At 34.1% G+C, this 72,089-nt stretch overlaps 3 protein-coding genes, 1 long non-coding RNA gene and 1 pseudogene across 4 annotated transcripts; 3 read left to right on the top strand and 2 right to left on the bottom strand.

Moving 5' to 3' along the window:
* The first annotated feature begins 23,898 nt into the window (after positions 1–23,898).
* On the top strand, positions 23,899–27,396 carry LOC110708542 (probable xyloglucan endotransglucosylase/hydrolase protein 28). Its single transcript, XM_021886681.1, has 4 exons — positions 23,899–24,631; positions 24,733–24,833; positions 25,322–25,530; positions 26,450–27,396. The coding sequence occupies exons 1-4, from the start codon at positions 24,424–24,426 to the stop codon at positions 26,952–26,954; spliced, it is 1,023 nt and encodes a 340-aa protein (XP_021742373.1). The 5' UTR covers positions 23,899–24,423; the 3' UTR covers positions 26,955–27,396.
* A 9,755-nt stretch (positions 27,397–37,151) lies between these two features.
* Positions 37,152–37,733, top strand: LOC110708911 (protein ASPARTIC PROTEASE IN GUARD CELL 1-like). The gene has a single exon (XM_021887136.1). The coding sequence runs from the start codon at positions 37,152–37,154 to the stop codon at positions 37,731–37,733; it is 582 nt and encodes a 193-aa protein (XP_021742828.1).
* Positions 37,734–38,788: 1,055 nt separating this feature from the next.
* On the bottom strand, positions 38,789–50,123 carry LOC110708540 (bifunctional 3-dehydroquinate dehydratase/shikimate dehydrogenase, chloroplastic-like). The gene is made up of 10 exons (XM_021886680.1): positions 49,892–50,123; positions 45,521–45,626; positions 43,941–44,159; positions 43,241–43,587; positions 42,782–42,845; positions 41,865–41,973; positions 41,637–41,765; positions 40,997–41,145; positions 39,523–39,685; positions 38,789–39,289 (listed from the first exon to the last, which is right to left on the bottom strand). Exons 1-10 carry the CDS (start codon positions 50,101–50,103, stop codon positions 39,243–39,245), a joined length of 1,545 nt encoding a protein of 514 aa, XP_021742372.1. The 5' UTR covers positions 50,104–50,123; the 3' UTR covers positions 38,789–39,242.
* On the top strand, positions 47,194–49,885 carry LOC110708541. The gene is made up of 3 exons (XR_002508756.1): positions 47,194–47,449; positions 47,900–48,345; positions 48,490–49,885. It is a non-coding gene; the product is annotated as an uncharacterized LOC110708541 (long non-coding RNA).
* Positions 50,124–51,426: 1,303 nt separating the features above from the next.
* LOC110708910 lies at positions 51,427–65,671 on the bottom strand (annotated as a pseudogene).
* Between the last annotated feature and the right edge of the window lie 6,418 nt (positions 65,672–72,089).

The raw sequence follows: 72,089 nt of genomic DNA, 5'->3' as shown, positions 1-72,089 counted from the left end.
TATGAGGTGATTATTCCCTAGGAGACTTTTAAGTGATTAAACGTGGCACAAAGGATTGTTTATACGAGGTATGTACATGTCTATTTCGTTGTAAGTAGTATCATGTTTAGGTACCAAAGAAAAGAACTTAGTTTCATGATTAGAGAACACTTGGATGAAAATTGTTTGGTTATACATTTAATTAATTCATGTGCTTATGTTTATGAGACATGTTTTGGTGAATTGATTATGTTTGTATGGAATTATGGATGCAAACATGTTGAATTATATTGGATTAATTATTTGTATGGAATATTGATACAAACATATTTTATTGGATTGGTTTGTTAACCACATTTGGATTATTAAAGGATTGGAATTTAATGGTTTAAATGGAATGAATTTATCAATTATTCCACAAGGTTGTTATTTATTTTATTTTATTACTCAATCATGAATTGTTAGTATGTTGAGTAAAGGTGGATTAAGCCGAAATGGCTAGGTGAGTTGACTATGTTCAACAATTTGGATAATTTGGAAGTTTAATGGAACTAAAGGTCAACTTGTGATGTGATCACCATTGTCCTAAATAAGATTAAAAGTGAATTGATGTATGATTGTTATGTATGGTCTTCTTGAATGAGTCGGCTATTAATTAAAATTGTAATCACGTAAAGTGAAACATGGATGAGCAATAAAACTCTAGAAAGCGTGCACTTCTAGAGTATTGACAATTATGGGTTGGGGTACACGGTGGTAGCCCGTGGCTTTCCGAGGCTTGTTTGATCAACATGTCCTCTTTTCTTTTGGTATTTACATTTTATTTTTATAATGAAAGTTAGATGGGATCCTAGACTAACTTTGTGAGAATGGAGTCGCGCCCATTCTTGCATCGCGCTAAACTTTTATTTTAAATGGTCATTTGGGACCAAAATGATTTGGTGGATTGGACAACCTCGTCTATTGCTTACTCCAAATTAAATTAATTAAATTAAATATAAAGAGTCAAGTGTTTGGAATTGATTAGCAAGTATGTTGAGTCGATTGAATTGTTTAAGTGTGGAGTCTTGATTAATGAATTCGTGTTGTATGTTTATTTACTTTAATTAGTTGAGCATGCTAGGCTTGGTACGTTGTAGCTTGTATGTACTCAGCTTTGCTGATTGCGTGCTTTTGTGTGCGTTTTCTTTTGGTCATGGCCTTCGCCTTTCAATGACCCTGTGATGATCCAATTATTACATTTGTATTATTGGGGAGCAGTATTGCACAGGTTAGCTTGATGATGTGAAGTTCGGGGATTTGACATACGCATTGTCAAGGGATTGGTGTGATTGAGAGTATTCGTTCTTTGTGTTGAACTTATTTATGTTTTACTACTTTAATTATGTTTTGGGACTTTGATTATTGGTTTGGTTTTAAATAAGGGCATTTATGGTTCCAATTTGTAAGCTTTGACTTATTGGTTTTCTAAATTATATATTTTAAGATTTAAGTTGGATTTCCGCTGCAATACTTTGATAAAGCCTTAACGTTTTAATTTAACACGTGGCGGTAACATGTCAATGGTTCTCCTCTATTTTTATTTAAAGTAAGTGGTTTGGAAAAGGGAGAATTATTGGGGTATTACATGTACCCCTTATAAACATCAATGCACGGGTCGGAAGGCTAGTTAACCTTAATAAGTGCAAATAAGTAAATAAACATTTAAGAAAGAATAATGTCCAAACATTAATCATTAGAGTTAAATCATTAAATTATACAAGAAAAAACTTAAAGACAATTAACATTACATCAATAAGGGTATAGAGATAAACAAATATTTTAAAGTTATAATTGTCTTCAAACTATGCATAAGTGTATTCTCATACTTTTTAAAATGTAGGGAATCTTCCCATCGTAAAGAAGGTCGCCTATCATTTTTTTTTTTTTACTTAATCTTCTCTTTTGTTTTTTATCACCGTAGTATTAATAAATTTTTAATTTATTTTACAAATTACAAACAAAATATGGTAGATAGATGGATTAAAATAGGTAGGGAAGTTAATTTTTTTGGACCAAATGCAAGGTTACATCTTTACTCGTACAGTAGGTTAGTCTCGTGCGATGCACGATTTAATATTTTTTTTGCTTATTTATTTATATGTCATATTTAAGAAAAACATTAATGAATCGTGTGTCTTCTTATAATTAGATTAAATTGAGCTATTACGAAAGATATTATGTTAAATATAGAGTATTATAATCATGTATCAGACTATATGCTTCGTGATTTAAATAAAATTTAAAATTTATTTATAAGATGTTAGCATTAATTCGTTGATTATGGAAACATAAAAAACAACACTATAAATGTATAAAGTAGGGGAGATAAAATGTTTGTAGAAAAATGAAATAGTCCAGCCACTTACTTTTAATTTAATCCATGGAAAAATTGTGTAGTTAATCAATTTTAGCATAAAATATTTTAGGAAATGTGCAATTAATTTACTAATTCCAAACCTTTTTTTTTATCTTGAAAAAAAAAATGTTCCAAAATTTTAGAGGCAAAATTTTGTATGAGAAGTTGACATTTGTAAATGTTGATATCAACAGTTATTTTTTAGTTATATTTATAGAAGATTAATACCTTCAAGGCTTCAATGCTTCAAAATCTTGTCAAAAAAAATCATAATTACTTCGTACTGGGCCTCATTTGTTAAGCGCGGCCCAAAAGGCTTAAATTGACATTGGACTTCATTAACTTCATGGGGCTAAATGAAACTTGGCTAAATGAAACTTACCCGAAAACAATTGTGACTATATTCTTGTTTATCCACACGTCCACACTCCACACCCCACAAGACGACGAGATATGACATGACTCGCTGAATTCATCCCGTTTCATCAAGTAGATTGATCATGCATTTGATTCTGACATGAAGTATACTAGTATTTACTTATTTAGTTAATACTTTTTTTTTTTTAACAATTTATCATCTTAACTCCTAACTTTTAGGTTACTAATCACAATTGTGAAAAAAAATCAAAAAATAGTGTTAATAGTTTGATTTTAACACTATTTTTTGGATAAACAATTTATTATCCTAATATTTATTGTAAAAATCAAACGTTATTGTGTCACATGATATTAAATTAGTTAAAATATATTTTCAAATAATTTTGTTCATAGTTACACTTCCCCCGTCCCATAATATATAAACCTAGCAAATGGGTCATTCGAGTCGAGTCTGCGTCAGGTCACTTTCGTTTCGAGGTTTTTTATGTCTCTTGGGAGAGTTAAAACTCAAAGACTGGATTCGTCAAGATCACCTGTACCTGCAAGCAAAACGGAGCTCCGAATGGTCGGAGGTCCGCTTTCGAAGATTAAGTTAGTACGGAATCAGAGTAAAAACGTGCGGAAAGTAAGTTATATGTTCAGATTCCAATCTCATGTGTTCTCTGTTTTAGAGAGTAATAAATGCCTTAATGATTAAGATGTAAAGTTCGAGGTGTCAAAAGATTGTCCCAATGATTAAGACGTAAAGTTTGAGGTGTCAAAAGATTGTCCCAATGATTAAGACGTAAAGTTTGAGGTGTCCTAGGAAAACGTGCCCTACCTTAGGGTTTGATGACCTAAGGATTAGGGTAACGCCGTTTTGCGGCACCCTTGGAGTTTGGGCCTTGAAGGCCGCCATTTCCAAGGAGGCGTATCTGAGTGACACATGTCACACATCTGGAGAGTCCTTTTGGACGCCTCTTAGAGGGACACGTGTCGCGCTCTCATTGGCCCCCTTGGGAATATTAAATACCCCAAATCAACTTTCATTTCGGGTTAGCTAACATTCGGGTCGGGTCGGGTCGGGTTTCGTGTCAACTCTGGGTCAGGAATCGGGTCCAGTTCGGGTCGGGTCAATTTCAGGTCAAGTATGTTCGGGTCATATTCGGGTCTGGTCAAAATCTGGTCAGGTCATGTTCGGATTGTTTCATTTGTGAATCAAGCTCAAATCAATAATTTTATAGGTATTATATATGTTTGTTACTATTATAACAAACACTACCAATTCAGTTTATGAGCTTATCTACAATTAAAGATGAACAATTTGAGTTATTTTTGGTACAAGACATTTTAAGTTCAATTATAAGGTAATTTTAGTTCAAGACATTTTGGATATCGGGTTTGTTCGGGTCAATTTCGGGTATCGGGTCTGACTAGGTCAAACAATTGAGGTCAATTTCAGAACGGGACAATTTCAGATCATCAAGTCAGTTTGGTGTCGGGTCAGGATCGGGTCAACTCCATTTTCGGGTCGGGTATGGGTCGAGTCGGGTCAATTTCGGATTTCAGGTCATTTTCGGGTCAATTTATTTGGTCAATTTCGGGTCATGGGTCGGGTCATCGGGTCTGGGTCAGGATTGTCAAGTCTAATAATATAATTCTTGTTGTTAATTTGTTTTTATTTTTGGATAGTATGTAAAATCCATTATGCCCTCACTTTTTTTTTTAACTTTATTCATTGTACATTCTAATTTACCCTTGAATTTTGCACATGATTTGTACTTTTTTCTTTTTAACTTTTGTCTATGACTGTACTTTTCGTTTTTATTAATGTAGCTCATCCAAATTCTCCTCCTATTTCTTAAATAACGTAAAAAAAAACACAAACAGGTATTATATTATTGGACGGAGGGAGCATATATAGTCAATATTGTTATTAACCTGTATGTCAATTAAATTGTTGCAAATATTAAAACAATTTAATAAAGTAACTAGAATTTCTATCTTTCTTGCCTTTCTTATATTAAAAAAATAATTTAAATAAAATAATCGAACTACATTCACCTAATACTACCTCCGTTTCAGGTTAGTTGAAACTTTGAGCTTGACATGGATTCTAAAACAAAATTTCATAATGGTTGATTAATGAATTAAATCAAGGGTAGGAGAGAGAAAATGAAGGTAATTAAGTAAATTGACCAACACCACCAGCAATAGCCACCCAACAACCATTGCCAACACCAGCCACCCAGAAACCACCCACCTCACAACCTGAACCACCCGAAAACCACCCAAACACACCCGAACAACCCTAAAACCACCACCACTCAGCTCGAAACCACCCCCTTCTCAAGCCGACCACCCAAGAACCACCCACATGCACCACCGAACAACCCTAAAATCACCCTCTTTCAAACCAAATGATACCGAAACCACCCCATGTCAACTCGATTTTAAAAAAAAAAAATCAGATCTAAGCGACCTCGAGCACCACTGAAATCAGATCTTGAGTAGCGACCTCGAGCATCGAAACGACCTCGAGCAGCGACGACCTCGAGCACCGAAAGATCTCAAGCAACGACGACCTCGAGCACTGAAATCTTGCAACGACGACATTGACGATGGTGGTTAGATGCGGCAGCGACGTTGAGAGAGAGAGATCGAGAGAAAAGAACACCGACGGAAGAAGTGGCGACTTTGAAGGTGGTGATGAGCAGCATCGGCGTTGGAGGTGGTGGTTTGAGGTAGCGACGACAACGCTAAAGTGGTAGTCTGATAAGTTTGTGGGAGATGATGATGGATGTGAATGATTTTTTGAATTGATTATTGATTTAATTGGGTGACTTTATTATGTTAATTAAGTCAGATTATAAATTTAATGAGACCTGATTTAGGTAACTAATTGTGATATGAAATATTTAGTAAGGGTATTTTTGTAATTTTATTTAAAAAAAACTTACTAAAAAAGGAGAAAAAAATGAAAGTTGCAACTAATGTGTAGCATCCCTTTATGGCAAAAGTTGTAACTAATATGTAACGGAGGTAGTAAATAAAATGTCCTACAAGCTACAATGACAAGCAAAGACCATAAAAAGCTAGAGGAGCTCCCCATAATAAATTTAAGACAAGTTTCAACGGATAATTTCTAGTTGATCGGATAACATTATAAGTGGGGTTTGTGGGGTCCGCAAAAGGCAACGGCTATATGATGAGTTGACGCGGAGCAAACGGGGAGAGGGGGGCAGGAGTGAGTGCAGTAGATGCAGTGGCAGATTCATCACTAATTACTCATCATTCATTCTTCTACGCGTCACCCCGATTTTCAACTGACCCACTTTCCTTTTCACGTGCTGCTGATTCTTTCATTTTTTTTTTTCTATTTTTAGTACTTTTACTTCGTTTTATTTCTAGGGAAGGATACTTCTGATCGCATAATTTTTAGTTACTCAATGTTTTTAGTGATCAAGGATATGAGGAGTGTTAACGTATTGCATGGACATCGTTTATGTAGCACGAACTAGCACAAGTACAACGGATCCGGCCTGCTTATTTTTATTACTCCCACTATTTCATATTATTTGTAATGATTAAACATTTTCCTCTCTATTTTATATCGAATCGTTGCAAATAATATAAAATGAAAGTAGTATAATGCATAGTATAAAAATTATTAAGGGACTATGCTAGCCTGGCTTGGCCCGCCAAACACTTAAACGGGCTGCTCTGTGTATATTTAGAAAATTGGCACGACTGCAGGAGCATGTCATAACTATTTCTTAGTCTATTCTAAGCATGATCAACTTGATCATGAGACGTGTTGACACAACATGTGAAGCTACATACATCATATATGAGTAACATGACTATGCCATATATACATGAGTAACTTGTGAGTAAAAACGTAAGTGTAGTGAAATTACGTACGACGTGGGAGGTACATGGCTATGCCATACACTCAAACTTAAGAATTTTATTTAGGTTATTAAGGGCCTATTTATTTCAGCTTAATTTTATTTCACTTCACTTCAACTCTTAATTTTCTACTTATAAAATATTTATTTTATTTCAACTCCAATCAGTTTAATTCGGTTTAATAAATGTGAATAGCCTCTAAAAAGATTCAATACTCAACTATATGTACGCTAATTTAAGTACCATGCACGTAGTATAGATATTCATAGTATATAATAACGCTTTATTTAGATTCGGAATATGAAAAAAAATCAAGTAATAGACGACTTTTGCGCAACTTTACGAACCCCATAAGACAAAAACAAATGGAAATAAAGTCAATTAAGAAAGTTGTCCCTCAAAATAAATCACCTCTCCGCTAAGAAATGATATCCACTACCGATAAAAGAAACGTATTAAAGCCGCATCTATCGACTATTATGTTGCTGATTGAACCGAAAATATGGGCATGTGGCAAACTACCATATTCTAGTTATAAGATCTTTTTTCATCAAACAATTATTGATTGCCTTTTTCTTTCTTGGAGATCGACTCCCTTAGTTCTTTCCTTTTCATGCAAGTTTGCCACTTTACTTTCTTTGTCTCTTTTTATAAATTGTTCATTTTTTGGAAATTTTACGACAACCTAAAAGGCTATGAATCTAACAATGGTATACCGTCCAATTTTTTTTGTTTCTAAATAGAATAAGTTTTATTTAGTTTTGAGTATAATAGTAAATCAGTAAAAATTACATAAGTGGAATAAAATAAGTTCTTGAGTCATTATTTCCAATTTTGAGTATAAAACTTTTTAACTTCATAAGTGATATAAATGCCCATTTCGCAATAATATGGATTACTAGGAGATAAATTATGATGGAGTAATGTTGATCAAATTTGATTAAAAGAATAATGTATATCCTCAATTCTTTTTATTTGACTCATTTTGCAATCTCAAGTGATTCTATTACGTCTAATAATGTAACAATAAATTTTATAACTTTATAATACAGTATAGTCATATGAGATTTTTTAAACAGATATTTAATATAGAAATAAGTTTAAGTGTAAATCAGATAAGTCGGTGATAATAATCAAAATACGAGAAAAAGTTGCTAGGTAAAAAACAAAAATGCATGCATGCATGCATCTCCATTCCTCCGATCCACAACCCAAACTCTCACCGTTAAGGTGCCCTGTAGGCAGCGGGTTGAGTGATGCGATGCGGCATGCACGGGTCAAAATAATAAAAGATGAGTACGTTACTCTAAAAAAAAAATTAAAAGAAAGAAAGAAAAAAAAAGGTGTACTCAACTTCGTAGTATCGTTAATAGAGCCGAGTGAGTACTGAATCCTGACTCGTCAACATATGAAGTTAGAGAATTTCAGGCATAAATGTTTGTCTTGGGTAACCCACATTTTGTTATGTAAGTGTTGGGTCCAATTTCCAACATTTATTAAATCATTTATAAATTCATACAACTAATTATTTTATTACAAAGTTTTTGCAATATCAAACTCTTACAAAATTTATTAATCTATTTGCTTCTTTCTTATTTGCTCTTCGTCGGTTTTAACTGACAATCCCTTTTCTAGCGTAGATCTTTATATCATCTGCACCCTCAAGATTTTGGGCTTAACAAATTTATTATATAGATCTGACGTACTATATATTATTTTAATACATATATGGAGTAACTTTTAGGAATCCTTTTTTATTTTGTATTAAGAAATAAGGTTGGGTTTTGGACTTATTTTCCATTAGGAAATTAAGAACTTAAAATATGTAGGACTTTGAAAGTCTTCAACTTGAAATAGAAATCAACAAAAAGTTTGGTAGTAAAAGATCTAATGACCTTTTTTTTTTCCAATATATAAAGGTAATTAGGTAATAGGATTAAAGGATAGGTCTTACCACAATACCGAAAAAGAATAAATCATACAAAGTGCGTAGTACTAAGTAAAATGTTCTTTCAAGTATATGTTTAATTAAAATCGGGATGAGCATTGATTTTTAACTATGAAATAATTAACCCAATATGCAAAATTTATATGATTGAAATATATCTTTTCATGTTAAGCTATCTAACAATCTTTTTGAATGGTATATGACCCAAACAATACATCCGTGCCAAACTCACATACTTCATAATGTGGGGATGATATTTAGATTAGATGTGTTTTATTCACTTGATTTTTATTTATTTGAACTAAAATCATATTCTCTTTACGTAATATTAATGACTTAAGTTATTTTTGCTGATATCGATCAGATTATATTTACCGAATTAAATTTTATAATGCTAAATTGTAATTGATTTTACTGAAATTAATTTTTCTAGCTAAACCTAAGCTTATTGATAAAACTGATCGATTTGATTTTATATTTATTCTTTAAAACTACTAAATTAAATCTTATTGATAAAGAACTCTACTATTTAACTCAATTTATTTTTCTATAATTAAATATTTTTTTAAACTAAGCTTAACTTAGGGCACATCAAATTTTAGATGTTATAAGTTTAGTTAAGTTTAGATTGGTTTGGTTCAGGAAAAATAAGTTCTAATAAGGGTTATTTAATACAAACTACAACGAAAATAAGTTTAAATAAGGTCTAAAAGTTCAGGTAAGTTGGATAAGATAAGATAAGTTCATATAAGTGAAAATCAAGTGCATAAAACACACCTTTATTCTCTTTGAATTGAAGTTCTTCTTTAACTTATTTTATTTATTATTAATATAAGGTGAAGAGAAAAGAGTCTTATTTTAGTTGTAAATTAAAATTGGATATTCATCATTAGCTCTCATTTTAACCAAATTCTATCTTTTCTAAAACATATCTTGCCTAAATTAATTAAACCAGCCGCCCCATCTAAACTAATCAGGTTAAATTTGTTGTAATAATAACAATAAGATCTAAGGCCTTATCCTCTTTACCTTATTCAAATAATATTCAGTCCAAATAATTTAATTAAGTTCAATAAAATAATTTAATTCTGAAAAATAAGTTAAAATTAATTAGTAAGTTAATCATTAGTAACTTTAAAAAACAAATATAGTAAATCAATAAAATAATTTTATTTCACTAAAAATAAGTTAACTTCAGCAAAAATAAGTTTAAAAAACAAATATAATAGTGATCAATTTAAAAATATGTTTTGATCAATAAAAATAATTTAATTTTAATAAAAAAAATTAAGTTCAATAAAAATTATTTGAATCCTGTTAATTTTTGGTGATGAACGAACATGACTTACAAACAATACAAGGTAAGAAATTTATTGCAACACGCATATGATTGTATTGAACTTAACAAGGTGCCATATAATTACTCAAGGTCTCAAGCAGACAAGCACATAATTTTGATGATTTGTATTTTACATATATGACATATATATGATATAAACTAGCAATTTACATGTGCGTAATTTAATTACAATGAAAAAAAATATTAATGACAATGAAAGTTGGAAATTTAATTGAAAGTTGGAAATTTAATTCAAGAAAATTATATAAGTAAAATTGGTTGCTTGAAATTAAACAAAAAATGTGTAGAAAACTTTTAAAAGGGAAAAAAAAAACTGCATGGGAGTTGACGTAGGGGGGTAAAGTTATTAATTGTTTGGTGCTCGGAACGGTAAAAGGCTAGGGGTACACAAAGTGTACAAGATTCTTTTTGTACACCACCAATTAAAAAACGCCAAGTCAGCAATGTATTTATGGAAACAAAAAAAATAAGAGGGAAAAGAAAAAAAGAAGAGGGAAATTTGGGCGGTACAATTTTCATGCTGGGCGCCAAACTGATGAAGGTGGGAGGGAAAAATTTGTGTGGGCGACAACAATTAATGACTCGATTATTGGGTAATGCACCATTAATTTCCAGATTAAGCAAAGAAATTTCCCTTCTGTTGCCCCATGAATTCATCTTTTCCCCCAAGCTTCGTTGGCGAAGAACACAACCCATTTGATTTAGGGAACGAATTGTGAAGAAATTATTCAAGTTTTCGATTCAATTTCGTCAATCAATTACAAGTATTTGCAGGTAATCTTGATAGTTGTAGGATTATTTCGTTTAAAATTCCTAATTTGATTTTTGATGATAAATTAGGGTTTATATTGTATGAATTCTGGGTAAATGATTTTTGGGTTAAAATTAGTTTTATGTAACGATTAAATTGAAAGGGTAGAGCGTTTCGAGTAATACATTGATATCTATGTTGTGTTTGGTTTTGTTTGTTTTTATAAGTGTTGTTTGTGAGGGTTGAATATAATTGAAGGTGTGTTGCTGGGTATAATTGTAATGGAATCAGTTTTTAAATAAAATCGAGGTGTGTATTGCTGTTAATAATAATTTTTTTATTTACAGGATCAGTTTGTTATTCGTGGGGTCATATAGTCAATATAAAAACAAAATATTAATTTGTAGTATCATTTTATATTTTGTAGCATATAAAATAATACTGCTGTGTGTTTGACAGTGTGGCAGTGTAATGGAAAGTGAAAACAGGGCCTCTCGTTTGAACATTGATCTGAATGTAGTGATAAACGACGTGGTTAGTTCTATCGGAGATGTAGAATCAAACGATGTAACTGTTAATATTGGGGAACTTCCATTCGATCTTAATGAAGATGTTGAGATTAATAGCATTGGCACTGAGGAGGTAGATGTGGAGGCTAATATTAATATTAATAGACATGATTCTCAGAATGGTGATGTTGAGATTGATAACATTGGCAATGAAGAGGATTAAGGGCACACGGGATATTACCTTCCAATTCGGACATGAATAAAATTTGCGCCCTGCATTTCCAGTTTTTTTTTTTTGCAAACTTTTACTTTGGCTGGTAGACTATGATTGCATACAACAACATTTTGTTCACCAACGTTCATGTTCCAAGAAGAGGATGAACTTGATTCAGTTTTTTTTTATTATTTCCCTCTACGACTGTCATCTTCACTCACAATACAAAACTATTGGCATTTTCTCCCTCCTAATTTATAGGTTGGAAACTATGACAGTTTGTTTTTTGAAATGAAGGCAATAAATAAAGTTACCGTTGGGTATATCATGAAAATATCACTTTTACAAACTACGAACGCTAAACATCGCCCGCAATTTACCATATAAAGCCCACAAATATGATATGGTTTGACCATTATGCCCATTTTCTAAAATTGAAATAATCTCGGTGTAAAAAATGTGGAGCTGTACTGGCTCGCCGGGGGAGACCGGAGGGCAGGCCGGAGATGCGGGGGACGCCGGAGGTACGTCGTCGTCGACGGAAAACGAGGTAAGTCACCGTTAAAATTCACGGTTTACCGTCGGAGTGGCTCCGGCGCCTAGGGTGGACGCCCAAACCGTAGCCTGGATGTCCAAGCCAGACGCCAGAACCACCAGAGTGGCGTCCAGCCCAGACGCCCAGACCACCAGACTGGCGTCCTGGCCAGGCGCCACTCCACTGGGTGAGGCGGCCCTGCCAGGCGCCAGTCCAGTGGTTGTGGCAGCCCTGGCAGACGCCACCCTTATAAATTAATTTTTTTTTTCTTTTTTGATTTTGTTGTTGTTTTTTATTTAATTTTTTTTAAAAAAAAATCGAAAATGATTTTTTTAAAAAATTCGAAATGGGTTTTTTTTAAATTAAATTTGAAAATTCGAAATAGGTTTTTTTAAAATTAAATTTGAAAATTCGAAATGGTATATTTTTAAATTTAGTTTGAAAATTCAAATTGGGTTTTTATAAAAATTAAGTTTAATTATATATAATTATGCTTTTTTTTGTGTTAATTCTGTGTAAATATAGAAATTAAATGTATTATCCGTTAAATGTATTTATTGTAATATATAATTGATTCAGGAATATGGTGGAGACGGAAATGATTACAGTGGGATATTTGGACATGATGGTCCATTCGAAGAAGCTCAACAGGCGATTGATTGGACAAAACAGGTTGCAATTGCAGCTGGATTTTGCTTGGTAGTAGTAACTCATAAATCTCAACGGGATGGTAGAATGGATCGCATTTTGAGATGTGACCGTTATCGCAAAAGAGAAGAAAGAGATTTTCGTACAGCCACTCGGTTTGATACAAAGCGGAAAGGTTGTGGGTGTGAGTTCAGAGTAAAGGTTCGACAACTACGGAGTCGTGACGGTTGGGAAGTGATTGGTTACTCTAAATGGGGGTATCACAACCATGAGATGATAGTATATGAAGAGGGTCATCGACAACTGAGCGGCTTAAGTACTGCTGCGAAACTAGTTGTGAAAGAAATGAGTGATGCTCAAGTGAAGCCTGCTAAAATATTAGCATCTGTGTTAGAGAAATTTCCAGAAGACCATCCAAACCGAAGACACATCTACAACGTCAGACAGCAACTCAGGTTTGAACGGTCAGAGGGAAGGAACCCTATACAGCAGCTGCTACACCAGGCACAATCACGTGGTTACCTGTTCTGGTTTGATTCTGATGAAGATACAGCGGAGGTGACTCATCTTTTCCTTGTGCATCCTGATTGTGCTGATATGATCAAGTCTTGGCCATTTGTGATTTTGATCGACTCAACGTACAAGACAAACAAGTACAAGTTCCCACTGGTTGAGATGGTTGGGATGGCTCCAACGAACCAGAACTTTCTGATTGGTCATGCAATCATCAAGGATGAGACGGCTCCAAGTTATTATTGGGTGTTGGAGAAGCTGAGAAACTACATCGGGCCTAATGTTCATCCAGCAGCCATCGTCAGCGACTGTGAGGGAGGTCTCTTTGCCCCCATAGCAGAGCTGTTTCCCGAATCGAACCACTTATTGTGCACATGGCACATCAACAACTGCGTGAAAGTGAAAGCCTACAACCTTTTCAAGAAGAATTTGGAAATGGCAGAGAGATTGGTGAATGGTAAGTGGCGGAAGATCCTACAGGCTACCACAGAGGAAGCGTATGAGCGAGCATTGGCTAACTTCAGGGATTCGTACCAGTGGTGTCCGGCACTGGTGGACTATGTGATGCATCAATGGGTCCCTCACAGGGAAAAGTTTTTCAAATATTGGACAAACCAGGTACTTCATTTTGGGAACACTACAACATGTAGAGTTGAGAGCGCTCATAGAGCTACCAAGGACTGGATTGATTCATCGACCGCTGCTTTGGATACACTGTTCGCTAGACTGAACAAGTCAATTGAAACTCAGAAGAACGACATCAGGAACTCTCTAGAGGACTCCAGACGACGACATGGTACGATGTATAGCCATTTTATATTTAAGATTCTCCATGGTCGTGTGTCGCACTACTGCTTGGGGTTGATTCTCACTGAGCTGAACAGGGTGAGGGACTTGGCTGACGAAGTGTATGCTCGGTGTGGGTGTACTATTTCAGTAACTCATGGATTACCTTGCGCATGCACCATTCACCGTGTTATTACAGAAGAAAGGGCGTCGTTACATGTTGATCAGGTCCATTCATTCTGGAGGACGCTTGTTATTGGTGAGCATGCAGACACTCAAACGGCCGACCGTGAACAGGAGGAGTTGGAGTAGTTTAGTTCGATGTACGATCGAGTGTCCTCCAGCCATCCTTCTATTATTCGTGACGCTACTCATGTACTTCATGACATGTTCCACCCGTCTACCTTAGATTATGAGGAACCCGAAGGAGTTGACCGTCCTCGAGGTCGACAACGGCGGAACAGGAGTGCGTTTGAGTATATCCGTGGTCTTGGTCGTGGTCGTTCTCGTGGTCGGACATCGTCATCTAGTCGTAGTCAATCTTCATCGTCTGTGAATATGCCCCTGAGAACTGGTACGTTTTGGTTGTTTTTATTCCACATAGTTTTAAAGTGTTACTCCTGCCTTCTTAACTGTCTATAATTATATGGTGAATAGGAAGAAACGATGTTGATCAGTTTCCGTACAAGGAAAGGATACCTGCCATCATCATGTCGTACTTGGAAGGGTGGAATGATGTAATCGGAGATGGTAACTGCGGATTCCGGGTCGTGGCTGATATTTTTCAAATGGGCGAAGACAACTACGGTTTGGTGCGTCAGTTGATGTACAGCGAGCGTAGAGGGTTGGGATGCGCTATATCATGACCCGATCCACGAATGGAACACCCTAGCTGCATTTTAGTTTTTCATGTTTACATTCTTTATTTGTAATCTTATTTGTACGTTGCTCTTTTAATGAGAACATTAATATTTTATATTGTATTGCTTACTGCATTCTATAGGTTGCATGGGTAAGTTGCGCGGATCCACGAACGGTTATATCAAAATTTAAAAACAGCACTGATAATATGTTTAAGTTGGAAGCTAAAAGAACAATCTAAAATGTTACAATCTTACAACATAATGTCCAACATAATGCTCTATAAATAAAATACAATAACCATCAGTAATCCCTCCTCGACGACGACTCCCACTGCGCAAGGGTCTGTTCCAGACTATCAACAACAGCTCTCCCTGTTGCACTCATGATGTCCTTCTCAAGAGAGAGTTTCTGTACGTCCTGCATTATCTTTCCCATCCACTGCATACAACAAAAAACAGAAGATGAAATACAATAACAACATATAAAACTTAATTAAAAGACAACGATAAATATAATAAAAGACATACCGCTTCCGTGGCAGTAGGCGGTGGCACATAATCATCATCGCTGTGGTCGAGATCTGCGATCAACCTCAGGTGCGAATACCGGTTGAACCATTCCATGTAGTAATGGTCACACATGGGAGTAACCCCAGAGGGCGGCCGCTGCAACTCCGCAGTCCATAAGCGGGCCACCATCGGAAACTGGTCCCACGTCCCGGTCATGATATCCGGGCATTGCACGACGTAGTCCCTCGACGATGCAGGTCGGACCGCCTTCATCGGGCATGCCGGGGGAGGAGGGACAACTTGGACAAATCCAAGCTGGCGAAGACAACGCTGGGGCATGTACGCCTCGACGATCTCACGATACTGAATGAGTCCCGTGTACAGGGTCCTGGGTACCCTAACACTAGGGTTCGGGCCGAAAGGCATCCAGTTCACCTGTACAATAACAACATATAAAATTTAATAACATGAATATAATATGTGCAAATAATAAAATGTAGAAACAATTTATAAACGTTACCTCTAAGGGGGACAGCCTGTCCAGCAATAACCGTATCGATCGGAGGCGGTCAACGGACTTCTTCTCCGAGCGCGGACTCCACGCACAAGCACGCGGCATCCCCTCATCAATAGGAACTGGGTCACGATGTGGTCGCAATGCAGGAAAGTACTCGTATATCCAGGTCTGCAATAGAGTCAGACACCCAGTGATACCTGCCGCGTCAGCCCGACTCGCAAATCCTAGTTGGCGATACAAATACGCCAACGTAGCCGATCCCCAGGAAAACTGGCCTACACTGTCGGGGTCACACGCCTCTACTATGTCGCGTGGCCTGAGCTTGTTTCCGCCGCTCTTATTCGGAAACAAGGTACATCCGAGGAGTAGAAAAACATAAGCACTCAGCTGTGCGTCGGGCGTCCTACGTGCACTGGGGTACAAACACCGCTGCAACACGGATGCGATCTTCACACCTCCGTGTTCCCAAACACCTAGCGCCTCGGTGTACAGTGCAGCCCTGTCCACCGCCAACAACTCCGCCAGCGAATCTGCCTGATCCGCATCAGCCACAGCACAAAGTCGTTTACCCTCAACACGAATCCCCAGAATGGCCTCGACGTCATGTAACATGATCGTCATCTCACCGAACGGAAGGTGGAAAGAGTTTGTATCCGGCTGCCATCGCTCAATGAAAGCCGTGATCAGCGTACTGTCAATCTTATTGTGCATGGTGGCAGGAACGTGATTCACCCCAGTGCCCTCCAGTCGCTCGAACATCTCGCTCTCCGCCGGCCAGGCCTCAGCCCATGTACGCAAAAAGCTACAAGTCTTTTCCCGGGTATGACATTTCAACAACCCCGTAACTGAAGGCCTCTCCTGGTCCTCCCAAATACGGGCAGCTATGTGTCCTAGAAAGCTAGGAATCACACTCCCGTCAACAGGCCCACCGGGCACCTCACTCCTAACAACCCAAGAATCATTACCGGCCCTCGACTGTTTCCTGCTTGCCCCAGATACAGTGGACGCAGATGATGTGCCAGATCTACTAACAAACCTACCACCCCTACCCTTACGCACCTCCACCATATGTGTCTCGTACATGTCATCAACCCTCTGACTGAATGGACCGTAATCATCATACGGTCCACTGCCATCGTCCACATCCTCATCCTCATCTGCGCCCTCCTCCTGCTCCTCCTCCTGGTCACCCTCCTCAGCATCATCATCGTCATCGTCATCCTCATCCCGACGGTGGATCCGTTCTCTACGAGCTGAGGCCGAAATACCACGGGATCTGACATGTCTATGCCCCGACCTCTCCACTGAATAGCTTCTACTAAGAAGCTCTATATTCTTCCCCGCACCATGACGACCCAGTGAATTCTACACAATATTTTAAAATATATAAACATACAAAAATTTATACGAAAAATAGCTACCACTCCCAAATCAAATAAACTAAAAACATACAAATAATTGTAAACAAAATATAAACATAGAAAAAATACAACGAAATTGAAAAAATTTATAAAAATAAACAACAAAATATAAAAACAATTCAAAAATATATTACACAAAAAAAAAAAAAAAATTAAAAACAATTTTTTAAAAAAATATATAAAAAAAAGGGGGGGGGGCGCCCTGGCTGGACGCCCAGCCAGCAGTGGTGGCGCCAGCTGCAGACGCCGCCACCAGTGGGCTGGCGCCTGGGCTGGACGCCACAGCCACGGCTGCGGCGCCTTGAATAAACGCCACAACCGTGGCTGTGGCGTCCAGCCCAGGCGCTAGCCCACTGGTGGCGGCGTCTGCAGCTGGCGCCACCACCGCTGGCTGGGCGTCCAGCCAGGGCGCCCCACCGCCGTCACGACGGTTTTTCCCTTTTTTTGTTTTTTTTTTTTTTTTAACAAAATGTACCTTTCCTCCTTGGGACATCCTTCCCTCCGCCGCCGCCGCCAATTCCTTGCCTTGCCGCCTCGACATTGCCGTTGTTTGAAATTTTTTTTTTTTTAGAGAGGTTGAAAGAAGATGAGCAATGAGAGTGTGACTGTGTGAGTGATGAGAGTGTGAGTGTTTTTTTTTTAAGGTCAAGGGCAATTTTGGCAAACCAAGTGAATTTTGTGGGCTTTATGTAGTAATTTGTGGGCGATGTTTAACAAATCCCCAAATAATGTAGCTAACAGGATCAAATTAGTTTTTACAGGCTAAATATTGTTTTGTTAGAGTCTGATAAATAATAGTATAAGGCCCTTGGCACACCAGTTGATATAATATTAATTAGTGCATTAAATACGGTAACCGTTAGTAAGCGTTGACTGCTTATTTCAAAATAGTTACCGTTAGTGAAGTATAAATTACATGTAATACCAAATACCTATTTATAGTATCGGATGATAAATTGTAGGATCAATTTCTATTTTGTAAAATCCAGAACATATTCATATAAGAAACAACAAATTTAACTACTTAAGGTCATACAACACTTGTCAATAACTTGAAGCTTCTAAGTTGTTGTGCACAAAACAGATTAAGATATACATTTACTTTTAACTTAGGTCACGCGTTTCCTGGGATGAATTGACTGGATATGCTCTCCCATAAACAACGCCTTTGATAGCCTGATGTATCAAATACGGACGTCAGTCAGTTAGATAGTTGACAAACTGAAAATACTTTTATTACTATGCAATTAGAAATAAACCTTAGCTTTGCCGTAAACACCGTTGCGTTGGGAGTCTGACTGTATTGCCACAGATACATTGTCCTCGTTCCATGAACAAATTCTGCAACCATTCACTTTCCACTCCACCTTGCTTGCATGACTTATCCTGTCCAAGTATATAAGCTGCACAAAACAGGATATTTATATCATCTATTTACTACATAAACAATGATCAAGAAATAAAGGTCAAGTAAACAAACCACGATTAGAAGTATTCCGCATCCTTGCTTATCCCAGCTGTCACTATACACGGTAAGCCAGTCCAACATATATTTGGCCCAGTTATACTTATATGCCATGTTTGCGTACTGCAGAACTTATCAAGCTGCCTTTCATCATCGGGCAAAGCAACACACCTAGTGTGTACAGTAGAAAATGTTGCTTGAACATGGCCTTATTATACTTCTGAGCACATATGTCAGCATACACTTTTGACTCTTTGATAGCACCGCGAGAGGAATTACCCTTGTACATTTTTTTCAAATACTTGAATGTATCAGCAGAGGCTTTTTCGGGGTAAAACAAGAAATCCCAATCAGGAACTCCGAGGACCCATCCAACCATCTCGCAATCAACAATAACATTGTAGTTCTCCCTAATATTAAGGGTGCGTAAAACGGGATCATACCTTGAAACAATCCAACTTATAAAGGATGGGTCTATGCTTGTAACGGACAAATGGAGGAGATTGACAAATCCCATTTCATTAACCCAACCTCTTTGATTAGGATTCAACTTCCCAACGAGTTCAACAAACCGCACTAGATTTGTTATGCAATTAGAAAACTGTAACACAATTTTTTAATCAAATAAAATTGATCAACATACACCCACCAGTATAACAACTAACTTATTTCTTTTGAAAGATCATAACTTAGTTCACAATATCATTATACATTTATATGAAACAATAGGGGTTACTATACATGACAAATAGTTTGTTTTGTACACAGTCTCATTAGTAGATTAAAGAAAGCATATGTTGTTTAATATACACTAGGAGAAATAACTTTTTCCGTTACCATCACTTTAATTATTTTACGTAATATAATTGTGCATCAGAATGTATTTAAAAGTATATTTATTTAATTTACAGTATCATTTGACCCTAACTAAGTGTTGGCAATAACTAACTCATTTCTTTGACAGTTTCATATGCAACATACTTTTACAAAATTATATTTATTTCCATAAAATAAACTGCAATAATTAGATAAAACTAGAGGTTTACAAAACCATTGAAGTTGGAATTGAATTTTGAATTAACATGCAATGTGGATACGAATTCAAACGATAAATCAAATTTATAATTGAAATGCTTCAATTCAAAAATATACCTTCGGATTTGATTTTCGGACCGCAATATGCTTTTCAGATCTTCGTACACTACCCCCCTTCAATCTCTCGTTATGTTTGATTAATATGTGGTTATGTTTGATTAATATGTGCACAGATCTATTTGACAATGCAACCCTTCTCAAGTTGATGAATCCTTCATCATCCACGACATCAAATAATTCTTTCATCGAACAATCAAACGAAGGAATATAACTTACATTATAATGTTCATACCCAAGCTTTTCAATTATGGCAGCCAATCCTCCTGGTTCAAATTCATTGTCGGAGATGTTAACAATAAGGTGTTCTCCATCTTTGTACTTCAACTTAGGATAATATACAAGCCTCCCACCATGTCAGATTGTACACCTTATTGAATTTGAACATGCCATTCTGATCTTTAAAATGCATGTACTAAAAATGGATCTAAGAAAGGAAAAAAAATGTGTAAAAGGGAAAAAAAGGGTAAAGTGGATTGGGAGGTGATGACGGTTGGAAGCCTGGTCCACATATTTCACAAAACATACCTTTAGTTTTATTTTTTGCATTTCAAACTACAATGTGTACTAGCGTTTTAAACATGTTGTACGGAGATCTCATAACGACACGTTTATCAATCAAGATTTTATTAAAAGAAGAATGATTCTTTAAAATAGAAAATGTTTTTAGGGGACTTAAAATAATTATAAACTAAATAACAGATATACGTAAAACATTGTTTCATTCACTAAATTTTATGTTATTCTGATATTTTAAAATTAGATATGATTCTGTAAAGTTAAAAATAATTAAAACCAGAAAAAAAATACAATTTATGCCATCACAGTGTTCGAACATTGGTTTGATGTATGCACAAGCAGCTTTCGAAGTTAACCATTGGACTAAGGGGTATCAGCACGTTCATTTTGTGGGAAAAAAACTATATATTACATTGTTTGTAAAACGATCCCACAACATCGTTGTCTTGGAGTCGAATCAAATTCCGGATAGTGCTCTTTTGAGTGAATTGCAAAACCTAATCTTTAACCAATTTTGCACCTAATATTTCTAATTTTGATGGAAGTCTACATGAACATTAAAATGGAAGTCTACATGTACTACAGGCTGCTGTGTGCCTTGTGGATGTTCGCAAAAAGCCTCATGAACTAAAGGCTGTTGTTGTTTGTAATGTTCATGGCGTTCGCAAATTAACCGACTACATATCCCACCGCCATTGTTAACAAATTAGTTTCACGCCATTGTTAACAATGAAATTAGTTTCACGCCATTGTTAACAAATAAGTTTCACGCCATTGTTAACGATGAAATTAGTTTCTGCCATTGTTAACAAACTCCCCTAATCTTTAACCAATTTTTGTATATTGTTCTTCATGAGTTAATTGTACCCAGATACATTAGAGGGGAAAATAGAGGAGAGAGAAAACATTTTAGGAGAGAGAAAAAAAATGAGGTAAAAAAATCTGATTTTTTTTTTGGGACTATATACTACATTAATTTGGGTAGGTGAAAGGATAGAAAGATTTGAAATTCAAAAGTTGAAAATTTAAAAAACAAGTTTGAATTTCAAATGAAATTGAAGTTGGCCCACATACAAGGAATATTCCCATTCAACTAATAGGAAACTTGTGTACAAGATTCTTTTTGTACACCATGTGTACCTTAAATTGCTCCCCTCGGAACGGTACAAACAAAATAGAAAAAGAAGAAGAAAATAGGAGATATTATAAAAGAAAGGTGGGAGATATTCCCTAAGTCGAGTTCATAAGAAAGATAGGACGATGTGTGGTGAGAAATTTAAGGCCCCGTTCACTTTACCTCATTTTTGCTGAAGTAAAATTATTTTTACTAAATTTAAATTATTTTTATTGAACTTATATTATTTTTATTGAAGTAAAATTATTTTTATTAAATTTTTTCTATTATATATATTCCTTCTTTATATTTACTGATTTTTACTAAACTGAAACTATTTTTTACTGAATATTATTTTTTTTAGGTGAAGTGAACATTACTACTAATGTTACAACAATAATAATTTACCAAAAACAATACTCAAATATATCAGATTATTATATTTAAGTATATTTAGAAATATAATTTTCAAAATGGAAGGACAATATTATTTTTAAGTTACAAATAATTAAGTTAATGAAGATGTAGCAAAAAAAAGGAAATAATTAAATGGAGGGAGAATTTTCAGCCTAGAGATGACATGTGTCACTCTAGGTTTTGTTTTTAGTATAAAGTTATTACCGATGATTGGGTTAGTGACAACTAAGGCCGTTCGAACCTGTTCACTTCAACTTAATTTTAGTTCACTTCAGCTTAGTTTTAGTTCAGTTCAGCTCAGCTCTAATCGTTTAGTTTAGTTTCGTTCAGTTCCAATCAGTTCAACTCAGCTCCTAATTTCCTTCTCTCATAAAATATTCATTTCACCTCTATTCAGTTCAATTCAATTCAGCTAGCTCCAATCACTTCATCTTAGTTCAGTAAATGTGAACAAAACTTTCATCGGTCCAAGACCAACCCGAATCAAACTAAAGACCGGAAATTTTAATTTCAAGAACCGAAAACCGGAGCGATTAAGCTATGAACAAACCCGGACCGAACTGAAAAAAATTGGTCCAAAACTCGGACCGGACCGTTTTGGACTGATTTTAGAATTTTATTTAAAAAATACTAAAAATTTAATAATACTTTGGAAAACTAAAAAAAAAAAGGAAAACTCTACTTTAGTATTTTTTTTTTTTTTTTTTGAATGTTAAGTACAAAAAAAAAACTCATACAATTAAAGTTTTCAAAGGTAATTAAGAATAATATTAACCTTTATCTAAGATTTTATGCATAAATTTAAGGAAAAAATCAATCCGGTCCAAGACCAATTTTTATGGGATTTTGGAGTGGGCTTAAGGGAAAAATGAATTTTAAGACCCAAATCTGGTCCCGTCTGATCCGGGTCATTTTTTTTGGTCCGGGTCGATTTTTGAACACCGTTAGTGAAACTATTAAAGAAGTTTCACGCAATTGGAGAAGATAGATGAAAGGATCATAAGTGGAAAAGGAGAATGGAATTACCTGAAAAGGTAGGGAATACTTTAAATTAAAAGGCTTTTGGGGACTAAATTAAAAAGGGGAAATATAAAGAAAATTAAGAATTTAGGCCCTGTTTGATTCACCTTAATTTTACTGAACTGAAATTATTTTTACTGAATTGAACTTATTTTTACTGAACTGAACTTAATTTTACTGAACTGAAATTATTTTTACTGAACTTAAATTATTTTTACTGAACTGAAATTATTTTTACTGATTTTCTATTATAATTCTTCTTTAAGAAAACTGAATTTTACTGAACTGAAATTATTTTTACTGAACTGAAATTAATTTTACTGAACTGAACTTATATTTACTTAATATTATTTTTTTAAGGTGTAAAGAACAGGGCCTTATTCATTCTCTTACCGAGAGAGAGAGAGAGAGAGTTTGGTTCAAGTAATTTAGGTACCATATATTATTCATGCATCAAATTTAAGATAAATGTTCATTTCCAAACAAAATGAAATACATGATATATCATGAAAATGGCACAACCCGACTTGAGCTCGTGAGAAGCACACCACTATGTGAGATGCACGCAAATGGGCCATGAGTCGTGCATAGACTTTATATTCGAAATTTGGCATGAGTTTGACATGAGCTTTATGGTCCTACCCACTAAATTTTGACCAATTGACTAAATATATAAAAATATCAAAGGGTCTATTGACATGATACGTGTGTTGATCGCGTATGAGCTCCTTTTATAGAAGATTGACACAAACATTATTCTACACAACGATTTCTTAACCCATTTAGAGTACAACCTGTTTGAGCACGAGATACGCTGATACGTTACAACTCGTACCTATTTTAATCATAGGCTTCATACATTAGAAAATGTTATAAATGGACGAGGTCTGTTTTGTTCAACTTAATTTTGGTTCAGTTTCAGTTAAGCTCCAATTAGTTCAGTACAACTTCTAATTTCCTTTATTTATAAACAATTCGTTTTAACTCAGTTTAATTCAATTCGGCTCAACACCAATCAGTTTAGTTCAATTGATATCAGATATTTGATGTGCCAAGCCAAACTACTTCATTGTTGCTACATGCTACCCTTGGAAACTTGGAATTGCTCTTGCCTTCACTTATACTTAACCCAGTTACCAAAAACACCCCACTAGAAGAAGAGCTAGGAACTTTCACATTTTACCATTAAAAACAAAAAACAAACCCAAAAATGAAATAAAAATTAAAAATATCATATTTCTTCCATAAAATAATAAAACTTCCAAAAAATAAAAATAAAAAAGGGTAAAGGGTAGAAAAACTCACTACCACCACCCTCCACCAATAAAACCATTTCTCCTCACACTCACAGTGTCTCTTTCTCACTTACCCTTTTTTGCTCCTCTCTTTCTCTCTCATTCATTCTTCTCCAACATTCTTTTTCTTTTGTTCAGAAATTTGCCTGGTTTAGGAGGGTTTAGTATCATCACCTAAACAATAAACCTTCTTTTTTTGTACACAATAAAAGTGAAAATAATGGGGTGTTTTAGAAATAGATTAATTTCAACATTTTTGCTAATTTTTTGTATTTTTAAGGAGATAATTGCTAATTCTGAGGTAATTAGTAATAATAATCTACCCATAATCTCATTTGATGAAGGCTATTCCCATCTATTTGGAGATGATAATCTTATGGTTGTTAGAGATGGAAAATCTGTTCTTCTTTCTCTTGATGAAAGAACAGGCATGCTACTTTAACTCTCTAGTTTTCTGGGTTTTCATTTATTTTTTTGGTAATATTGGGTAATTTTTCTAATATTTTCTGTTAAAAAATTATATGCCCAGGTTCTGGATTTGTGTCACATGACCTCTACTTACATGGGTTTTTCAGTGCTTCGATTAAATTACCTTCTGATTATACTGCTGGGATTGTCGTTGCCTTCTATGTAAGTTATTTTTTTTTAATATTATTTTTTTATTGGAAATGTTCCCCTGTTTAATTTTGTTGATTATTGAGCTGTATTCTTGCTTAAATTAATCTGCAATTTTTTGGTAGAAGTTTCTAGTAGTATAATGCTAAATGGGTTTTTTATTATTTGATGATTTTGAGCTCTGATTATGACAATTACTGTTGTAATTAGTAAATTTTCATAAATGTCGAGTCTTGGTTGATTAAATTTCATGTATGTAGTAATTTAGTTAATCATAATTACATCTTGTATCAGAAGTTACTAATCCTAGTAAATTTAAAGTTATAATCATCTTGGTCTATGAGCTGACTGTTAAGTTTTTCAGAAACAGAACATTTGTTTTACAATAATTTTCAATTTTTTCATAAATGTATATGTGATTATGCCAATGATTTCAGCAACTATCTGGTGGACTAGAAATGCATAGTAAAAGTGTTTATTTGTGGGTTTATTTTGATTTTCAGATGTCTAATGGTGATATGTATGAGAAAAATCATGATGAGATCGATTTCGAGTTCTTAGGGAACATCCGAAGCAAGGAATGGAGGGTTCAGACCAATGTGTATGGAAACGGTAGCACGAGTGTAGGTAGAGAAGAGAGATACACATTGGGGTTTGACCCTTCGGACGAATTTCATCGTTACAGCATTCTGTGGACAGAGGATCAAATAATGTAATTCCTTTTTCTCTTTGATTCTATTCTTGTTTATTGGGTGTGTTGTGTTGTGTCGTGTTCGTTTTGTGATCTATCATGTTGTTGTCCTTCACATTGTCAACTTTACTTTATTTCTTGATATTTCTTTTGTTAGTAGTTAATACAATTGCTGAAATTTGAAAACAACAAAAGCAGGATTAGTTTTAGTATGGAGTGTGTATTTAGATTACATCATATCACTATTGATAATGACTTAATTTGGAATGTCAATTACTAGCAGACAACTGTTAAGCACTTCTACTTGTTATTTTCGGCACTAAAGTTTTGATTAATCAATAGGCTAAAAAAGTTTTCTTTCTCATCAATGGAGAACTAATTCCTGAGAAGCAGAATGTGGCATTTTATTAGGTCCGATTATCTTCATGATATGGTGTAAATGGTGTGAAAAATTCTGGTCTTTGTCTCTTACAGGCCCAGGACATACTGATATTTTTATCGTGCATTCGTATGTCATGATCGTATAGGTGGAAATTCCGAGTCACGTTTGGTGGTTTCTTCCTGGACTTTAGCATAGCTTTAGATATTATTGATGTTATATCTTGTTGGCAACTTCAAATTTATCTGGTGTTTGAGGTAGTATCCCCTACCTCTTTTTTTCGAGGGGGCGCTTCTCATTTGGTTTTTTGTGGTCTATGCTGATCCCTTTTAAGATACCTCTCTGGCAATTGTTTCCTTCTGCCTCAACATGGACCTAGAGAATATTGGACCCTCATCTAATTTCATGACTTTATATGCTTTTTATTTCCATGTCATTTATATATTCCACTAAGTTCCCAATCTATTGAAAATGTACAGCTCGAAAAGCATCAAAATGATTTTATTGTTTGTGATGTTTACTATTTTGATGTTATATCATAGTTCTTCCAATCCATTGCAGATTTTATGTGGATGATGTTCCCATTAGGGAGATAAACAGGACAGCAGCAATGAAGCGTGATTTCCCTTCGAAACCTATGTCATTGTATGCTACAATATGGGATGCCTCAACTTGGGCCACCAATGGTGGGAAGTATAAAGTGGACTATAGGTATGCCCCTTATGTTGCTCAATTCTCCGACCTCGTTCTCCATGGTTGTGCCGTTGATCCAATAGAACGGTCTCGAAAATGTGATGATATTTCATTGATTGATGGCTCAATACCAAGTGGCATCACCCCTTCACAAAGGATCAAGATGGCAAACTATAGGAAGAAATATTTGACCTACTCGTATTGTTATGACAAGGCCCGGTACAAGACTCCTCCTAGCGAGTGTATTCTTGATTCTCGGGAGGCTGACCGCTTGAAGAAGTTCGACCCTGTCACATTTGGAGGAGGACGCCGCCACCATGGGAGGCGTCATCACCACCGTGGTACCACCAAAAACGCCAAGGCTTCGATTTAAGTGGATAGATTATCATATCACACACCATTGCCAGCCACAATTTCTCCTACTAGATTATGGAGTATTATTTTTGGTCCATGGATGTTGGTCTCATATCTCATCAATGTTTATTTTGGATAATATTTGTCTTTAGGGGGTCCTATCTTTGGTTCACATGAATATAGAGGAAAAAGACAAAAAATAAGGGAAAAAAAAAGTAACAGTGCGCATAAATATGTTAATGGGTTAGGTATCAAGTTTTTTATATTATAAGCGGGTTCATAATATGTTATGTAAATAATTGTTACATTGTTGTTGGATTTTGTTTGAAGATATGCCCATTCATGGCTTTTATTCCTTAATAATTTTATTATTTTCTTTTTAAATATTGTAAGGTCGGTCGTATTGTGTATTTGTGTTTTATGTCTTGTGATTTTAATAAATTTTTAGCGTCTTATGTTGATTCCTTTGGTCAATAAATACGACAATACTCTTAGATCACAGAATATTTGATTGCAACTTGCAAGTGTATGTTTTTCTGTTTCTTTTCTTCTATTTATGAGTTTGCCCTTCTTAATCTAGTGTGTGCAACGTTTTGTTATACTTGTTACTCCATGTTCATGTTGTTGTCAACTAGCTTAGTAATCGATCAATTTCCATTGTCATATCTATATAACTTTAACTCGTGTGTAGAATTTTGTTATTATTACTCTTTCCACCCTTTTCCATTGGTTCATAGGACAAAGTTCATTTTATTAATTATGCTCATAATGTTCTGGGGTTTCAAGTCGTGTTGATAAAGAGAGAGGGAGAGAGCAAAGTAGGGTTGCAAGTGGAATGTTCACCAAATAAGGCAATAAAGACAGTGGTGGATTTTGGCCAAAAACATTAGAGGAGTCAGGATTTAAATATTTAACCTCTTGCTCAAAACTAATCACTATGCTTCAATATTTTATTAGTAAATACAGGTTATTTAGTTAATTAACTAGTTAATTACTTCCTCCGTTAATGGTTAATTGCAACAAAGGGGTATTATTTTTGAGATATAAAATATTCCTTTGTTGCAATTAACCATTAACGAAGGAAGTATAATAATTTACGGGAGATGGGCCCTGAATGGCCCCGGTGGGGCAGTGGAAGGTCCCCCTTTGAATAAAACAATCTCAAAGGAACATTTCAAAGAGGAATGCTAGACAATCAAAATGAGAAGGAGGAAGTACTCAATATGTATGCCAATTGCCAAATAGTTTTTTCATTTTTATGCCGAAGACTTTAGATCATCAGACTAATTTTCTACAGACATTAATATAACTCCCCTTTGTAGCTCTTTGTGCACCAAATATACTATATACTACCTTTGTTTAATATTATTTGCAACGATTTGACATAAAATACATAGATAAAATATCTAATCATTACAAATAATATGAAATAGAGGTAGTAATTTATATTCCGCGTTAGTTAGATGATAATTGGAGGGTGTTTGAAAGGTGGGGTTGATCCTTGGTAACTTTTGTCGTGAGTTTGTCAAATCATGTTAAAACGTTTTCGGTGCAAAGTTTGAATAGTGGGATCCGAGGTAGGTTAACCAAAATTTGAATGCTTAAAAGTAAAATGGTGAATGGGGTCGACAATAGGACGTTTTATTAGTAGGGAGTGGGCCAAAGTTATCGGATTTTTAAATGAAAGAATAACATTTATGTATGATGATGATGTTGGTTTGCATGGATCGACTTATGATTAATTCTAGTGGAACATTATTTTCTTTTTGATTTCCTTTTTAGGTAATAGGTCCACTCTTTAGTCTATTTTGACATTTTTTTAGAATGGTACTACACTAAAATGTGGAATTAGTTAGGAGTTATGATGCTCTTTAAAAAGATCTAATTGGATGTTTTTAGAATACAATCATAGAGTTAATTTACCGGCATTAAATCTCATCTCTCGAATCTCGACTTAACCATTTATAAATTAACCTGCCTATTGAAACTAGGCCTAAATATCAATTCTCATCTCTCGAATCTCGAACCAATATTGCTAAACTCATACATAAAAGATCTGCGCAAATCTAGTTGCATAGCATTAAATCAATAATAGGAAATTAATCAAGCATTGATAATCAACAAAAATAAATTACCCTCTTCATATTATTTATGGATCCCCACAAACCCTAGAAAGAAAACTACTCACACATAATTAATATAAAGAGAATAATAGTATAAAATTAATAAGGAAACAAAATAATAAATCTTGTGAAAAAGTAGTTTAGAAAAAAGAAAACTAAAACTAAAAGAAACGAAACTAAAAACTACTTAAAACTAAACTAAGAGAACTTGCCTAACTCCAAGCCTATGTACTACTTCCTAATATATAGGAAAGAAACCCACAAATCCTACTCTTAGTAAAACTCCAAAAGCAGCCGTTCACCACTTCTTTGAGCCCGATAATTCATGCCCATCAGTTAAGGGATTGGGCTTTAATTAACAAAGCCCATCTGGCTTTCAAATCAGCGTGAGTGTTCAGCGCCCGATCGGGCCAGGCCTCGAATGATCGGGCCCGGTCAGCATGAGTTGGGCTTCAATGTTCCGTTCTCTTTTGTTCTTGGACTTGGTATTTTAGAGTTCATTAGCCCAAATTCATTCACTTGTTTGGTCTGTCGTGATATAATAACTTGTAAAATCTTGGACCTTCTCTCGTATCAAACCCTTAGTTGCCGGATTTAATTTCTCTAACTCGGCCTTGGGCTTTAAATATATGGTCATAAAATACGATTCGACTCTAATATTTTTGTAGTGGCTCAATAAGCTCGGAAATTGACATAAATCTGTAAATTCCTACAAAATAATACCAACTCTACAAAAACACTAGAAAACATATATTAGTAATAAAAATAGCTCCGTAGAGCTCAAATAAGCACAAATATGACCATGGGATAGGGAAAAAAATATATATAAAATAGACTCATCAAACTCTCCAAAGCCAAACCTTTGCTTGTCCCTAAGCAAAACAATGAATAAATAAATCAATACTTCACCCTAAAAATAATTTAAATCAATAAGTATAATTCAAGGCAAATCCGATAAATATGTATCAAAGTCAACCAATCAAATCCATCTAACTACCAATCTTCCCTAACAATTGTCAAATAGAGAAAATCACAAGAGCATATAGAATTCAAGACTAATGCTCACACACTCAACTCTCATTTATGTAGGTTTTCCTAATGTGATATTATTTTTATTCTTTCTAAAATCTAAATTTTTTTGGCTATGATTGAAATACAATAGTCAAGGTATTTTTATATCTGATTTTATCATTAAAAGCTTACATACTTTCCAAAGTAAAGGCAAATCAAGATTGAGATGACAATATAACTTATGTCATTGCTTATATATCTTTTAGTATATAGTTATTATTTATTAATGATTAATTGATTAATTTTTTTTTTTGCTGATTTTAAATTGGGTATTTGACATTAAAAGTTTTAATGCAATGGAGGAGGTGCCTCTATTATATATACTACCTCCATTAACGGTTATTTGCAACATTTGCCATTTTGGGTGCTATCTATTATGTGCAACAATTTTTTTCCTTCCATTTTTAGTAACTTTTTGCCAACAAAATGACCATATTACCCTTACTTAAACAACTTAGACATCTAATTAAATTACTAACATGATTTAACTCTTTACCAAATTGTAGGGAATAATTTCAAGCCTTTAAAATCCCACTAGCTTGAACCCTACTGTGATCATACACCGAATACGGTGGCGTCCAAAAGGGAAGAAGATAGAGCAAAAGAGTCGCCAACAAGTTTTTAAGGAACTTGTAAACCATCACGAGGTGAAGGTTACACCCCTTAACGATCCAAGAGATCGTCAACTCCATAAGGTCATGAACCAAATAAGGGTTCAGGGATGATGGTACAAATCCAACCTAAAAGAGATTGAACCTGCCCTAATAATAGGCCTCTACTTTATTCTGCTCGTATTCATGTGCGCTTTCTGACTAACATGCAATCAATAGGATTAACCCTAAACCTGTTTAATCTATGTTGGTTGAATATTAATGCACAAACAAATCTATTATTGGCGATCACTTGAATTATAATCAAAATTAACCCTAAACAAGATTATTAATTATCTTATTAAGCATGATTGCAAGTACAAAATTCCCTTTAAACATGCAATAAAAGGTGATCAAGCAATAAAATAAAATAATGAGCATCAAGCAACATAATCAATAATATCAATAATAATTATAATCATCATAAAATTATAATCATAATCAAAACAATAATAATCATTATCAAAATAATAATAATAATAATAATAATAATAATAATAATAATAATATTCATAATCATCATAAATTATAACAATTATAATCATTATCATGTTCATGTTAATATTAAAGCATAATAGTAGCAAGATCCTAGGCATGATACTAACAAGATTAATAACAAACCCTAGCATGTCACTAAACAATAAAAATCAAATCTTTAGCCCTAACATGATACTAACATGAATAAATATTAGGAAGAACAATAGAAAGCATCGTACTTTTAATCATACTTGATATTAAATTTACCCTAAACATGATACTAGGAATATCATAATAACAATGTAAACATGATTTCTACATCATAATATCAATAAATCAATTAAAGTACTTACTTGGATGCCTCGTACCTCTTTCTAATTACAAAATACACACGTTAGTAACTTCAAGGAAAAATAATAATCAAAGCAATTAAATTAAATAATTGAAATAGAGATTTGGGACCAAACCCTCAGAAATTAAAACCTTTCACGTCTAGGGCGAAGGCAACTTCGAATATGGCTAGGTGTATCAAGATCTTGTGAATGCGGAATTTTATATTTGAGAAAAGCCTAGTTTAGAAAAAGAGAGAGAGAATAATCAAGAAAATCTTGATGAGAGTTGGTGAATTGAAATAAGAATTGATGAAATCTGGTTATCGAAAACGAAGTTTAATACGTTATTTATAGAGAAAATCAGCCAAAAAGATAAAATTAACAAAACAGAGTATGGCGCACGCAAAACGAGGTTGGCGCCAGGAATTGGCCATTGGCGCCAGGCCTGGTTCCAGGCGCCAATGCCTGGAGTCAGGCGCCAAGCCTATTTTTAACGCATTTTTGTTTTTATCATATCTTTTGATCCGTAAGTCCAAATAAGGCATATAATATGTCGTTGGAAAGCTCTTAAAGCCTACTTTCCAACACAATTAGAATCAGATTAAAATATTTTTTAGATAAAAAGATATGGCCAAAATAGTGGAAGGGTGTCAGTTTTGGATAAAGTTTCATTTCTCATTCATATCTTTTTCGTTATAACTCGGATTTAATATTATAATATATCATTGGAAAGATAATTTAAAGATCTATCCAACCATATAAAATTTGGATAAATATTATGAGGCACAAAAATAATATCTGACTGTCTTTGAACATGTTTAAATCCGAATAGAATTAGGACTTTAAAAAAGGAAAGTTTTATAAAAAAGGAAAGTTTATATTTAAATCAAATTCCTTAATCTTATCTTTTCAAAAAAGGATTATTAAGATATTTTAGAAACTTATAGAAGATTCTAATCAATCCTAATTAGTTTAGGAATAGGATTAAACCTTTGGACCCTCCTCATGATCATTGGGTCGTAGGTAAAATCCGGTTTGGGCGCAGTTTAGTATTTTGGCCATAACTTCCTCAATATTCATCGGAATTGGGCTTATAATATATCGTTGGAAAAGTCTTTGCAAACCTCATCCAACTACACCACTATTGGACCCATATCATGGACCAACCAAACTGGATTGGCTGTTTTCTTAAAATAAAGTTTTCAAAAACAGATAGAAGAGAAAAGAAATAAACTTTCCGCAACACTAGACCTTTCCACACTTCGTTTCATTCGATTATGATTCGACGTGAAAGACACTCATCACCGGGTTTGGTTTTGGGGAGACACAAATGGGTGTCTACACTAATGAATCTGATTATTGTAATCAATTTCACCAAAAATCATACATCTTCATCAAAACCATTCATCTCCCTAACTCTTCTTCAATTGAAAAATCTCCAAAATTCAAACCCTAATTCTACAATTTTGTTCATCTTCCCCCTTCTCTCTCCTCTTGCGATTTGGGTTTGTCTGGCCGTGGGTTCGAGTTCGTGGGTCTGGTCGTGGATCCGAGCTCGTGGGTCTGGTCGTGGGTTAACGTTCGTGGGTCTGGGTTCGAGTTCGTGGGTCTGGTCGTTGATCCGAGTTCGTGGGTTTGGGTATAGGTGGTGGTCGTGGGTTTATGGGTGTTGCGTGAGTTTCGTGGGGATGGGTTTTAGATCTGGTTTGTGGGGGTGGCCTGAGTTTCGTGGGGGTGGTTCGTGTGGGGGTGGCCTGAGTTTCGTGTTGGTTAATTTGTTGGGTTTGTGGTGGTTTAGGGTGGGTTGTGGTGGTTTGCTGGGTTCGTGGGTGGTTTGTTAGGTTCGTGGTGGGGTGTTGGGGGGTTTTGGCTGGGTTCGTGGTTGGGTTTCGGTGGTTTTGGGGGTGGTTTTAGGTTCTAAGTATCGGTGGGTTGGGTGGTTCTGGTGGTTGTCGGTGGTGTTGGTGGTGGTTCTGGTTCAGGGTTTAGGTGGTTATGGGTTTTTTTTTTTTTTTTTTTTTTAAAGTAAGATTAATACTTAATCAAGTGCCCTTAGTGTTCAATAATGATGCTTTAAAAGTTTTGCCTAGGAGTCCACGCATATTCCCTTTGTTGCAGATAACTGTTAATGGAGGAAGTAAACAATATATTGGACTTTGGGCTAAATACAAACCCCAATAAGGCAATAACCTTATACAATGATCCATAGTCTACTATCCATTTAGGTGAGAGTGCCCAAATTAGTGGGCCTTATGTCCAACAAACTCCTATGAATGCAAAATTAAAGTATACTATTTATTCTTGAGCAATTTTCACCCATTTTTATAGTTATATATGTGCAATGAATTAGCATGGTGGACAAATTACCAAAGGGCTTTTCAATTATTCTGATGCATCATATACTGTATTAATCTGCATACTAGCCATTAAGTTATCGGGGACAAGCGGACCATCTACGGCCCACGTTCGGGGACAAGCGGACCATCTACGGCCCACGTCCGGGGACAAGCGGACCATCTACGGCCCACATCCGGGGACAAGCGGACCATCTACAACCCAAATTTAAGTTTATTTTTATTAATATGACATAAAAATTACATATTCAATCAAGATTTTATGTTAAAAATTATTATGCCAATAAAAGAGGTAGTATTAATCACATTCGTTTGGTTAAGGCCAGCCATGGTTGATTGCTTCGTGAGCTACGGTGGGCGGGCGAGGAGTCAGATGACTAGTTTTCATGTGACTGTTCAGACTTGAACAAGGTTTTTGCTTAACACAATTAAGTGTGATCAACTTACAAATAAAATTAATGCTTAAGACTCACCTTAATAAAATTTTCAAATCAAATAGATAATCCAAATTTCTTAGGGAAAATTCTTAAACATCTCTTCATCTCTTGCTTAATGACTGAACACCAAAAGTGTGATCAACTTACAAATACAAAAGAAATATGTTGTATGATTGGGCACCAAAAAATAACAGTCAAATGAAGAGTAGAGTTAACTTTAGAAGTATGTTGTATCTATACTTTATATATTAAAAAACGTTTCTAAATATGTTTATGTGCCACGTGGCACCCTTGCCACGTCATCATATTCATATTTGAAAAAAACCTATCATGAGATTCGAACCCACAACCTCAAAAATACACATTAAATGACTTACCATCTCATCTACATAAAATAATCATGCTTTATATTCGACTCATAAATATATATGGATTGTAGATCTGAACCTTTAAGAACTGCAGTTCTTACAAAAAAGTTATTTTGATAATAATTATGTTTTTATTTTCATTACATTATAAATTTTATACAAATAACATGTTTATATAAATAATCAATAGTTGTTCAATAAATAATTTATTCAAAGATTTAATGCAAAACTATTAAAAACAAACAAATAATGAATAAATAAATAATAAATAATGAATATATCTATTTAATTACAAGTGTTCAAAGTAACAACCCGGAGCATTGCTCGGGCCACACACTTGCTCAATTTCTATTTTTTTACACTATTCATTCGTCCTACTTTGACTAATGTTTGTGATTTACACATAAGAAAAAATATAGTCTTGTGGGTACTTGTTGGAATCGTTTTAATAAATGGATTATTAATTTTCAATTGTTAGAATTTATACTTATTGATAATTAAAGATTTTATTGATCAAAGATTAACATCGTCATTCGTGTCCAAGAAAAATGGAGCAAGTATTTAAAAACGGAGGGAGTATTAAAAGTATAATAAACAATATGGAGTGGTTACCAACAAATATGACATGATATTATTAGGAAAACATAAAAACTGAGGTAATTAACTATTCCGTATTCAAGTATTATTCATCAAAAGATTCTAAACCTTATAGCGTGACAAAAAAAAAGAGAGTCTAAATACTTCATTACAATTTTGAGTTTTGACATATTATTTTAACGTAAAAGGGAAATACTATATACACACATACAAACAATATATTTTTGAGTTATATGCAATGCATAATACAGATGTATACTTAATTATTACAGATTACATGATGTGTTCTATTCACTTGATTTTCACTAATCTGAACTAATCTGAATTTATTTTAGTTGTAATTTGAACTTGAATAACTCTTATTAGAACTTATTTTCCTGAACTTAACTTATCTGAACTTATGTTTCCTTAACTTAACTTATCTGAACTTATTAGACATGAAATAAGTGAAAATAAAGTGAACAAAACCTACCATTACTATATATGATTTCATGATTAATTACTTGTTGAGTTGTTGATTTTTTTTTTTTTTTTTTGGTATGAATTTTATTCAGCAATATCTTTCTATAACATGGACACATACACTTCGTACTATATTGTAGACGCACTGTTAATTACATTTCTAGAGTTGTACCTTGTACTCTATTGTCTCCATGGGTCATAGTAGGAAGTAAATCACCCTGTAAAAAAAAAGGAAATAAATCACAACAATTTTAATGTATGTAAATATGATCTCTTTTTTCCTATTGGGTTGGAGATTATACCTCAAAGGCTACTCATAATTTTGGAAATAAATCACTTTTAATTTAATAGCTTTCACACTATACATGCATGTCTAAGAACAGAAATACAAGTTAAACGTTACGCATTTAATTATAATTATTGTAATTATTGTCACATTTTTTTCCCTTTATAGTAGCCATAAATGGGTTACAAACTTACAAAATATATCATCTTTCATTTGCATTATTCATTCCAAGGCTATCAAACGTTCCCTAGGAAAAAATAAAAATAAAAAATGGCACCAACAAATTTCATTTTTTTCTTATACATTATTACAACATCCATCATATTCCCTAAAACAAGCTCATTTTCTTTGCCAATGATCCCCATAGACTCTAGTGAATTACTAATCGTACCTCAAAGTTTAACCACCCAACAACGCCACCAATTCCTTATGAATATATCTTTGTCACGAGCATCAACATATCGTAAAAGAAGGGGCTCGGGCTCAAGTACAAACTCACTCGAATCCACCGTATGGTGGAGGCTAAGCAATTTTTTTGTAACACAAGTCTTCTTTGGCACAAGCTCAAATCTTTTCGGCCCTTATCTTCTTATAGACAGCGGGGATGACAATACTTGGATACAATGCGACGGATGCAACCCATGTTTCGAGGTAAGTGGTGGAAACCCTAGAGTTCAAAATTCTTTAACGTATAAATTACTTAGCTCTGATGATCCGCGATGTGAACCTAAATACATTTATGATAGTTCATGTGGGTACTTGAATGAATATATGGGCGGGTCAGTGTCTACCTCTGGTCCGATGGGGACGGACACATTTTTATTCCTTAATCCGGAAACCCAAAAACCCGAATTTATTCAAGATCTAGCATTCGGGTGCGGTCTCATCAACAAGAACATCAACTTCGGGCGAAATGATGGGCCTGACAATACAATTGGAGGGTTATTTGGGCTTGCACCCGGCCCAAGTTCATTCATTACCCAACTTGATGCCCAAACTCAAGGGAAGTTTTCCTTTTGTCTCACATCTTGGGCCGAACCAGACCTTGGAAGATCTACAATGTATTTTGGTGATGCGGCCAAGCTAGAAGGACCTAATGTCCAACAAATTCCTATGAATTCAAAAGATAAATACCATATATATTTCACTGGTATAAGTGTAAACGGAAATAGACTCTCATTTGATGCTTCTATATGTGCATTAACAGATGGTGACCCTTCTAAAGGCACAGGGTTCTTCGTCGACTCGGGTGCACCACCCACAATACTACCTACAACGGTATATCAACCCCTACGTGCAGCCATGGTTGACTACTTCGCTCAATATGGTTGGCAGACGATTGGTGAACAAGCCTTTGATCTTTGCTACACGTCGACTCCTAAAGAGGGCCAAAGCTATCCATCCGTGGTCTTTCACTTTTCGAAAGGTGACCAAGGAGGGGAGGTCGATTGGACAATGGACAAGGACAACATGTTTGTTAAGCTCGATGCAATCGATGGTTTTTGTATGGTGGTTGGCCAAGTTCCTGATCCTGGACCTTGCCTCCTTGGTGCTTATCAACTAGCTAACTTTAAGCTCTCATTTGACGTCAAAAATGAGATTTTATCTTTTGCTCCTCAGAGATGCCAAGAGAATCTTTAGCTTCATTTTAAAATCAAATTTGTTATTGTTCTTGTTAATTTACCATGTTAACGTAAATTAGTTTATGCTCATGGTGTGTTTAGAGGACATAACTATATATAAAAATGTTTTGTTCAAATAAATTAATAAAGCTATTTTGCTATGTTTAGGAAATATTTTATGATGATCAATATGTTATTGAACTTTTGTGAGTTACCCTTACCGGCCTTTCGCCGGCCAAATAGACACTCATCAAAAACCGCTTTATACATAGACATTTATCAACTGCTCAATAGTACAAAGCTCCAAAAATATTTAAGACGACCCTATTACATAGACATTTATCAATTGCTCAATAGTTCTATAATCATCTACTCCTAATTTATCCCCGTGATCAATATTTACAAGGTTTATTAACTATAAATAATGATCCTCTGCATTATTAGCTGTGTACTTAAGTAGCATTATAGCAAATTAAAATCAATGCCAGAAAATATTTATAGTTTAAAACTAACAACGAATTAGTTCAGCCCTTGTCATTAAAACTGGAAAAGTTTAGAAATGGTGGTGCTAATATAACTTATCCTTGAGATATTAAACGAAACCTTGATAAGTTCGTATCAATATAAATCTCTTAAATATCCAAATTTCAGATAATTTATTAATACAAAATTAAAGATGAACTAGAAACAATTGGTAATAAGAAGTTATGTTCTGATCAACTTTGATCAGAATTTATTTGGTAAAATATGATCTGTTAGTACAAGAACAAGTATTCATAGGTAATAATCACGAGTAAGCGAATTTGTACAATGTTAAACAACGATTTTTATAGATTTTTTGTTAAGTCAGGTACATATTGGATTGAGTCTAAGCTCACTTATCCCAGGTAATTAAACACAGAACATTGTAGCCGCGATACTGAGACCATCAGACCACGAGTTCAGAAGTAGGTAGTTCTATTACTCCATTCACCTTGCTGCACCTAAATTTGGATTTCAACCTTAAATATAAAGCTTATTATGTAGGTCATGTAACAGAGTTCTTTTAGGCTTTTAGCTACTAAAACTGCATTGTGATACAACGTGCTATTATATACGACCTGTAGTTTTTGATTACTTCCAAACCACAAATGCTAACTCGAGAGCAAGCAGCCTTAAAAATGTCACTGTCAACAGTAATACAGGTTTAATCAAACACAATGTGATGCGCAGTAAGTTGTACCCGGAACCTACTCACCATTGCAGGGATAAAATGATACATAACTTATTCTATACTGGAGGGAAAAGCAGGAACAGAAACAACGGGATAAACCAAGAGCCACCCCCCCCCCCCCCTTGTAAAAAATAAGATACATTGGCCTATACGCCCTCTATAATGGCTTTGCTCTACAAAGCAGCCTCCAGTTTTGTAGCCTCGTGCCATTTGACAAAAAAAAAAGTTTCAGGTTCACCGTGCTTACATAAGAAATTACACAATTTGGTACAAAAGAATCACTTGGAAATATAATGGAAATACCTAATAAATCCGTCATTGCGTGCTCTTTGCCAGGACTGACTTCATTAGTTCCTTTGGGGCTGTATTTATAGGCAATACAAAAGTCAGCAAGGGCAGAAGAAACATATCAGATGATCAGCAGAAACATAGCAATAATACTAATCAATCAAGTGGAATCGAAGAATTCATAAAGGGTGTTGCTTTAATATGGGATTGATATTTTGGTTAACTTTGCCAGAATCGATAATATAATCTTGTCGATGGCATAAGTTAGAGAAAGTGAGAAACAAGCATATCTTGTTATGAATCTTACCTGGCAAACCAGTGAACTTTTCATACTGTCTGAAGGCTTGATTAGCAAGCATTTCTGTTCCATATACAATAACGGCTCCTGTTTCTTGAGCTTCTTTAAGGAGTCTTGTTAATTTTGGTGTATAAACCGCATCAAAAACAAGAGCATAATTCTTCAAAGCTTTCTGTCGAAGAACACATAGGAAAGAAACATAGTTCAACTTGATGGTGAATCAAAACTGAGCATGAACAAATGTAAAATGTTCACATTACTGGAGAGCAGGAGACAAAGCAATATTTATGTACAGCTATCGCAGGATTTGCAGCTTTCATAATGCTACTATATCAGGCATAACCACATATATGTCATATTTATAATGATGATTTGCCAAATGCTGCAAATTTTTAAATGGGAAAAAATAGATAAATAAAAACAAACGACCTTCATGCCTCCATGTCTACTCCAAAACTGGCTTAGTGTTGAGGTTGATGTAAGAATTTACCAGGATGGTACAGAAAAGATGTCAATATCATATCATACTCTTCCATCTGGTGATCCAGATATTACACTGATGTAGTTCCAACACCTCAAAATTCAGAACATTTATTTACTTGTAATTCACTAAATTACTTTATTTCATCTTTATGGCTAGAGATAATTTGATAAACAATTAGAAATAAGTTGATAAACAATAGGGCCAAGTAGGGAAAGGTCTCATAACAAATGAGTACCTAAGCACAACAGCCACTCAGTTTATACATGGGCACAGGACAAGCAAAGAACTATCTAATGGAAATGGAATTCCTAAGTTTATCTGCTGAGATGCACAGATCAGGGATACGGCTATAATGTGGGAAGAAAAAAGAAGTGTATGGTGGTGGTGGAGGGAGAGAGAGAGAGAGAGAGAGAGAGAGAGAGAGAGAGAGAGAGAGAGAGAGAGAGGGGGGGGGGGGGTTGTGCCTTAACGTATCACTATTTTGTCACACGTAAACACTTTTCCCAGGCATCTGATAAAAGGTGACATTTTTTTGCCAAGGTGACTAGTATTTCTGGATAATTGAGCAGTTTGTAGCATCCATATTGCGATTGTTTTACTTCCTAAATAAATCCAGATATAGTAAACAATGGCTATACGCCTATACTTAAGGATGAGATTAGACGAGGGCACCATCTAAAACAAATCAACTAAACCGTTAATAGTTGCATGATGCTCTTGATTATGATAAAAAATATAGTGGTCAAATGTCTAAAACATTACCCTTTCAATAGGGGAGCAACATCTGTTGTGATACAACAAACTACGACATTTATCACAGAAATCATTTTGTATCCCACAGAAATCAAATAATCAAGGAAAGCATAGACTAAATAATTTACTGTTGAAACAATTAAATTTCCAGCAGAGCATAGGTAGAAATTATTGCATTTAACAATACTTGAAAATAACATAAGTAATAAAAGGTATATATGCATAAGAAAAAAGAGAGGGCTGAACCTTAGAAATAGGTGTTTCGGCTATTTTTGGTTTCATTCCAACAGATGTAGTATTTACAAGAATCATCCCTTCTTCTGGAGCAAAGTCATCTAGTTCATCAAGACTGATAGCTTTTCCTCCAACGCTACTAGCTAAATCCACAGCACTTGCTGATATCAAACAACAAGAAAGCAGGAACCCCTTTAGTACAAAACCAGAGATGTCAATATAATCTAAAACAAAATACAAAAAACAAAGGTTGTGTAGTAGAGACCTCTATCAACGCGTGATATCCAAAACAATTCTTATTCACTTCAAAGTTTCCTCTGAATTTAAAATAATAAAATATATGTATAGAAAAAAAAATATATCCTTGAGTGCTCCAAAACAATCAAAAGTTAAATATGAAAAAAATATATCCAGTGACATGAAATTTATAAATTCTTTTAATTTTCAGCAAGAAAGACGATATCTAGTATCTTTAACCAAAGAATGGCATCAAAATTATATTGTTTCCTCTGCAAGTTTGAAGCCCACATACACATAAATAATATGCCTAGATTACCAGTAAACCACTGTGTTTACTGCCGTAAGAGTAATAATAAAAAAATTATGTAACTGAGTTTGTCAGCCAATGTAACGCATTAAGGAAAATACTTACCAAGTGTGCGATTAGCTATGACCACCTTAGCTCCTTTAGCTTTTCCACCGTAGGCAAGTGCCTTTCCTGCACCACCAGCTCCAATAACAACAAAAAACTTTATCTGCCAAGGGTGATCTTGGTGCAATACTTCCACCTTCTAGACTTGCAAAAGGAACAACGTATTGTTATATGATAGTGTGAGGAAAGTATTTAAAGGGATACATAAAATGTAATTGATTAACAAACCTTGTAATCCTTCTTCAATAGCTTCAATAGCTCCCACATAATCAAAATTGTAACCTGCCAATTTCCCATCGCTTGGTCTTTTAACCAAGCAATTTACGGCTTCAATTGCCTATAGAATTTGGGGAAAGTCAGTTTCAACCAATAAACCATTAATTCGTGCCTTTAAGTGACAAGCATGGAATGTAAAGACAAAAGACTACGGTTCTGTTCTCTTTACGTATTTTAACTTCAGCTTTAATAAGGTCAAATTAGTTCTGATAAAATAAGAGCTAATAAGTTCAGATTAATGTGATAAGATAAGATCTAATTATAATTCATACTCCATACTCCCTCTGTTTTGCTGAGTGTTACTCAATTATTGTAACAACGCTTACCAATGAAAAGTGAAAAATGGGGACCATGCATCAATGCATGTGGGTACTTTTGCTTTAAAGAGGAAAGAGATGGAGAGTTAGGGAGTTATTAAATAAAATTGAGCCCACAAAGTGGGGTTGTAGGTGATTAAAAAATGAATAAAAGATTGCCATGAAAGGAATAAAGTAAAAGTGGGTTGAGCTTAAAAAAACGGATGAAAACGGAAAGTGAGTGAAACTTAGGCGGAGAGAACAATGCCTACAACCCTACACCAAATCAGATTTTGAAATGATGAATCTATGTAGCCCCTCACCTATATTTAGTATATAACCTCCCAAGGATAAAAATTGTAACTTATTAGATCATAAAATAGTCAGACAATTGCACAATGATAACCAGATAGACACTAAAGAGGGAAGTCCATGAGAAGAGGGAAGTCCATGAGAAGAGGAAAGGAGAAGCTCGTCCACTCTGAAGCTCTTAAGTTTCCAAGCAACGACCATGGGAATCATAGTATGAACAGACTTTATTCACAAAATCAAAGCTAAAGAGGGTTGGTATACCTTGGCTATGGGATCAACCTCTTCAGAGCACTCAAGTGCAGCCATCTTGTGAGGTATTGTGACACTGCACAATATGCATCATTGGATGAAAAATGTAGCATAGTATGAAATAACAAAAGAACTCTGTTTATTTGTTATCTAGAAAATGTAATGATTCATTAAATATGCCATTTCTAATTGCAAAAGGATGACATAATGTCATAAGTTAATCAAATGACTAACTTCACATTGACTAGTGTGGATATCAGCCACGGCACAAAATATCACAAATGGTGTGCTGATATCTGATTTATTTGTAGAGTTCATAATCAAGTTAATTAGAAAATTTCGTAAGAATTTTTTGGGACATAGACGTCTACAAATTTGCTTTCCCAAGGGTACATGAGATGTGGGTTATGAGTTTTGGAACTTACATAAACTATGATAGTAGTCAATGAGTAATTTGAAAGGTAGTGGTACCTGTATCCAACAAAATCAGTAGACGAATAGGTCTTCAAAAAGTTAGGTAAACTGTCCACCAGCAAAGGCAAATAGATTCCATCGAAGCCAACAGACTTAAATGCTGCGTTAAACATATGCGGACTCTTACTATGGCCAACAGGATTCCCAATTACTCCAAATACTTTAGTATCAGGCCCTATACGTCTGAAATTATACAAATCCAAGAGGTCTTTTATAGTAGGTTGGCCAGGAGCTGAAATTGCTCCTTCCTCAAGGGTACCAAAAGTAAGATATCCACCAAATTTGGCACAAAGTATCCTTGACATCAATCCTTTCTCGCGCATAACAAGTCCAATCATTGGAACCTGTAAATGTAAAGGTAAAATTCAATCAAACACTCAACAGAATAATAAAATCAAATATAATGAAGGTAATTCCCAATTTTGTATAATGTTAAAAAATTATTTTTCATAATATTTTGTGATATTGTAGATGAAATTATGTGGACTATTTTAAAACATATGGTCTGGTGTACAAATCAGAAACACAGAAACCTTATAGTAAGGCACTAAGGCATGCCTATAATCGCCCCCCCCCCTCTCTTGCCTGTATGAAAATTGAACTTAGGGCATCATGTTAAAAGATGTAAGTAGGATCAGTAATCTCCTTCCTAATTAAATGATAGATATTACACAAATAATCTTCTTTTGAAACACACCTGAGAATGTGTAAGTACTTGAAGAATACGTGCACAATCTGTAATATCTGTAGCGGTTGTTGCAATCTTTACAATGTCTGCTCCAGTTGCTTGTATCCTTGATACAAGATTTCCTATCTCTTCAACTGATGGTGTGCTTTGATAGTTATGAGAGGAAACAATAATCGCGGTTCTTGTAGGCTTCTTTCCACCAAAAGAGTCAAAGAACTCATCTGCTACCTACAAGAGGAAAATGATGAGACAATTTTTCTTTAGAAAGAATTCCTTACAAGCTTGATTTTCAAAAATTCAAGTTCCATCATCTAAACACAAACAACATAGGGAAGCAAATAACCCATGTAAGTTAATGATAAACATAAATGCCATCCATGTGTAATAAAAAATCCTAAGATTCATTCTAATCAAGTCCTATTGGTAATTGGTGAGACTTGAGTCAAGAGCTAAAGGAACACGATAGCTCTTTGATAAACATTATTTTAAAATACCCTACTAATGAGTACCTCATAAGAATTATCAGCTTCTCTACCATAAATATAGTGCCATACAGGCATACAGCATGTAGAGTCAGATAAAGTGTATAATTCCCTTTGCTTGTTTTATGTAAAGATAATCACAACATTAGAGGTCCAAAAAATAAATTCATTCTAATTCTATATGTCCTTTTAGGTTTCAAATGTGTTTCATGGCTCTCAATAGGGAAATACAAATAAATAAATAAATATAAATTCATTGACCTTGTAATGTCCTTACCTTATTTTAGGTACTTACTACCTCCAATTTTTTTTTTTTCTTCTCAATCTACACACTTTGCCTATTTGCATTATTCACATACTCATCCTGACCAATGTTTGTAACTTATACGTAAAGAATACATAGTTAAGTTATATCTTGTTAAATTAGTCTCAATATATACTTTCAAAGTATCAAGTTTTTATAATTTTTTCTTATGTATAATCAATTATACTAATGGTCAAAGTTGTGAGATGGCAACTCGGGAACCATAAAGTTAAACTATGGAAAAAGAATAGTCAGAGTTTATTAGAATCAAACCATACTAAGCCACAAAGATCCAAAATTAGGTCATATCTACTTATTATTGTTTACTTCTTTTAGATTTAATAGTGCATTAGTAAAATTAGATATTTGAAAAATACACATAGAGACAAACCTATAAAGACCCCACGTGAACAAAAATATGGTTTAAGTTTGGTCAAACCAAACCACATCAGAAACAACACCTTATTTAGGTGAAAACTGAAATGATAATGGCCAAATTTGGACTACTTAATTTATGGGGCAGATGGCATCATCTATCTAAAACATTGTTGTTCATCTTTATCCTTGTATCCTAGCCAAAGATGCTCCAGTCTCTAACATTAGCTTTAAGACTAGAGCAATGAGGTATACAAAGTACTAAGTATGCAACTCTATTGTTCATATATAAACATCTTTTACGTTTTGTTGCATTCTATTACTCAAATCAGCTAAACATACCTCCCACATCAACATGTTAACAACATGAAAACTTATATAATACTAATTTAGATCTACAATAAACAAAAGACAAAGGATAGTATAACCTTAAGCTCGACATCTATATAGTCAGCTCCTAGTTCCATGGCTCTGTACAACGCACTCCTTCGCTTGCTTTCATCACCGTCATACTGACCACCTTCCCATGTAGGTCTATAAATCATATGAACACTCATAAATGTTTATGAAAATGTAGTTTATATTTTATTACTTGATTTATGAGTTAAAAATCATTTTTACATTATACTATTACTTTGTTTTCCATTCCATATTAGAAAAATAAATAAATAAAACAAAACAAACAAACATTAGAGAAAAGCACACTACACATCCAAATATCATGTAATTAAATTAGAACTAGTTACTTCACGTCGCTGAAATGAAATTGTCAAAGGCATATAGGCAGAGTAAAGGATAGCATCTGCCTCATCTAAGCATGCATCTTCACCACTCTTTTGAAATGATTTGTTGCACTCTCCATAATAATTGGCATGTCAGGTTTCATTTATGAAAATAAAGGTGGAGATCCTACATAGATTGCACATACACACCATCAAAGACTCAACCAACCATAATCAATAATCAGTATTCACCAAATGTAAATAATTATCTCTCCCTAATTCAAGAATGACATGCTTTGACAATCCAAACTTTACAAGATTGCATATTGGGTGTGACTTCCCTCCCTAAAGCTTGCACATACATATCATCAAAGACTTAACAAACAATAATCAATTATCAGTATTCGTTGAATGTAAATAATTATCCCTCTCTAGTTCAAGAATGACATTCTTTGACAATCCCAACTTTACAAGATTATTGCATATTGGGAATGCCTCCCCTCCCCAAAGCATCATCTCACTTTGTATTTCTCTACTCTGAAGCACTATATCACTGGTAGGGTATAAAAAACGCACCTAGGTGCTATGCAAATGGGGGTACATTTCCTTAATTAAGCTAGGCAAAGTGCATTTAAAGAGGTGCAATTGAGGCACACATCTTTCATTACTATACCATTTTTTTTTAATTGCCTCTGCACCAAGCCCCCTATCTCTTTCTCCTTACTGCACCTTGAACTCTTTTTACACATTGAACACTATTACACATGGGTTTAGAACATCTGGCAATGGTTCGTTGAAGTCCGGGAAAATACTCTTTGGATAACTTAAATCATCTAATCTTTGAAATTCAGTCCAAGTAGCGCTTACCACATTGGTTTTGGTTTGCATATGGACATGGAAGTTAAAAAAAAACATAGCTTATCCAAACTTCTACAATGAAGCTTTGATGATTGTAATAGACTAACATTAGGAAGGGCAATATGGGAAGTCTAGTACTTTCAGGTTAGTAGTCCATGGCCTTAATATTAATAGGGGATAGTATATACAGTAGGACATTATGTGAATTGTGAGGAAAATATGTTGAGATAATGGTAACCTCAAGTTACTAGGAGAGCGATAACCTAAAGTTATCAGGAGAGTAATAGCCTAAAGCTATTAATCTATCACTTTTGTATCAAATTCTGCCATTATTAATCGAAATTCCAAGCTTTCATCTTATTATCCATATAATATACAAACCAAAAAATCAGTCTATCACAATGATGCTAAAAATGAGCTTTAAAGCACTTAATTACATTCTATTTCCCAAAATCAAAGTTTTGTTTAACGGATTTTGGTTCCCTTCGTTTCAAGAAAATGAAATTTATCATACTTCCTTTTTTGTTACATTCTCCCCGATAACCTTTTGACCAGTGCTCTTTCTTGGATTTCATTTTGCAGGACAATCAAAGCAATCTGGAAGCACAAATAGATGCATTATTGAATATTGAAAAGCAAATGAGACTTGCTGGAGATGTTGCTGGAACTAGAAAAGCTGTGTGTGACATTCTCCAGTTATGCTTTGAAGCTAAAGCCTGGAAAACCTGGAATGATCAGATTGTTGTTCTGTCAAAGCGCCGAGGCCAGCTCAAACAGGTACACATTGGTATTTTTGATGTTATGGTGAAATCAAAATGATGAGGATCATTTTTCTAGCTGTTAGCTTAGTGTATATTATACTTTAGTGAATTTATCATAATTGAAGCGGCTGTGGTTACGTAAATATGTTAATCTATGCTTTAAATGTGCAATGCAGTGAATAAGACGGACTTAAATGGTATTAGGTCATCACCACTGTATGCCTAGCTTGGTTTGGAGTAATGACTTGTTTCTATTGTGCTATGTTGATATTCTTGGAATTTTTAAGGAAATTGAGTAATTCGTTTGGATTAAAAATCCATATTATGGTTCAGGGTTCCCCAGACAGAAATCAAACAATACAATTGTTTATTGTTTAATTTTCTTTTTTAGTTACCTTGTAAATTGTAATCTTGGAGTCATAATTCCTTCATGAAGCATTTAATCAGGAGGTTCCTTTATTTATAGGCTGTGACAGCAATGGTGCAGCAAGCCATGGGTTACATGGATCAAACATCTGATCTTGATACTCATATAGAGCTCAATAGCTCATTAAAACATTGAATAGTGTATCTGCTGGGAAGGTAACCAGATATTATTGTGTTGAGCTTGTCTTTTGTTAAGTTATGCTCTTTCATACGTTTCATGTCTTATATTCTGTTTGTTACAGATATATGTTAAAATAGAAAAGGCATGGTTGATCAAGACCCTTGCTAATGTTAAGGAAGAACAAGGGCTTATCGACGAGGCTGCTGAATTGATGCAAGAGATCGCGGTAAGTGTGGTTTACTACTCTGTTTTTTTGGTAAAAGTTGTGTAATTGATCATCATTACACATATTTTTGTGATACTGCAGGTTGAAACCTTTTGGTGCAATGGCAAAAACTGAAAAGATTGCTTTTATTCTTGAGCAAGTATGCCCCATTTCTCGAGTTTGTTGGTTCCATTATCTCTTTTCCTAGCAGTAATTGTTCACTGTTGGAGATAAATGTTTCTACTTATTTTAGTCGTGTTTAACTGTTGATGAGTTAATATTTGGAAAATTTTCTGTTTATCAGGTTCGCCTTTGCTTAGACTTTAAAAACTATGTTTGGGCTCAAATCCTTTCTAGAAAAATCAGTCCCAGAGTTATTGATATTGATCCTTCAAAAGAAAAGAAAAAACCTAAGGAAGGTGATGCCATTATAGAATAGGCCCCTGCTAATATTCCATTGTTGCCAGAATTGAAGCGCATCTATTATGAATTGATGATTAGGTGAGTTCAAATATTGTTTTTACGGGGTGCTTAGTTCTGTTCTTGCTGGATATAGAATTTTCTTCTTTTTGCATAAATTTTTTTCCTTGGGATTAAAATTATAAACTAGTTTCATTTCTAATTAAGTAGATTTTGCCAGGTATCGTGACTTTTTTTTTTGTATTTTGTTTTGTTTTAGATATTGCAAAGTCAATATAATGTAGTTTTTTTCTTGAAATTTTGAGCTTGGAAAATTTCTGCACGTACCCATATTTCTTTTGTTGATTGTATGTTCTCAAATCGAGGGAGCCCCAATTCATCTTCATGATGAACAAAAAACGTTTATCTAGTGGCAATTCCGTAAATAAATTAATATAAAATCCTAGTCATCATGGCGTTTCTGTAAATAAATCAACATTACTAGGGTCCACATTTGACAAAAGTTTTTGATTTATTTACAAAAATGCCACTAGATAAACGTTTTTCAGTTTATCATGAAGATTACTCTTAGAGAGATTAAGGAGGTAGAGAGAAAAGACTAATGTATTGTAGGCAAAGTAAGTATAAACTTAAAGGGGTAAAATTTATGAGGGAAACTTTCTAGGCTAAAATTCTCTAATTCAGTTAGTTTGGTGGACAACCATAGATTACTTTCATCCCCTCTGTTCTCATTCTATCACTGCTCACCACATTAGCATCGTAACTTTACCAACCGATTCCAAGTCCAGTTACTTATTTTTTTTCTCTCTATGTTCCTCTACATCTCCTCGACCATTATCCTTTCTGCAATCCAAATTCACTTGCATGATCTCCAACTTTCTTACACCCTTAGACATCTTAAAGAAATAAAAGTTTAGATAGAGCTTGCATCCTTTGGAGACTGTTCTAGAATCTCGTCGCCCGTGACAGCACTTTTGGTGTCAAAAGTGTTGAAAACTATTGAATTGAATTCTTATATTGTAATGTGTATACTGAAATATGCAACCCATTAATTCACAATGCACAATAGTTCCAATATACAACAATCTAATCGTCAGAACAAAATTCTCACTACCCAAATCTTAAAACATCATATATATATATAATTCATGCTTCATGGATCAACCCAACCAACTAAAACAGAATCACACAATGCCCAAATTCATACTTTAAATCCCAAAAGTCAAGCTAAGTTTTCCAAAAATTCAATCAACAGACAAAATTAAAACTGCAAAAATAAAGATTACCTGAAAGTGATCAAAGTAGGCAAAGAACTGTTTTGAATCAAAAGCTGAAGATGATGATCTGGGTTGAAATTCTTCAAAAAATCTAATCGAAGCTCAACCAAATCAGCACCTTGTTCCTTAGCTTTGTTAACTTGAACCAACATTTGATCCGGGGTATCATTCATAATGGGTACACATATCAATGTCGGATTTCTTCCAATGCATTCCCCCATTTGAAGATTCAAGATTGCTAACTGAAACCCAGAAACACAATTATCGGTCCAATAACTCAATAATCTACCTTAGAAGAACCCTTAATTGAATATACTGACAATAGAATAAACGATTAACAATTACATTATGAAATTGATATTCGGTGATTTAAAAAGAAAACAACTTTACCTCAGAAGCTGCTTCAATGGAGGAGAGAGGAAGAGGGGAAGCACAAATTTGAAAAAATGGGAAATCTTTTTGGATTATCAAGTTTTTAGTGTAAGAGGTTAGGTGAAGGTGATTGAACTAGGGAGGGTAGTGGATGTGTTTGGTGAATTGGTGGGGAGGACGGAGTACTCTTGGAGATTTTTTTTTTTTTTTTTTTTTTTTTTAATTTTTTTTTATTTTTTTTTTAATGAAAATAAATAATCTCATCTTTGTGCAAATTAAAAAATAAATAAATTCACCTTTGTATAAATTGTACGTCATCCTTTTTAATGAATCTTGATTTGTTGGTGACCGAGTTTAGTAGGTTGTATGTCATGTGTCAAATCTTAATTGGTGCAATACCAAAAAAAAAAAAAAAAAAAACCTCAAGCCGAAAAACTCACTACTTTTTTTTCGGGTTTGGACACGATGTATCATGTTCAAAGCCTAATTTTGGAGATTGTCTACTCGTTTAGCTAATTGAGACTCATTAGAGGTTTTATCAAATAAAAAAAATAAAAAAAATTAATTGGAGTGTTTGGTAAATAGCCTTTTGGGTTTTAAAAGTTCTTTATTAAAAAATTTAAAATAATAAAAGTTTTTTAAATTAGCTTATCATTAACTATTTTTACTAAAATAACTTATTAAACATTTAACTCTTTTACGTATTACATACACCAAAATGACTAACAACTATTTAATAAACAACTAGTGTGTAGTACAAGTGATGATCCGGCCTCCGGGTCATTACTATAAATATATAAATAAATACCCCAATCAAAGTTAGATATATAATTAAAAGCAATAAATATAAAAGTATAATTAAAATTTGGCCAACATGGTTAGACTTTCAACTTAATTATTGTTGGTCATGAGTTCAAACACTATGTAGATTATTTTTGTCTATAGTCATGTGAAATTTGATTAGAGATTTTTTTTAATTTTTATTTTTTCTGACACGGGTTAGAGATATTAATATCAAATATTAACATTTAATTTTTCTAAATCTTGATTAAAGATATCAATAGTCGAAATTATGCATTCACATACATAAAAGTTGGTTTGTAACAAATAGAATGAAAGCAAGAGAAGTATTGTACGTACATGGTAAAAGATTAGCGTGTTAAAGTTTTAAATTTAGTACCCAACTCTTCAAATCGAGCATTGTTATTTTTGCAGTATAAACTATACAGTGATATAAATACTAAGTATATTTTCTTAGATAAATTGGGTCACACCCTTTAGAGAAGTCGTACCTGATTCCCTCCCTACAACTTACATACTCTTTAAAAAATCCACACTAATGTAGATGATAATTAATCTCTTCTATCTATTAAGCTTAAGTTGCATACTATATATGCAACGATAACATTATTACAAATTACGTACATACAAAATAATACTCGATTTTACAAATTTCTCAAAATTAGAATTCAAACATAGCTCATATCAATCCTTATTATTATTTGTTTCTTGCCAAGACTTCTCTCATAAGTTCCTTTGGGGCTGTGTAATCAAGCGAAACAAAACGTCATGAGAAAACACACAAAAAGGAAAGTAAGAAGTGTTAAATTGTAGCAAGAGGTTGCATGTATATATAATCGAACATATATCGCACATTTTGTAATAATGTTATCGTTGCATATATATAGTTATTGTATGAAAGCTTGATTAATGAACATTTCTGTTCCATAAACAATAGTAGCTCCTGAATTTTGAGCTTCTCTCAATAGTTTGGTTTGTTTTGGGGTATAAACTGCATCGAATACAAGGGAGTAATACTTTAGAGCTTTCTGCAAAAGAAACACAAATTATATTCACATTAGTATTATGGAGTATAATGAATATAAAGTTAGTGCAAACTAATGCAGATTTAAATGCATGTATTCCTAATCAATGTTGTTGAACTGAATGAACAAAACCCTTATAAAAAAAGCAAGTGCATGTATATCTATTTTACTATAATGAATACTCTTGAGAACCAAAGGAAAATAATACTCCATTCGTTATGTATTACTCGCAATAAACATAAAGATTGCGTACTCCTAGGTAAAAGATGGTAAGTTTAATTAATGAAAATAAGGGCCTGTGTTTAGTATTAATCCAACCCCCCCCCCCCCTCCCAAAAAAAAAAAAAAAATCAAACACAACCACCTAGCAGGCTAGCACCACGAAACCAACACCACCTAGTACCATACCACCACCACCTAGTTGCACCACCACTGCCACTTAGTAGCACCACACTCAAACCCAAAAAATTCGAACCACCAATACCACCATCTAGAACCACGAAACCACCCACCACCACCACGAAACCATCCAACACCACCACCTAGCTCAACCCAAAACTCGAACTTGAACCCTAAACACAAAATCCACAACCGACGAACCCTAAACTCAAAATTCACAACTCGAAATCTAAATCCAAAATCCACAACCGACGAACCCTAAACCCAAAATCCACAACCCAAAACTCAAACTCGAACCCACAACCCAAAAATCCCGCCTAGCACCACAAACTAATGCCTTTTCTATCATCTATTAAAGCTTTAATTGGTCAAATTTAATCACCAAAACTCTAGATCTAGAGTTTTCATGCATGGTTAAATTTGACCATGCATAAAACCTTCAAATATGTGCTTCACCGGCAATGACGAAACACCAAGAAGAAGAAGAGAGAGAAAACAGAGGCGGCACAACAAAAGGGACGGCGGTAGTGACTTCTAGCGATGGTGGTGGTCTCCATAGAATGTTGCGGTCGAATCGAGGGGAGATGAGCAAATAGGAAAAATTTATGGGTTGAAGAACATAGAATGGAGATTGGTGGTGGTAGTGGTGTTTGCCAATGAAGATGAGAATGAATTTAGATGAAAGGGGAATAATTTTAGTGGAAATAATTAAGTTAATCAGTGTTAGGGTTTAAGTTAATAAGTTAAAATCAGTAGTTTAATTAGAGTGTTTAAAATAAAAAGTAAGGTAATTTTGTAAAATCAAACATAAAAACTTACTATAAAAGTTTAAAAGTTTTTCTCAAAAAAAAAAAAAAAAGTTTAAAAGTTTGTTGCGAGTACTATGTAACGGTCATTTTTAGTAATTGTTGTGAATAATATGTAAAGAGGGAGTAAGAGAATCATATCCTTAAAATGCTTAATCCATCTATGACGACATCAAGGCCATCAATACTAAATTCTTACCACTAGACCCATCATGCATGTTTCAAATTTCTCCGTATATTATACTTCCTCCATTTACTATATAATGTCCATTAGCCATTTTTAATCAAAAACGTTGAACATTATCAACTTTTTTGATTACAGGGCAATATTGTTGAAGTATATATATCATACCAAATAACAAGTGTAAGTGTCACACATTAATAAAATTTGAGATAGTTAAACATTTTTTTAAGGCCAAGGGGCTAAGCCTCCTATTATCATATGGTTTTGGGATGGAACTTTATTTGAACTTGTGAAGTGGACTCTCTCTCTCGGTTTGCGGGTGCGGCCAGACCCGTATTTGATATAGTTTGAAAGCCAGACCTGGTTTTGGGATGAAACCTACCTCCTTTATTAGACTTGTGAAGTGCATTCTCTCTCTTAATTTGCGGGACCCGTATTCGACAAATATAGTTTGGTAAATTTCACTTTCATGAAATACTTTGATAATTAAAAAAAAAAAAATTAAGAGAATAAGAATACTATCATCACAAGTAAGATCATTGACGATTAAGAGTCAAATATACTACGGTATCTTATTTATCAGGTATGAAGGTATTAATAAGAAATATGGTTACCTTAGAAATAACAATCTTATCAATATTTGGTTGCATTCCAACAGGTGTAGCATTTGCCAAAACCATGCCCTCTTCCGGAGCAAAACCATCTAATTCTATAAGTTTGATAACTTTTCCACCAACTTTACTTGCTAAATCCACAGCTTTTTCTGATATTTACACCAAGATATAAACATTAAACAATAATCTTTTAGCACGACCAAGAGTTTATTCTAATAGGTAGTTAGAAGAAATATAATACTTCCTCCGTTACGAATTACTTGCAACAAAAGGGTATTATTTGTGAGATATAAAATATTTTTTTGTTGTGAGTAATATGAAACAAGGGAGTATATGAGTTGAATAAACAATTGTATCAAACATATACTTCATGAATTTACTTAGTAATTGTTTTTCGTGTTTAAAGACACTAAATAAATGCCAATAAATGATTTAAAAAACTAATTCCTAACTAAATAAATCAATTAATAACAAATAATTAAATATTCCATAATATCAAACAAGCTAAGTAAACCAATCACCGACTCATTCTAAAATGCCAATGTGTTTTCAAGAAAACTACCTATTATGCAATCAGTTACGACTACTCTTGCGCCTTTAGACATTCCTCCATAGGCGAGTGCCTTTCCCGCACCTCCAGCTCCAACGACAACCATGACTTTATCGACCATTGATGATTTCACCACTGAGCTTCCATTACTTATGCCTAAGACATACAAATTTCAAATAATACACTTCATGACATTGTACAACAGATAATCACTTTATACATATCTATAACATATATCATTTTAATTAACAAACAAACCTCGTCGTAATCCTTCTTCAATAGCTGTAATAGCTCCCATGTAATCAATGTTATAGCCTATTAGTTTCCCATCAGACGGTCTTCTAATCATGCAACTTATGGCACCAATTTCCTACAAAATTTTATACGTAGTATATGTTTAATTATAATAGGGATTTTCCATTTGGTACCATTGTAGTTTTGGTTTTTCTAGTTGGTACCCAATTTTTAGTGTTAATCAGTGTAATTTTGTCTTATTCTTTACTATAGCATTTCGTTAAATGTAATTTTTAGCGCTTGTGGTCCTTTAGATCTAATTTCGACTGCAAATTTTGATCATTTAAGGTCATAATGACTTCCAAAACTACATTTTTTTTGTACAAATTAAACCGCGACATTTCTTTAGCGCTTTTTTTTTTATTTTTTTTTGCTAATTTTGACTTCAAACTTGAACCTTAGGGCCGCAAAGTGCTAAAACCTCCTCTTAAAATTTTTAACGATCAATTTCAATGACACCTAAACCAAAGAATACATAATATATTTGGTGGAATGCTACAATAAAGAATAAATTGAAAGTATAATGATGCCATTTGAAATAAAATTAAAAATTGGATACCAAGTGAAAAAGTCAAAACTACAATGATACCAAATGAAAAATCCCTTCATAATATTATGTACGTGATTTAAATTTGCAAGGGTTTTTCGAACACAGAAAAATTTGGATCCACTGAAAGAGTAGAAGAATTATGCACCTTTGCTACTGGATCCACCTCGTCACAACATTTAAGTCCCCAGTGGCGTCACCAGGATTTTCGAAGTGTGGGTTCGAAACTTCCGAAATTTGAAATCATAATTAACAAAGGAATAAAAATACAATAATTAAATATTCAGTACATAAATAATTTCAAACTATGGATTACAAATAGATTACACATAGAAAAATGAAAAAAAAAAAAAAAAAAAGCTATAACCGATAAAATCTGATCAAGCTAATACAATGGCAGAGAAGCAACACATTAAATAAATTACAAGTTAACATTAAAAAAAAAGCTACAATATTCTAATTAGCAAGTAAGCATTACATTGCACATATACTATTTAAACTGAATAAGCTACATACTATCATTGTTATAGAGTTAAAATATGGATTCAACTAGTCAAAGAGGCCAACAATCAGCACATATTAACTTAATGACGGAAAAATAATGATAATGGCCATGATATTTCATTGTATCCTTTCACGCATCGCTAGAGCTTAAGGACTTAACCCAATACATGGATCAACATCCCACCTTACATTTATTTCTCATTTGATAAGTTGCCAAACTAACCAAATAGGGATATTAAGTTCAAGTAGCTAAATATTATCGTTTCACTATCGAAGCTTTTCTCATTCTGATTGCTCACTTAGATTATTGTAGCAGATTACTGTCGTTAGCTATGGCTTGACAGAATTCTTATGTGCCGACAATAAAAATGTTCAATTCAATGTAGCTTAGTTAGAGTTAAATTGTGTAGTAGATTCATGTCACAGGATTAATTTCAATTTTTTATATATAATTAATCAGCAATACAAAACCATCACTGAACTCAAAATTATACAAATAAAATTATCAAAGAGTGTTCGCCAAACATCACTTAACTCAAAATCATGCTTCAAACACAGAATAATTAAAGGCCAAATTTTCACGATTGAATTAAAAATTAGCATATATTAAACATAACAATGTAAATAAATTATCTCTAAGATCTATAATATTCATCAATCAAACCCATATCAACGAAATAGCAAATGAAATTATGAAAACTAGAAGGCAGAAACGAAATACAGAAAATAGCATATGAATTGGCAGAAACGAAAGGCAGAAAATAGCATAGCATATGAAAATAGCATACGAAATACAAAAAAAATCCCCAAATTGAGAACTTGAGAAGTAAATTAGATAATTATAACCAAACTTCAGCAATTTACAAAACATTGGCAATTCGTAAATCGTAATGTATATTAGCAATTGAATTTAGCATATGAATTTCAATTTTCAAGTATTCAATGATTTAGCAAAAAAAATCCCCAAATTGAGAAGTAAATTACATTTGCAAAAAAAAAAAATCCCCAAATTCACTTACCCCTACATACACCGATACACCATACACGGCTGTGAGGCTGGGTCTGGGTGAGTGGCTGGTGCGCTGCCGGCCTGCCGCTGCCGCCGTGTTCTGCTGACTCTGCTGCCGTGCTGCGCCGGGAAGAGAAGGAGGAAGAACGGGAAGAGAAGGACTGAAGGAGGAAGAACGGGAAGAGATTAAGAGAAGGAGGATTGGAGGAAGAAGTTAGGGTTTTGCAATTTGGGGGAATGAGGAAGAGGAAAGCGAACTCTGGAAGCAGGAAAGCTCAGTGCTCAGGAAACAAAATTAAAAAAAAAAAGTGTGAGTTATGGATTTTGAACCCACAAACTCTTGTGTGATGGGAGGTAAAAATAACCACTGGGCTACAACTTTACTTGTTGCCATATAATACACAAATATTCTATTTAAACCTATTTTGATTTTTTTTTTTTTTTAAAAAAAAAAAATTTTAAATTTTTTTCAAAAAATCAGTGGGTTCAATGAACCCACTTGAACCCACCCTAGTTCCGCCCCTGTAAGTCCCGCGATCTTGTGAGGAATTGTGAAGCTGCACACGAATGTCATGGGCTTAATATACTCAGAATGAGGTCTATTTGCTTGCTGGGGATGCCCCAGTTTCTAATAGTAAGAAATAAAATTTGTTTCACATGACATTTTCGTAAAATAAACCTACAACTTTATTCAAGTGTGGAGTCCACAATAATATATCAAGATTTTTTAGTACTAGCTTAATAGTCCAATAAATGTACCTGTATCCAACGAAGTCAGGAGATGAATAAGTCTCTAGAAAGTGAGGAACGCTATCCACCAGCAAAGGCAAATAAACGCCATTAAAACCAACAGATTTGAACGCCGCGTTGTATAGATGAGGACTCTTGCTGTGAGATATAGGATTTCCTAACACACCATGAACTTTGGTATCAGCCCCTATTTGCCTGAAATTGTACAAGTCCAAGAGATCTTTTATAGTGGGTTGTCCAAGGTCTGAAACTGATTCTCTACCCTCAAGGGTTGCATATGTAAGGAATCCTCCAAATTTCGCGCTAAGTATCCTTGACATTAGTCCTTTCTCACCCATAACAACTCCGATCATTGGAACCTGAGAATGTAACACAAGCATTAAGCTAATCAATAAGGGCTAGTTCGTTATATCATTTTTTTTTTTTTTTGTTTCCATATTTCACCACAAAAAGTATTTTTCATTACTTTGTCGTCAATTTTCAAAATTAACATATTATTATTGTGGGAATAAATTACTTATCTTTAGTTCAAGATTCTATTAAAATTTTATTATTTTCGAATTTATAAAATCAAGAATTGAAAACTAACAGTAATGTCAAACGAGCCTTAACTTTTAATTTCCACCTGATTTTTTGATTTGGTCATTTGTAATAGTTAATTGAAAATGATTACAATTTTCACTAAATATAACATGTGTATTACCCGTTGAAAAATGATTTTAATGCAATTTGTTTTCATATGTGAAAGATAACACGACCTTTGAATTGTTGCACGAACCTGAGAATAAGTAAGCAATTGCATAATACGTGCATTGTCTGTAATATCTACAGCAGTAGTTGCAATTTTTACTATATCAGCTCCAACAGCTTGTATACTTGCCAAAAGTCCTCCTAATTCATCAAGTGACGGGGTGTTTACGAAGTTATGAGAAGAAACTATATATGATGGTGGTCTTAGTAAGCTCCTTTTCATCATCGTCAATAATGGACTTGAAAAACTCTTCTGCAACCTTCAAGAACCAAATGACAAACCTCAATAACTTGTTTGCCCAATGTATATGTCCTAATTTCTCATACAGTTTATGTAGGGCTTGTTTGACATTGTTTTTTGTTTTCAGTTTTCAGTTTTTTTTTAAACAAAAAACCAAAAAAAGGAAACAAGAAAAAGGTGTTTTCACTTTTTTGTTGTCAGTTTTCAAAATTAGCATTATTTTAATAAATTTGACTAATTTTTTATTCATTATATGACATATATCATACACTTTTAAAATACAAAAAACCAAAAAATTGAAAACTGCAACAATGCCAAATGAAACCTTATTTATTTTTTAAATCATGTGCATTAACACAAGTGCATCCTCTATCATAGTACGGAGTATATAATGAGAGTTTGTAAGGTCAAAAAAGTACCTTAAACTCAACATCGATGTAATCAGCTCCTAGTTCCATTGCTTTATGCAATGCACTTTGGCGCATACCTTCGTCACCATCGTACTGACCTCCTTCCCATGTTGGTCTAGAAACCAATTCAATTAAACAACTATAATCAATTTTTTTTTTTTTTTTTTTTTTTGTGTACGTGTGTGTGTTTAGAGAGCAATTAGGGCGGAGGTGAGGATCGATCACATGATCTTCGTTCTGAATTCGAGAAGGAAGCTCTAACCACTTGATCTATCCTTCACTCTAAAAAACTATAATCATATTATTCCCTCTTATTTTATTTGTTATCCCATTTTCCAATTTAAAAGCTATAAAAAGTCCTTATCATTTAATACTCTGTAAAAAAAATTCATTAATTTTCCTCCATATATCTGGTGAAGGTGCCAAAATTTATAATTTTTTTTCTATTAATTTTAAATAATTTTGTACTATACGTACAGTTTTTAATCATCATTATTCTCTCTTCCAGCCGCTAGTTCACCAATATCTTCTCTCTTTTAAAAAACTGGGACTATTTAATGTAAAGTTAGAATCTTTAATTAAGTCAATGATTTCTCTCTTCTTAAGATCTACTCTGTGATTTTATACACCCTATATCACTTATTTTTTGCCCCATTTGACTGTGCACGATCTCAAAGACGCGTATTAAAACGTTTGTGTCTTTATTTTCATGCACATAAAAATTATAAAAACGTGATATAAATAAAATATACAATGAGACAAATTTAACAAGACCACTCATAACTAAATTATTTTTTTATACATTATTGGTAATTTAGGGTCAAATTTTTAAATTTGACCCCAAAAATGGCAATAGGGCACAAATAAAGGGACGGAGGGGGTATTAAACAACAAATAAGATCGAAGAGATATTTACTCAGACGCAATTAATTAACATCCAATTTAGAGAGTGAGGGATAGCTCAAGTGGTTAGAGCTTTCCTCCCAATTCCAGAAGATTCTGGGATCGATTCTCACCCTCGCCTTTGTGGCTCTCTAAACACAAAAAAAAAAAAAAAAAAAAAAAAAATTAACATCCAATTCAATCTTCACTAACAATTAGACTAACTGATGACTAGGTAAGTCTCAGCAAAACCATCTTTCGCTATTTGTGTTAATTAAATTGATCAACACAAACAAAATAGGTCAATATTATTATTGGCTCACAACTTCGATGCAACAGTTCATTAAGTGGCAGCTTCAATTACGGAGTGTATATAATCTTATGGCCTTCAAAATCGATATTTCTAAGGCCTATGATAGCTTGGAGTGGGGGTTCATTCGTGAAACTTAAATCGGCCTTAACTTCCCTATCCCCCTTGTTAATTTGATCATAAGTTGTATCACTACGCCCTCTATCTCAATTCTTTGGAATGGGGAGGTGACTAATAGTTTTACTCCTTCTAGGGGAATTAGGCAAGGTGATCCTCTTTCATTCTATATTTTTGTCCTTTGTGACTTTGTCTCCAAAGACTTTCCTTAATGATTGAAAATGAGGTTAAAAAAGGTAATTGGATACCCATTAAAATTGATAAGGATGTAAGTATTTCTCACCTTTTTTATGCCGATGATGTTTTTCTGTTTGGAAGGGCTTCGGTTGAAAATGTGGATGTGATTAAAAATGTTCTCCTTAACTTTGGCAATAAGTCGGGCCTATTTATAAGCCCTACTAAATCTAAAGTTATTTTCCCGCCAAAGATGTGTCTCTCCCTTAAAAGAGCTATCCTTGATGCCTCGAATATTAAGGGAGCTCCTTCTTTCGGGAAATACTTGGGAGTTAACATTAGCCCTAATTGACTTAGGAAAGCGGATTATGTGGACCTCCTTAATAAAACAAAAAATAGGATCAAGGGTTGGCAAGCTAAGCTTCTTAATATGGCCGGAAGATCCACCTTAATAAAATCCGTTCTTAACTCCTACCCTCTCTATGTGATGCAAACTACCTTACTTCCAAGTGCTTTCATAGAGGATTTGGAAAAGAGTTGTAGACGTTTTTTATGGAATAAGGTGGACGAGACTCATTATCTCCCTAGGACTAGTTGGGAAAAGGTTTGTCTTCCTTCAGGGCTTGGAGGGCTAGGAATGCGTAACTTCAAAAATTGGTACCTTGCTTTCATGGCTAAACTTGGGTGGAGAATAATTCATGATCCGGACAAACTTTGGGTTAAAATTCTTCGTGCTAGATATTTCAAGGGATCTTCCTTTATTAATAGTATTCCTAATACTAGGGATTCCCCTCTTTGGAAGGATATTCTTAAAGGAAAGGAATTGTTAATGAAAGGTATCTCTAATAGAATTGGAAATGGGAAGGATATTTGCCTTTGGTATCATCATTGGGTGGGAGACAAACCTATTTATTTGCTTGTTGAAAACCCTATTCCTAACTATATGGCCCATTGGAGCGTTGACTATATCATTAATAATGGTAAGTGGAATACTAATAGGATTAAACATGTCATCCCCGATTATCTTTGTAATCTTATTGAGTGCATTCCGTTACCTAGTGTTGCTTCGGTTGAGGACACTCTTTGTTGGGGTGTCGAGACTAATGGCCAATTTAATATTCGTAGTGCCTACAAACTTGCCTCTAACTTCACTACTCACCCTTCTTTCCCCTCTATTAATTGGAAAAAGATTTGGCATTTCCCCATCCCCTTTAAGTATAAAATACTAGTGTGAGATGTGTGTCATCAAATCCTCCCAACTGCTACTATTTTAGCAAATAGAATTGAGAATTTTGACCATATTTGTACTAGGTGCAACTTAGGAGAGGAAAGCCATATTCACTTGTTTCGAGATTGCATTAACACTAGGACGCTGTGGTCTAGAATCTTTGATCTTAACAAAATGGATAAGGACTTTAATTTTCAGATTTTTTTCAATATTAATTAGGAAGGTTAGATGAATTACAATTTGAATATAAGTACTACCCGGAGGGTAATTTTCTCGGTGGCTATATGGCATATTTGAAGGGCTAGGAATTACAGTCTTCCAAAGTGCCATATATCATCCTCTAACCTTGTTTAACAGATTTAAGATGGATTTGGATATTACCTTCAATGTATTTAAGGGGAAAGGAAGAATCCCTGCCACTTTAATTCGTGAATCAAGGTGGCAAAGACCTCAGCAAGGAATCATTAAAATCAACACTGATGGTGCGTGGGAGTGGAGGAACAAGAACAAGTCTGGAGCAGGAGTTGTGGCTCGCACTTTTGATGGCTGTTGGTTCTTGGGGAAGTCTTGGTGCATTAGTGCAGGGAGTGCTGCACAAGCTGAGTTTACTGCTATTTGTGGAGGTATGCAAATGGCGGTGGATGCTGGCTTCAAAGAGGTTATTATCGAGACAGATGCCCTCTCGCTCAAGCCTACCATAGAAGAGGTAGAGAAGAATGGAACGCACAAGTTGGTGGCTGTTCTAAGGGATATGCAAGAGCTCATGAACAAGGGTTGCAGCTTCTCTTTCAATTATATTCCAAGGCAAGCCGACAGGGTGGCACATTACCTTGCAAAGGAGGTGGATGGAGGAGCTAAGTTCTTTGAAGACTGTCCTGAGTGCGCCAAAGATGCTTATGAAGATGATCTTCTGCGCAACATATAATCAGGGAGGCAGTCTTAATGTTACTAATGGAAGGATGTCCAAGTTTAGTGCTAAATTATTTGCTGTTTTGAACATTAAACCTTATGCTTATGTTTTTATGGTTGCTTTGATTGCTGGTAGGGCCTGCAGATTAGTAGTACTAGTCTGGCATTTTGGCTGGTTGCCCTGTACTGTTACAATTTCTAATTAATTAAAGTTCTTGGTTTTCTTAAAAAAATGGAAAATTTGACAGTAACTACACGCTTAATAGGGGGTATTTGGAAACAACTACCCACTAAAATTTTTTATGAAAAAAACTACCCCCCTAAATTTTAAAAGTTATAGTGGCACTACCCATTTGCATTTTCCGGCGAGAATGTCCGGCGCATGGGCCCACTTTTTCAATTTTTTACTGAAAAGACACGATGCAATGACAAATTGGACCATAATTCGTAACCCTAAGATAACCAATTTGAATTAAAAGCAACAAATTCAACCAATTTCAAATTATCCCCAATTTCTAAGAACCCAAACTTTTCTAATCGTTACACCCTAACATCAAAATTCATAATTAATGGATTAAAAGAAAATAATTACCTAAGAATTGCATACCCTACTTGTTTTCACTTCTTCAATTAGGAATTTTCAGAAGAAAAATTGAAAAAGTGGGCCCCACACATCGGACTTTTTCGCCGGAAAATGCAAATGGGTAGTGCTACTCTAACTTTTTAAATTTAGGGGGTAGTTTTTTTGATAAAATTTTTTAGTGGGTATTTGTTTCCAAATACCCCTATTAAGCATGTAGTTCCCGACAATTTTTTAGTATGATTTCGAGTTCGTTGATGATGATTTAGTGGGGATTTCGTGGGAGGAAATGGGGATTTCGTGGTGGGTTGTGGTGGTTAAGTGGCGACGCAGACGATAGGGGAGGGAAGCGCCGGCGAGGGTAATCGGTGGGTCTTGGCTCGACGGGGGTGGGGGCGGACCGGCAGAGGGCTGGGCGGGGGCAGGGAGGTTTGCTGGTGGTGGTGGGTTTTTTTTTTTCATTATTTATAAATAATTTTTATATTTACTTTTTTTTTGAAAGAAGAAAAAAAAATTTATAAATAATTTTTATATTTACTTAGTTAAGTGTAGTTTTTTTGTTAAAGACTTGATATCCAAACATAAAGACTTGTCAATATGCTACTGCAGCAGTTAAATGTAGTTTAGTAACTAATAATTTATTTTAAGTGTTAATTAGTATTTCCTCAAAAAAAAAAGTGTTAATTAGTATTTTTGACCAATCATGTGGTGACATGTGTAAGTTAATTTTTTGTTAAAAAAAATTACCCATTCAACCGGTTATAGGTCACCTGGGACCATTAGAAGAAAAATTCACATTAAAGTTTGGATTATTTAAAAATAATCCAAAATTTGAATTATTTTGGGCGAATCGAACAAAGTTGGGATTACTCTTGTCAATTTATTTAAAAAAATCTTGATTAATTTTCCTCCATTTATCTGGGGAAGGTGCCAAAATTTATAATTTTTTTTTTCTATTTACTTTTAAACAATTTGTACTGTAAGTACAATTTTTAATCATCATTATTCTCTCATCCAGCCGCTAGTCCACTAATTTTTTGTCTCTTTTAAAAAACTAGGACTATTTAACGTAAAATTAGAATCTTTAATTAAGTCAATGGTTGCTCTCTTCGTAAGATCTACTCTGTAATTTTATACACTATGTAACTTATTTTTTGTCCCATTTGACTGTGTACGGTATTTAAAACGCGCATTAAAACGTCTATGTTTTTATTTTCACACACATAAAAATTATAAAAACGTGATATAAATAAAATATACTATGAGACGAATCTTGTATACATTAACGGTAATTTATCTTTTATACATTAACGGTAATTTAAGGTCAAATTATTTTGACCCCAAAAATGACAATAGGGCACAAATAAAGAGATGGAGGGAGTATAAATCAACAAATAAGATCGAAGCCTCGAAGGGATATTTACTCATATATACGCAATTAATTAACATCCAATTCAATCTTCGCTAACAATTAGACTTGACTTATTTTGGCTGGAAAATCAAAAAGTCAACGACGAAAAATGGTCAAAGGACTTTCCTCACAAATAAAAAATAAAGACCTTTTGTGCCACTTTTTTTTGTTAATAAAAGTGCCTTTGTCACAATAAGGCCTACTCACTTAAAAGTACCTTCTTTACAAATTTTCCATGTAATTATTATAATTTTTTTTTTAGAGAGCCATAAAAATGGATGATGAGCCAGGATCTCTTAGAATCAGGATGAAATCAAAGCTCTAACCAATTAAGCTATCCCTCACTCTCAAAGAGTATGTAATTAACTAATTATGGATATTAAATTCAATGTAGTTGTTCTAATTTGTAAATTGTCAATTATATTTATCAAGTTTTAATTTAATTTTTTGGACAATTGTAAGTAGTTCATAGTGAAAAAGAGATGTCAATATACAAGAGGCAGAAAAAAAAAAACTACTACTTTAATCAACTTAATTAAGTACCTGAAAGTAACTATAGTGGGTAAACAAGTATGTTTTAGAAAAGCTTCAAGATCATGATGTAGATTGAAGTTGTTCAAACAATCTAACCGAAGTTCAACCAAGTCGACTCCTTGCTTCTTGGCTTCCCTTACTTGAACCAGCATTTCATCAACTGTTTTAGCCAAAATCGACGTACAAATCAACGTCGAGTTTCTCCTTACATTTTCTCCTACACCAACTTCCAAGGGAGTTTCCTAGAAAAACATATATACAAACAATGAATGTGTAAGTAAGTCTACTAAAATGGTGAAAAAAGAGCTAGAATACAACAATGTGTGTGTACACGCGCATGCTCTTAGCGAGGAGATACCAAGTTCCCGTGAACGGAAGTAAGAATCATTGTAGTGCAAAAATGGAGGAGGATAGACAAAGAAGAGATGAGTTGATTAGAGGTTTGTTTAATGTGTACCAATTAATAACTTGGCAAAATTACTTAATTAATATAGTACTCCCTCTATCCATAATGTAAGTGTACTAACTTGGCAAAATTACTTAATTAATATAGTGTATGTATTTCATATAAGGTTGCCCAACATTGTTATGTTTGTTTCTAAAAAAATCTTTCTATTACACAATAATATCTTATAATTATATCGACCAATATAATAACTTTTCTATTTTTTTTTTATATAATATATCACCCATAATTCCCCAAATTTGGTGCTACTTCTACTTTTAAGTTAAATAAAGTATCCCTATATTCAAGTTTTTTCATTCAAGGGAGTAACTCCTTAACCTTAAAAAGTGAACACAATTTTCTTCATCACATGAGGGTTTGCTCATATCATTGGCTCAACACTCTCCCTCCACATGCGAGTTGTCCATAATATTGGCTCAAATCACAACACAACCCAACCTCAACTCTAATACCAGATAAACGGGCCTAGACCACATCCACCACAAATCCACAATTGTCCACTTTATACGTCCAATAAGGTTCCACCTCAAAACCATATGAGAATGAGGGGAGTAGCCCGACCTTTAGCCTTATAAAGTGAAAAAACTTTTTTATTTCTTCAATTTGGAATACACTTCTCAACACTATTATACTCACATGTGAGTTTGCTCGGTTGTTCACCCATTTTTTTTCCCTCTTAAACGTCAATTTACACACTCATCATTTCATTAAGTTTCTGTAAAAAAAAACAAATTAAATAAATTATACTGATATTATTATATTATGAGACAGAGAAAGTACATCATTTCAAGCGTGGAGCATAACAAAAGGCAGCTGAGTATTGTTAATGCGCTGAATCAGTGGTACGTGATTGTGAGACGTTAAGCAAATTATTGAGCTTAGAGCCAACCACGGCCAAGCTAAGGGGAAAAATAGGTGTAGCCTGGACCAAATGTAGGACAAGTTCATAATTTTATTGTTGATTAATGTAAATTACAATTAGTGAAAAACGTGTTTGATAATTGATCCCTAAAGTTTGCAGAAATCACTAGCTTTTTGCGCATTATTTTGTTTGCTTCTCAACTTGTCTTTACCTATGAACTAACTTTACTTTGTTTCTATAGTACTATGTAATTAAAGATAATGGATTGATGATAAGGTACTTGTGTTTTGTATCATTGGATGTGATGATGAGTTGATAACTGATGAGAAGTACAGTTTTTTGTCAAAATTTTTATAGTATGATTGTGAGAAATAGAAATGGGCATTTCTATTAGATTCAGATCGTATTAGGTGAACAAAACATAGCCGTAGTCAAGTATGTCATGGAAGTGAATAGAGGGAGGGGCGGCCCATTTGATGAGATTGTCTTAATTAGATGCAGTTTATTGTGGTGGTTAACAAAAAGCAAGAAATTAAAGTTGTTTCCATCTGTAATTGTAATGCTTACAAGTTACAACTTCAATGACCAATTCTATTAGTTAAATGTTGCTATAAACATTTGTTATTCTAAACACACGTGGTTGGCCACACAATATGGCCATCAATTATGAGGGTTACTTCGTTAGTATTATAGGGGTTACTCTTTCAGTTTTACAGGGTTACTTTGTCAGTGTTATAAGAGTTACATACTTCACTAACTTGGTCAGTATTATAGGGGTTATCAGATCAGTGTTATAAGTGTTACTTTGTTCTTTTACAAATTGTTATTTCGGATGCTATACTACAAGAGGGAGGGGGGTGAATTGTAGTATGTTCCTAGTGCTTTCTTTTTGCGAAATATAAAACTGATTGTTGTTAGGAACTTAGACAATGCAAAGCGAATTTTACGAGGAAACCTTCCAGGACCCAATTGGAAGTAAAACCTCGACCCACCAAGGGATTTTCAACACAAACATTTCACTATAATAGGGCAATACCAAATTACAACCTATTATACACAGATCTTTCTCACAAGTTCCACTAGGGACACTTTTTACTCGATAGGATCGTATCCTACCCAACCTAAGTCCCACACTTAGATTACTCGTACTCCCAAAGTACTACTCACAACTACAACTCGAATTTTAGAGACTTTAAAACTCCTCACACCCCAATACATAAAACACTCAAAACCCTTTTTCCCAATTACAAGATCTCAAAGACTAACTTTAAATACATATCAATGAATAAAGAGATAAAACTAATATGTTGGACACTCAAGATCTGTCTGGAACTTACTGGACGAACTGAAACCAAACCTGACTAGAACTTCGACCTGGAGGTTTGACTTAGCTTCGTGGTGAAGGATGAAACCATTAAGCACGACCACTAAGCTTCGTCAGCCTCGACTTTGAATGAATACATATGAGCATATTTATATACACCCAAATCAAACTTTTCGTAAAAGATAAGTTTTCTCAAAAGATATGTTTATAAGATATTTACCAAAAATAAGTTTTTCAAAAACATATCTTTTTGTTAATAATATATTATGCCAATAATAATAACTTATACTTTCTATAAATACTAGTAGAAAAATACAAAAAGGCAACCCCCAAATGCCACCGGTTCAAGCCAAACCGGTGGCAAAAACCGGCCTAAAATTGGGCGGGGATTTAGACCAAGAACAATGGCACTGGTTCATCTCAAACCAGTGCCAAAAATACAAAGGCCACCGGTTTGAACCGGTGCACCAAAAAAAAAAAAATCGGCCTTTGTTCCGTTATATACCCTAACCTCTCAACTCGGCGCCTCTCCTACTTCTTTCTCCTCTCTCTCTCCTCTCCTCCTTCTCTCTCCGACCTCTCTTCTCTGTCCTCTCTCCCCTCTCTGTCCTCTTCTTTTCAATTTCTCTCTAAAATAAAAAATCATCTGATTTTCCCATTTAAATCCATACCCAGATGGAATTCATGGAACCGATTGATAGGGTAATTATAAGAGGCTTCTAGATTATGCTGCAGTTTTGCCTCGACTCGGTGAATCTTCTTTGTCCTCTCGATCTCCGACCTCTCTTCTATCTTCTGCCCACCACCACCGACGCCACTAACCACCGCCGCCACCAGTCCGCTTATTTTCAGGTCAAATTTGAGGTTAGTGCATGTTTCTGGGTTTAATTATTCGGGGTAAGGGTATCTGGGTTTAATTATTTATGTTATATGCCTTAGTTTTTTTGGGTTTGATTGTTGTAATATTGTTCAAAATTGATTGGTGTAATTGATTTTGGAATTATTTGGGTTAATTATATTGATTTTGTCATTTTTTGCACTTAATTGATTTTTCAAAATTTATGGATTTAATTGATTTTCGAAAGTTTTGGGGTTAATTATTTTGCTGGGTATAATTGATTTTCTAGGTTTGCTGGGTTAAATTGATTGCTTGGTTTGATTGATTTTCGAAAGTTTTGGAGTTCGTAGATTTGCTGGGTTTTATTGGGCGATTTTTTTGGGTTTCCGTCCTTTTCTCTTTCTCTTTCATGCATGAGTTTTCTGGGTTTTTGTTTTTCGTATTTTTTTTTAGTTTTAATAATTTCTGGTTTTAATTGATGCAAGTGTTAATTCATGCAACAAGGATTCAAGACTTTGATTTTGGAATATTTTTTTGATGTTGTAATTTTTTTATTTTTTTGTGCAATATCAATTTCTGAGTTGAATTTCATTATAATTTTTTAATTTTTTTTTTTGTATTGTACAATAACAATTTACTTGTTGAATATAATGTGATTATATTTCATTGTTTTTGCACTTCCGTTATATCGATTGCGATGTTGTTTTTTTTTTTTTTTTTTTTTTTTTTTTGAGAAACTGATGTTTGGTTTGTACTCTGTATTTTACAATTTACATGCATTTTTTATATTATTTTTATTATTATTGCAAGAAAAAAGAAAAAAAAACCAAAAAGGCGCCGGTTAACCGGTGCCAAAAAGGGATGCCACCAAAAAAAAATTTCGCGGAACTATTTAAGGCACCGGTTAACCGGTGCCAAAACCGGTTTATGGCACCGGTGGAAAAAAGGGGGGTAATTGGCACCCCCCCCCCCACATTGAAACTGGTTCAAACCGGTGCCTTAAGCTGGGTTTGAACCGGTGCCCTTTGCTATTTTTCTACTAGTGAAAATCAGATTTTATTTAAAACATATACTTTCCAAATATATTAACTTATCTTTTTCAAAAGATATACTTATCATAAAATCATATTTTATTCCAAACTTATATTTTACAAATATACTAGCTTATCTTTTTTTTTTAAAAAAAGATATACTTATCATAATGTCAGATTTTATTCCAAACTTATATTTTCCAAATATACTAGTTTATCTTTTTCAAAGATATACTTTTAATAAATTTAGATTTTAGTCTAAACTTATTTTTGCTTAAAATACTATCCAAAAATAACTTATTTTTTTCCAAAAGGGATTTATTAGAAAATAAATATCTTTATTCTGTACAACCAAATCCCTAAAAGATATGCACGTATTAGGTAAATATTTATATCATTAAACCGATCTTTAACGACGTGCAGTCTTAAGTTCCGATTAGCTTCTGAAACTCTGACAGAGCTCATGACAAGTCAATAACTCTAATTTCACTGACTATTATGAGTTTACCTTGGTTCTTTAGACTTGTTTCAGACTGACTTTTATGTCCAACATACTTACATGAATCCTAGAGCGATATACTTCGATTTCTCCGTCTTCATGTTGTTTCTTTGAAACTCTTGTTCTGGAATTGCAGTATTGATGTATTTTAGATCTCAGGGCAACATTTCATTTCTGGAACCGCAGGCCAAGTTCCTAACTAGAACTTGATGTCTTCAACGCAGACCAAGTCAACTCCTTAACTTGATGTCTTCAAGTTCCTGTTAGGGAACTTAGATAGTTCTTGTTAGAGAACTAAGTTCCTGTTAGGGAACTCTTCATGTACCTTTTAGGGAACATGCTCTGGGAAAGTTCCTTCTGGATCTTGTTAGAGAATACCTTCAAGTTCCTTCGTGGTTTGGTTCTCGTGGAAGAACCTGCTTTAGATTCATTCATTCTCTCTTGTTCCTCTTGAAGTCTTCTATATGTTCCAACCCATTGACTTCACCTAAGTCAGTTCCTGTCTTCACATAAACACTTAAGAGAAACATTATATTGAAGTTTGTTTGTCATAAACAAACTTTAAGTGAGAGAACTAATTAAACTTAAAGCTTATGTAAATACTTCTACATATATACAACTCATGTATGCTTAGTGTACTTACCTCATGAAGCTAACATATGCAAACACCTATTTACATAGTTACCTTCATGGTTCTTTAGCCATCATCATGCTTATCAACCATGGCACTCATCATTGTTCTTGTTTCTCTATTGTATAATAAATTATACATTAACAAAATAATAAAAAAAATTGATATTATAAAACTGTACGTACATTAAGCATATCCATAGAAGATAAGTAATATCTAACATGAAATATAAGTTTTGTATGAAATCTAGTGAAGCAATGATATATAACATGGATATGTTATACTACCTCCGGTCCAAACTCGCAACTTTGGGGTATTAAAGTATTTGTGAGATATAAAATATTCTAAAGTTGCGAGTAATTTGGACTAGTATTTCGTATGTAACTGTACTTTTTATGAAGTATTAATAAAAATTTATGGTTCAAAATAAATGAAACAGGGATGTTAGATGTAGCCATATTGTGATTATAGATGTGAAGACCATGTATGATGTTAAAAATTCCCTCAAAAAAAAAATGTATGATGTTAAAAAAAAGAATTAAAAAAGAAAAATGAAAAATGAACGTACTCTTTATACTGTATCAACTTTAATTCAATGTCATTTGACTGATCAATTTCCTTGAAAAATAATTTGTGATTAAAAATTTGTGATTAGATTGATTTAGTGTCAAAACTGTCAATAACATTAACCTAGTTAACGGAATCAATAGTGTATCTTCCCATATTATCTTCTTCTCCCACAAAACCATTCAACTATATATGGCTACTTTATTACGAATTATGCTTCATGGTGTTTGTGGTTATTAAATTAGATGATGGCGAAGGTGGCAGTACTATAGTAGTCATGAACTCATGATAAAAGTCAATGGAGGATGGGACCCAAACTCTCAATTGAGTTGTAGAAGTAGTTTTCGTTATTACAATGATTTAATGACTATGTCCCTCGTACAGTGTAACTATTCTAACATTAATCACCCATATTAATTAATCAATTATTTTCACAGGTATTAATTAATTAATAAATGGTTTGGCGTAAAATAAATTAATTAAATGTCGTTGTACATATTAATTATTTATTAATTCGGAGTAATTAAAAATTCTCGAGTTCGGGCAGATTAAAAAATTCAATTTTTAGATAATTTGTTGCTTTGCCTA

This window comes from Chenopodium quinoa, unplaced genomic scaffold, assembly GCF_001683475.1.
Source record: "Chenopodium quinoa cultivar QQ74 unplaced genomic scaffold, ASM168347v1, whole genome shotgun sequence".
Lineage (NCBI taxonomy): Eukaryota > Viridiplantae > Streptophyta > Magnoliopsida > Caryophyllales > Amaranthaceae > Chenopodium > Chenopodium quinoa.
This window is presented reverse-complemented; position numbering and strand designations above follow the sequence as displayed.

Excerpts from the sequence above, each read along its gene's own strand:
- LOC110708542 (XM_021886681.1), top strand. The coding sequence starts at position 24,424 with ATGGGGTGTTTTAGAAATAGATTAATTTCAACATTTTTGCTAATTTTT. Across the intron at positions 24,834-25,321 it reads GGATTGTCGTTGCCTTCTAT|ATGTCTAATGGTGATATGTA; the intron begins GTAAGTTATTTT and ends TTTGATTTTCAG. Across the intron at positions 25,531-26,449 it reads TGGACAGAGGATCAAATAAT|ATTTTATGTGGATGATGTTC; the intron begins GTAATTCCTTTT and ends AATCCATTGCAG.
- LOC110708911 (XM_021887136.1), top strand. The coding sequence starts at position 37,152 with ATGTATTTTGGTGATGCGGCCAAGCTAGAAGGACCTAATGTCCAACAA.
- LOC110708540 (XM_021886680.1), bottom strand. The coding sequence starts at position 50,103 with ATGGGGGAATGCATTGGAAGAAATCCGACATTGATATGTGTACCCATT. Across the intron at positions 42,846-43,240 it reads ACTGATTTTGTTGGATACAG|TGTCACAATACCTCACAAGA; the intron begins GTACCACTACCT and ends CATATTGTGCAG. Across the intron at positions 41,146-41,636 it reads CATAGCTAATCGCACACTTG|CAAGTGCTGTGGATTTAGCT; the intron begins GTAAGTATTTTC and ends GTTTGATATCAG.